General features: G+C 42.2%; 7 non-coding genes across 7 annotated transcripts; 3 read left to right on the forward strand and 4 right to left on the reverse strand.

Annotated features, from left to right (window-relative positions):
- The first annotated feature begins 13,106 nt into the window (after positions 1 to 13,106).
- Positions 13,107 to 13,221, forward strand: LOC136752042 (U5 spliceosomal RNA). The gene has a single exon (XR_010817220.1). It is a non-coding gene; the product is annotated as a U5 spliceosomal RNA (small nuclear RNA).
- Positions 13,222 to 18,678: 5,457 nt separating this feature from the next.
- LOC136751916 (U5 spliceosomal RNA) lies at positions 18,679 to 18,793 on the reverse strand. The gene has a single exon (XR_010817103.1). It is a non-coding gene; the product is annotated as a U5 spliceosomal RNA (small nuclear RNA).
- Positions 18,794 to 32,447: 13,654 nt separating this feature from the next.
- Positions 32,448 to 32,562, forward strand: LOC136752079 (U5 spliceosomal RNA). The gene has a single exon (XR_010817248.1). It is a non-coding gene; the product is annotated as a U5 spliceosomal RNA (small nuclear RNA).
- Positions 32,563 to 34,249: 1,687 nt separating this feature from the next.
- On the reverse strand, positions 34,250 to 34,364 carry LOC136752031 (U5 spliceosomal RNA). The gene has a single exon (XR_010817211.1). It is a non-coding gene; the product is annotated as a U5 spliceosomal RNA (small nuclear RNA).
- An 8,251-nt stretch (positions 34,365 to 42,615) lies between these two features.
- LOC136752005 (U5 spliceosomal RNA) lies at positions 42,616 to 42,730 on the reverse strand. Its single transcript, XR_010817187.1, has one exon. It is a non-coding gene; the product is annotated as a U5 spliceosomal RNA (small nuclear RNA).
- A 7,279-nt stretch (positions 42,731 to 50,009) lies between these two features.
- On the reverse strand, positions 50,010 to 50,124 carry LOC136751927 (U5 spliceosomal RNA). Its single transcript, XR_010817114.1, has one exon. It is a non-coding gene; the product is annotated as a U5 spliceosomal RNA (small nuclear RNA).
- An 11,335-nt stretch (positions 50,125 to 61,459) lies between these two features.
- On the forward strand, positions 61,460 to 61,574 carry LOC136751983 (U5 spliceosomal RNA). The gene has a single exon (XR_010817165.1). It is a non-coding gene; the product is annotated as a U5 spliceosomal RNA (small nuclear RNA).
- Positions 61,575 to 72,089: the final 10,515 nt, after the last annotated feature.

The raw sequence follows: 72,089 nt of genomic DNA on the forward strand, positions 1-72,089 counted from the left end.
GACGAGGCCTGCTGAGCCCCAGGTTAAGCAAGGAAACCCTTGTACACCAGGGCCAGAGTCAGTGGCAGTCAATAACCAGACGGAACCAGAGGTACATAAAGTCCAGCAATATAGCCCCATCGTTGGCAAAGATAGGATTGGCATAATGGTGTTAAATAAGTGTCTGTATGTGAATTCCTACAAGTTTTAATTGTTAAACTTAAAATGGTAAAGGCAAGATAAAAAAACGACAAAGTTTCTATAATTCTTTGGTTGAATAATAAGAATTTAGAGAAGAAATTGATCATAATAGATCAAGAAAACACCAAAGCAGTGTATTTCAAAGATTATTTTACATCTGATTTTTAATAATAACAATATAATGAATTAATAAATGCTATGGGCTGTTTGAGACACTGCAGGGTCAACAAAACACGCCACTAATCTAATATCTGAATTATCTTTGGATGTCAATCTGTATGTGCTTTGTGTGTTTATGTATATATATAGTCTGAAGGTTATGTAAGGTAAATGTCTGTTTTGTATGCTTTGTATTTTTAATATTGTGCATAGTACAGAATAAGACTGAGAAGGGAAGTAACCAATAATTTCAGAATTATATTTACAATAACGCAGTCATTGATGTTTTAACAACAGATTAATGAGGATTTAGACATTTAACTGTATACAGAGTGCATAAATAATCAGAAATTAGAAATGAATAATGCATTTATTATAAGAATTATGTTTAAGTAATACAAAACATACACTAAATACATAGATTAATAATACTAATAAAGTAAATAAATAGTAATGGTGTCCTCTAAGACTCAGAAGAACAATAATTTGTTTGTTAAAACTCATATTATGGACAAATTCTGTAAAGTCAAATTAAAGGAAAACTAAAGGCTGGAATCCAAAGGAGCAGCACTCTGGTGCAGCCCTGATTGACAGCCTGATGTAAAACCCATAGCAGGAGAATGAAAACAGTATAGTGACATATTATAGTCTTATTTTAGAAAATATTTGGTTATTGGTGCATAGCAAAAAATACCTGAAATAAAAGTTAACATTAGACCTTGGATTTAAGATGAGTGAATTAGTCAAAGGGTAAGAATTTTAAGGATACTATAGAAATATAAATTATGAGCATTGAATAAGTGAGCTAAAATTAGTATTGCATAATTTTGAAGGAGAAAATAAAACATAAAAATACTATTAGAATAAGTTTTACCAACCAGAAATAAAAAAATAAATGTTGAAAATTGAATTAGAGCTATTTTTTGTAATGGGAATCTGAGGAAACAGTGAAATTTGGTGAAGATATAAATACATAGATAACCAGATACTCCAGGAAATTAAAGGTGTGGTCATTTGGTAGTTATGAGTTCCACAATGAAGAGTTTTTGAAATCCCCAGATATAAGATCCCTAAATACAAGGTGTAGGTAAGAAATGAACTATTGATCAGTTCAATCTGGCTTTGGGAACAGTTCTTCTGAACATGTACCGGTGTAGATTGGACTTCAATAGGAGGAAGAGACACAATAAAGACATATATGAGCCGTGCAGGCGGACAGTCTTAGTGCCCACGCAGGCTCTTCATTGGGGAAATCATTGACTGAACACATTTTTTTGAAAATTTGTTTTCCTGAGGTATCTGGGAATCATTATTGAAATCAATTAAAATGCTTATTTTCTAAAAATATATTTTATTAGGAAAATATCTTAATCTGTTAACTCAAATAATGGAGCGACATATGTGTATAAATAGGAATAATACATGTCAATAAATATAACTTGAATTGTCTAGTGTAGCGTCATGTTGGGTGTATTTTGATAAGAGCATTTGGGCTCTGAGCTGAAGCACTGATCTAAAGAAGACCTCTCCCCTCCCAAAGTTATCAGATTTCCTTAGCTCATCAGCTTGGAACTGGTTTGCATCAAGTGACAGTTTTGGGGAGGATGGCACCGAGAAGAGGCCAAATAGGTTGGAATCCTGCTATGAAATGTCTGGAGAAAGGGGCCTGTAAGTGATAAAAACTCTTTGAAGTGGACGAGAGCCGAAATCCCGAGATAGAGCTACGAACCCGGGCCAACCGGCATTTCAATAATGATGGCATGAATTGACATCAATCATAAATCAAGCCCCCCTCCAATAGGACACTGGGGGCTGAAACCGAAATCCAATCTCAAGAACTCAAGAACCAATCATCTATTGATCTGACAGACTATAAGGAACAGAGCACAGGCTCTCTCTTTCTCTCTCACCTGAACCAGAAACTCGCTGCCACAGCTCAACCTGTATCTCTGTTGCCAGAACTGGAACCAGAAACCAACCAAGTCTTTGCCGGCAACAGAAGAGTTAAACTGGGAGAAGGAGATTGAGCCGTATGAAGAATTCTTTTAAAGGACTTTATTAAATAAAGAATTTTACAGACTGCGCTGACCGCCTGTGCCCACCTGATCAGTGGAGTTTTACAGCTGGACAATTGACTAAGTCGACTGTATACGAAAGTGTCAGTCATTTAAATAGCTACTGAGTCTTAAGAAACTTGACCCTTGGAACAAACAGGGCCCTGCTTTCCTCAAAGACTTTGTCTTCAAGTAATTATGGTGGAAACCCTGCTTACAAAGAAGATTTTGTGCACAACCTTGGAGCCTTCAAACCACTGGAAAATCGGTTTGGAAAAGACTCTACATTCGCGAAACCCCAACTTCCAGGTGCATCGACTGAGTGGAAGTTCTTGGACAAAGCCAAACCGGACTGCCTTTGTTCCAAACCACACGGACCTCGTGCCGTGTGCTGTTATCTGAGCCCGAAGCCAGAGAGGCCTCTCTGCGACGAAGTTCAGATAAGTTTAACAGTTTGGAGTTCATGATTCATGAAATTTGAGAAATCAATTAGAAATGTTAATCTGTGATTCATAACTCTAGAATGTGTAATATCATTTAGTTTTCTTCAATATAAATGTGTGTTGCATTAAACTGTTTTGTTGATAATTTTAGAAATAAAATCTGTCAACGCCGTGAAATATCTTCTCATTCCTGTTTAACTGTTTAGTCTGAAATTGACACAAGTTAATAGACATTAGATTATTGGTGGCCCTGCCTATCCTAAATCATTGAATAATAATCAGTTAAGGGAAATTGTGGTAACAAGTAATGATAGGATCTTTCTCTGCACTTAAACGTAAATGAGACTGATATATATATATATAACGAGAAGTTACCTGATATTAAATACTAACCTGCATAGTTATTTAATGTCTGACTAACAATACTAATGAGAGACTCACCTTCGTCTTACTAACCGGTATTGTAGTCAATGTGTTTATAACCTTTTTTGTTTAACGATTTGTGTTATCATATGCGATCACATGGTCTTTGATTTGGTCACGGAAGTGATTTGTCTTTGATTTGTTGATCTAGAGTTGAATTTTAATTAGTTTTTCCCTTTTGTATAATTAGTGTAGTGCTACATTTAGTCTTTGTTTTTGAATAAATTTGACAATTTATATCTTTGGAATTGGTGTCTGTGTCCAATTATTACAGAAATTGAGTTCTACAAGATTCCAGGATTCGTGATAAGGTGATACTATAAATTCACTTCTTAAATTGAAATTTATAAGTGTACCTTACGCTACACTAGTAAGAAATTAGGAAAGGAGAAAGAACAGCTGTTAGGATACAGAGTGATGTTTTCAGAGGGGGCGTTGGGGCAGTGAAAGTGTCTGTGAGGTCAGCTCCCCACTGAGAGAGATAAGAGAGCTGCCTTGTAACTAAATACAGATGTACTACTACAAACCAAGCAACATTGTCAACCGACAGTAATGTCCTGGGAAATCGAGAATAGTTACATTACTAATGCTAATAATACTGATGTTGATACAGATGAATAGAAAAATAACTACTATTATCTGTCTTCACAGGAACCAGCAACAATGAATTTCACTCACATTTAGTCCAAAGGTTCCCTACTCACATGCCATGACACATCAGTGCATATTCTCCCCTCTCACATTGGCCTCCGCTCTAAGTGCTGCAGCCCATAATCCGTCCTCATGGCCACTGATGCCAGCGTGTGTGGACGGACAGGAGGGAGGGGGATGGTGGAAACATACGATGCTTACCGTACTCTTGTAAAAGTAATAAACCAACAAACTCTGCTGATTCCAATTGACAACAGGAGGGTGGCGATGTCCAGGAATAGACGGACAGATTATTAACAATGCATTTCTGATTGATTTCAGGTGCTGAAAAATAACAATTTAATCTTTCAGGAAAAGGCCTGAAGAAACAATATGGAAATAGATTGGGAAGAAACATGAATAGTCATACAACTCCAACCTCTTTTAAATCTAAGCACAAGGATACAGAGTCTGGTGGGACTATGGGCATTTCATGAACTATCCTTTCCATAGTTTATTAGAGTGACTACTGGATTGAAAGAATTGTGCTGTTTGGATGTGTGACCGAAGTGTGAAATGATATGTGATGTTTCAATGTGATGTAAGTGGATACACACTGAATAATGCTACTATGGTGTATTGTATAACTGTATATGGGAATTGAGTGAAAAACTAGTTCTAAAAAAATGTATGTGATAACAAAGCCAATGCTTTGTAATGAACGAATAATACATATTTGCTCTAGTTAAAAAAAAAAGGTTTTATTGCATAATAAGTCTATTGGGCGATAGAATTGGCTTTAGAGCAGTGCCAATTTGGTTCTAACTTTTGGGAAATATAACTATTTACTTCTCCCGGTTTTGTATTCCTATTTTGCAAAACCGTTTTTAGGTGCTCAAGTCTATCTGAATCAAAAGTCCCATCATCTGGAAACCTTAACTTTCTGTCACCTATTGTCCAGTCAAACCACTTGTGCACATCGCGCACATCTTCACTCCATAGTTATCATACATATATCTGACACGTGTACCTTTGGGTGGCGGGTCACCCATTTTACTGGAGCCGTTACCACGCATTTTCTATGTAACGTTTTGTACACAACTACCAAGACATACAAGCACACAAAATAATAACAAAATGACAGGGGAAAAAAGAAAAAAAGTAAAAAGAAATAAAAATATAACAAAACAAAACACAAATTAAAATAAATCCTATATACGAATAATAACAAACATGTTTTTCAATATGTTTGCATTTATATAACTTGTATATAACTTAATGACGTTTCTTCATTTACCATTTATGGTTCTACAAAACACGTGCATTTATATTATCACCGGCATATCAGATATTAAACAATTAATTAGCGTCTTTTTTTTTTTTTCTAAAAGTAGGTCAAACCTACCCTGCAGTTTTACAGACACACTTTTGTCTACGGGAACCCAAACAGGAAGACACAGTCCTGTATCTTCACAATCAGGAAAACACAGTCAAGTTCATGGCAACCCAGGTTAAATAGGAAGACACAGTCCTATTACTTCATAAACAAGAAGACACAGTCAAGTCTATGGTAACACTAAGAAACTTTGTTTCTTAACAAGCAAGAAAACATTTCCTGCCTCAAGTAATTGATATAAGGCAAGTAACAACGTTTAATAAAATATAGATTGCGTTACCTGATCGTCAGAGGGCCAGGCGAGCAGACAAGTGAAAGCAAAGCACCGCAGTAGGGAATTTTTCAAAAAGGTTCCTTTACCTTTTTCTATTTTGCTGGCGCAGGTTTGCTGGTCACTGGTCTGTCCATTCCAGTCCTCTCTGTCAGGGTTAGCAATCCCATCCTCGTCGCCATGTAATGTGGAAGAAAAACCATCTTCAATCAGGTTGGAACGTTCGTTGCAATGCCTTTAATACACGCAGCGTGGAGAGGAACAGTGAATCAAGAAGATCCCAAAGTCGCTCTGCCTTCATTTAAAAGTCAGAGGCTTTTATACACAAAAAACAAAGTTCTGGTTACAATCACAGAGTCATTACTATATAATTATTAGAGAGTTAGCTAAGCAGAATATATATCAGAGTTCATAGGTCAACACATGGATTAAGGGGCAGGCACTTCAATCGTACTGTTTGACATTGTCTCCAAGGTTCTCATCTTAAATAACGAACACAAAACAAGCTACCTTCTGGCATGTCCTCCTGGCTTGACCTTATCTTTCTTAAGTATACAAGAGAGTAGAATTGATTTGAGGGAAAGAATTCTAACTTTCCTTCCACAGTGCCCAACACCTACCAGTATGTCCTTTTAGTATGTCACAAAGGTTCCCTAATTAGTTTTACAAATGTTCCCTGTATGTTATGAATGTTCCCTAGTTTATGTTACAGATGTGCCCTAGAACTTCTATCTCTCAATTCAGAGCATTTGTATTGGAGGGGAACGTGGATGAGTTTGTACCATTCTTGGGAGGCTCTGCCTTGTTGGGGCAGAGCTGTGATCCAGGTGAACAGCAGATCGGGCAGAGCTGGGCATGAGGGCGGAGGAGGAGGAAGGCCGGTCAAGCAAATAAGCTTGCTAAGGTACGCAGCAGCAGCAAACAGCCCCCCTATCCAGCCAGCCAGGCAGTCTGGCTGGCAGTGACTGAGTGGTTGACAGACGGCAAGCAATGGAATGCACGTGCTCTGTGATGTCATAGCAGTCAGCTCAGAGAGAGGTTCGTGATGTCATCGCTGAGATGGTTGGCTCTGTGTGTCTTGCTGGCTGTGTGTATATGTGTGTGTGTGTGTGAGAGAGAGAGAGAGAGAGAGAGAGAGAGAGAGAGAGAGAGAGAGAGAGTGTGTGTGTGTATGTGAGTGGGTGGGTGGGTGGCTGTGTTAGTGTCTGTCTGTCTCTCTCTGTCTCTCTCTGGCTCTGTAGATGCATCATAGGGAACATATGCAACAATCTCTCTTTTTGTTTACCAAAAATGTGAATGAACGTATTTCAAGTGGGTTTTGCCTTGGTTGGAAACGTTTTAACATTATTTATGAAGTGTCAATTGGATTTGTCTCAATTCTCCATAGTTTTCAATATTATGTGCCATTCAGTAGCGTTCATGTTACAGATGTGTCCTATGCAGTGGTAGTGTCAATAAAATGTCAGTAAAACTTTATTTTAGCAATTATAGAGGGGAACAAATGCAAATAGAGGGTCCTCACTAATTATCTAATTTACCAACAACATTTGAAATTAGGTTTTGCGAAGCTGCAAAAAATGCTGTATAATCGTATGTGTGTTTATACACCAGCTCATTTTATTTTTCTCGTGAACAACAAATGCTGTTGGCTTGATTTTTACAGAGTGTGTCATAAATTCCATTTTTATGAAGCCTGACAAATTGTATGCTGTAATATTGATTATTTTGAAAGTTGCATAATTTGTTTGTTTTCCCTATCATGTTACAAATGTTCCCTATGTGAAAGATGCATTATATCTTAATAATGTCAAAACAATTAATGATTTACGGATTATTAATTTCGGTAAAGTTATAACACATTGCTATTAACTATGTGTGTCAGTAAAAGTTAAAAAAATCCTGACAGTTTTTTATTGATCCTGCAAAATTAGTGTTTAGGGAACATTTTTAACTTAACGTTAGGGTTAGGGTTATGAATATAATTGATATATAGAATTGTTAAGAAGTGTAAATGTTTACATTCCATTTTTCATGGATTGTCTAAAAGTTTCAGTTCTATATTCGGTTTGGAAACCGTTTTTTCTATTTGTGTATATGAAAGATATACATCTATACAATATCTTCACTATTAAAGATAAACGCATTATTATTTTCGGCATTGTTGAAGCTCATTGGTATTACTGTGACATTAGTTTATTATTGAAAAATATAAATATATATGAAAAGGTATCGTAAAAGAAATTAGAAACACCGTATACATTATTTTACTTTATAGCAGGGAGGAATCGCTATGTGTTATGTTGTTCCCCCAAGAACATATTATTTGAGTTGCATGTTGTTAAGCCGGACAGGTTAGAGTGACGCACGTCTTTGTGTTCTGGATAGAGAGGAGTAGTGGCGCTGCACTGCTGTGCTCGGCATTGTATTTGTAACTGCAACTCGGTTCATAAGAGACATAAACAAAAGTGCCAGGAACAATAAATTGTGTCAAGGAGTCCTGATGTAAACTGAACCCCAAACAACATGTCTACCTCCGAAGAGACTCGTTTCACGGTTTACAGACTGGCGGCAGCGAGGGATATTGTTTGCTTTTGTTTTTTCTCTACCGAGGCCGGATGCAGTGAGCTGTGCTTGCGGGTGACTGAGACAAAACCATGTCGGTGGTGAGTGAACTGTACTGTTAAAATCGGAAAATAATAATAAGAAACACCATGCAGTGATTGATGTACAAGGACAATTACAGTTGTGGAACTGGAAAGTCCCACTGTTGTTTTCTAAGCAAATCACACCTCTTTGTTGCAATGCTGTGACATTTGTGCCAATCTACATTCCTGCAATGACTGAGATGAATATCATGGCAAAGTTGCAGCCATTTACAGAAAATCAAATCTCAACTCCAAATTACTTAGAAATACTGGAACCTGAAGCATGCAACTACCCAGGTCTGATTGTTGCCAGAACAATGTCTCCAGTGAAGAAAGGATTAACAACCATTGGTGTCATGAATCCTACCAATGACGACTGCCATGTCCCAAGTAACACACCACTGGGAAATTTGTACTCTCTGATAAATCAGGGAGGTGAAGAGTTCCAGGTTATTGAGGCTACTGTGCACAATATCAGGCAGACAGAAGGCACAAAGTTACCCACAGTGGACTTCAGTCAGTCTAAATTGAGTGATCCACAAATGGACCAGCTGGAGAACTTACTTTTGAAGTATTGTGATGTGTTTAGTTCACATGAACATGACTATGGCTGCACAGATGCTGTAAAGCAACACATTCGAACTGGAGATGCCCTACCGATCCGCCAACATGCTTACAGGACTTCTCCAGCTTTGAAGCAGGAAATAGAAAAACAAGTTCAGCAGTTGCTGGCCCATGACCTCATTGAGGAGAGCTGCAGCCCTTGGGCTTCACCTGTTGTTTTAGTCAAGAAAAAGGACGGCAGCTACAGATTTTGCATTGCATCAAGAAATTAAACCCTGTCACCATACGGGACTCGCATCCCTTACCACGGATTTCTGAAGCTTTGGACAGCCTGGCAGGGGCATGCTGGTTTAGTACCATGGACCTGTCAAGTGGTTATTGGCAGGTTCAGCTGGCATCAGAAGACCGGGAGAAGACCGCATTTACCACCGGCAGCGGCTTATACCATTTTAAGGTCAACCCATGGGACTGACCAATGCACCACCTACCTTCCAACGTTTAATGGAGCTTGTGCTTCGTGGTCTACACTGGAAGATCTGCCTCATCTGTTTGGATGATGTTTTGGTTTTTAGCAAAACCTTTCCTGAACATCTGCAGAGTGTGGAAGATGTCTTTCTTCGCTTTTGAAAGGCAGGACTAAAGCTGAAGGCCAGTAAATGTCAGCTTGCACGGGATGAAGTCTCTTTCCTGGGACATGTAATCACCAAGGGTGGTCTCAGACCAGATTCCAGGAAGCTGGACAAAGTGAACGATTGGCCAACACCAAGAACACCTACTGAGATGAGAGCTTTTGTGGGTCTCTGTTCCAATTACAGACGATTCGTTAAAATCTTTGCCCAAAAAGATGCAAAACAGTTGGTCTTCTGAACTACAGCCTGAACAAGCTGTTCCTGTAAGACAAACCTGTGAAGATTTAGCAATAGACATTGATGAACTGAAGCAGAAACAACAAGCGGTTGTCATTCTGAGAACTGCGATGGAATGGAAAGAAATGGATAACCGAAGACCTACTGCACGACGAATCAAAAACTCCCCGTCAGCTCTGAAAAAGCTCTGGTATGAGTTTCCTCACCTGACTTTGGAAAATGGGATCCTCTGTCAAAAAATTAAAACCTTTCTGCAGAAAGCCTATACTTACCAATTGGTTCTTCCTGAATCCCTCATTCAGACAGCCCTCACTTACCTGCATGGAAATGTCTTCAGTGGACATTTAGGGACTGAACGAACTTTGCAGAGAGCCAGAAAAATCTGCTATTGGCCTTACATGTCACGTGACATTTACAAGTTCTGTACAGAGTGTTTAACATGTCAGACTCGCAGTGCTCCAACACCAAAAGCTAGAGCTCCTTTACAACCTATTGTGGTGGATCGTCCATTCCAGAAAATTGCTGCTGACCTCACTGAGCTACCAGTCACTTCTCAAGGCAACAGGTATGTTCTTGTTGTAATGGATTATTTTACATGCTATGTGAATCTCTTTCCTTTAAAAGATCAGCGTGCAAAAAGTGTAGCTCAATGCTTGTTTGAAGACTTCATCCGTCAACATGGTATACCTGAGTCCATCCACACTGACCAGGGCAGACAGTTTGAGTCTGATCTGGTGAAGCAGCTGTGTAGCAAGTTGGGAATTGAGAAGACACGAACATCTCCGTACCATGCCCAATCAGAGGCATGGTGGAAAGACTGAACCGGACATTAAAAGACCAATTAGCTAAATACATCTACCAAAATGGAGGAGAATGGGACAAATACCTCTCACAGGTGGAACTTGCGTACAATTCAAGTGTACATTCCAGTACTGGATATACTCAATTTTTCGTTTTGTTGAACTGCAGTTCATTCACTACTCAAGCAAATCCGGGCACACCAGCTGCTTATGCCCAGGATGTCTTTAACCGCCTGTCACATGCTTTTGACATGGCCACTGAGTAGTCGAAAGAATCTAAACTACTGCTAAAGACTCACTATGATCAAAAGCTTGCTTTTAACCCCTATGCTGAAGGTGATCTTGTTTTCCTTCATGATCCTGCCAATCAAAGGAATAAACTTGCTCCTAGATGGAAGGGGCCACATAGCGTTCTGAAGAGGTTGGATAAAGACGGTTGTCCTGGCGTGACCTATGAAATCACTGACCCAAGAGATCCACGATCCAAATCATGGATTGTACATTACAATCATCGGCTGAAGGCATACAAAGGTCCTTGGTCTGACTTACCTGCTCATCCAGAAGCGCCTCCACAGCTGTTTAGAGATCCTGATGATGCACCTGTCAGTCCGCCATCAACACTGACAGCTTTGTCTGGAGACGTCCCTTACCCACTTCCAGTTCCAGCGAGCTCCAGTCATCACTCGATGCCGTCTCTCTCTCTTCTTTTTTCCACAGCTCCTGTCCAGAGGGATATGCTACCTGTTCCAGGTGTTGTTCCACAGCCTGCTCTAGCACTTGAGCCATGCCCAGGTGTCACCCATTCTTCCAGCCTTCGGGAGTCCCAAGTCACAGTGCACCCAGAGACTATGTCTGTTCTCTTACCTCAGCGACCCCAGACTCCTGTGGCATTACCTGCTGGATGTACCTAGTGGTCGTAAAGTTTTGAAACCTGACAAGTTTAAAGATTTAGTTCTTTCTTGGTTTATACCTGTTTTCTTGTTAAATTACAGTTCAATACAGTAATGGCTCCTAATCTGCCATTCTTAAAAATAAATAAAAAGTTCCTATTGTACTGACATACATCTATTGTGATTTAATTACTGCAACATCAGTTTATCATTTGGAAAATCTAAGTATATATATATATATATATATATATATAAAAATGTAACATTAGAAATATTGTATGATTTATTTAATTAAGAAACGAGGACGTTTCAAATAAAGTGGGGGAAGACTGTGACATTAGTTTATTATTGAAAAATTAAAATATCTATGAAAAGGTATCGTAAAAGAAATTAGAAACACTGTATACATTATTTTACTTTATAGCTGGGAGAAATCGCTATGTGTTATGTTGTTCCCCTAAGAACATATTATTTCAGTTGCATGTTGTAGAGTCACGCACGTCTTTGTGTGGTGGATAGAGAGGAGTAGTGGCGCTGCACTGCTGTGCTCGGCATTGTATTTGTAACTGCAACTCGGCCTCCAGCACCGGCACCATGTCGGTGGAAAAGCGCTAAGTGAGCTCACACTGAGCTCAGTGTAATGTCTGCTCTGGAGAGCTCACAGTGTGACCTAGTCGTGAGTTCACGTCTTTACTGGGTAGTCCTTGACAACTTAATTGACTCAATTCTTGGGCTTAATTGGTCAAAATGACCATTGGTTGAAGGTACTCAGGGACTGATGTAAGTAGAGAGACTTATTAAACCTGCAGGATTGTGGTTTTCCCAGATCAGAATTAACCAGCTCACCACAAAGGAACATGGATGTTGCTATTGCAACATGGATTACACAAAAACATTGAAATCCAAGTTTGCAGTGGTCCTTGGGCCATTGTGTGGTTATCCAGATCACTTCAGCACGAATTTTGCAGTGCTCTGGACTACAACTCCAGGGACTACTGTGCAGTGGTCCAGACCTCAGAAACTGTGTGCATATGAACACTGAAGTAGGCATCATAACTGTAGCCAATACTTTGTGGTTAAAATACTTAATTTAATCCCTGTATTGTACGGAATAATAATAACAACTGTAAAACATAAGAGAAGGGCCTGAGAATAAATACAATACACAATAGACTAGAACCCTTAGAATATAATAATATGAACATCCTCATGATTAGTATGATTGTGGTTTGGATGATATATTAATGCAATTTGATAACATATTTTACAGAAAATGGGTTTTAGGAATTGTGTCAAAAAACTAAAAGAATTGTCTTAGGGACCACTGCTCCCTTTTTCCAGACCAATGTATAGCCCACTTTTCTTTTAAATTATGTTTAAAACAAAATTTAGGAAGCAGTGGTTAGTTCTGAATCAGACATATTGACCCCCTCACTCAATCTGTAAGTCCTGCAACAAACATTGGAATATGCACAGATATTTGCTCAGACTGGTATAAATGTCCCTAATAAATAACCAAATGCTATTTTTGTTGTTTCAAATGTGTTTCAAATTCTCTCTCTCTCTCTCTCTCTCTCTCTCTCTCTCTTTCTCTCTCTCTCTCTGTCTCTCAATTTAGTGCATTTGTATTGTCAAAGCAATTGGACATGCAAACATACATACATATGGAAAATAAACAATAAAATTATAAATCACAATTAGATGTAATAAAGTACAGAAAAACAAAATGTAATGAAATGTGATCTTTAATACACACAAATATGTATGGCTGGTCGGAAGCGTCTTGGACTCGGGTTCCTCTTCATTACTTATAACGCTTTTGCCTTTTGTTTAAGCTTTCCATGGAGGGTAACGTGGATGAGTTTGTACCATTCTTGGGAGGCTCTACCTTTTTGGGGCGGAGCTGTGATCCAGGTGAACAGCAGATCGGGCATAGGTGGGCATGTGGGCGGAGGAAGAGGAATGCCGGTCAAGCAGATAAGCTTGCTAAGGTACGTAGCAGCAGCAAACAGCCCCCCCATCCAGCCAGCCAGGCAGTCTGGCTGGCAGTGACTGAGTGGTTGACAGACGGCAAGCAACGGAATGCACGTGCTCTGTGATGTCATAGCAGTCAGCTCAGAGAGAGGTTCGTGATGTCATCACTGAGCTGGCTGGCTCTGTGTGTCTTGCTGGCTGTTTGTGTGTGTGAGAGAGAGAGAGATAGAGTATGTGTGTGTGTGAGTGGGTGAGTGGGTGGCTGTGTTATTGTCTGTCTGTCTGTCTGTCTGTCTTTCTGTCTCTCTCTGTCTCTCTCTGTCTCTCGCTCTGTAGATGCATCATAGGGAACATATGTAATAATCTCTCTTTTTGTTATCCAAAAATGTGAATGAACGTATTTCACGTGGGTTTTGCATTGGTTGGAAACGTTTTAAGATTATTTATGAGGTGTAAATTGGATTTGTCTCAGTTCTCCGTAGTTTTCAATGTATGTGCCATGCAGTAGCGTCCATGTTACAGATGTGTCCTATGCAGTGGTAGGGTCAATAAAATGTCAGTAAAATTTTATTTTAGCAATTATGGAAGAAGAAATGGAAATAGAGGGTCCTCACTAATTATCTAATTTACCAACAACGTTTAAAATTAGGTCTTGCGAAGCTGCAGAAAATGCTGTATAATTGTATGTGTGTTCAAACACCAGCTGCTATAGACTGATAGCTTTTGAAGACTCTGTATAGGAAGTTGAAGAAAGTGTTTTGTGATAATTATATAATGTTTTATATTAATACTAGCATTAGAAGTAGTTTTGTTTACAGACTGAGCAGATTAGATTTAGCAGGACAAGTAAAGGGTCAACAAGGTTGGTTTGTTAGAAACTCCTGTCAGTAATGAAAGATTACACAGTGCCGAAATAGCCTACAGATGTCTGCTGTGAATTTGTTTATGACTTAATCGTTTCTCCAGATAGGGAGGAATTGTTTTTGTTAAAGAGCGATTGACAATAGGTAAATGAAGACCGTGGGATCTTCCTAGTGCACATCAAAGACAGACATCTGCTTTGGATCCATCACCTCTTCACGGGAGGACAGATCGTAAAACGGACCCGGACCTGTATCTTCTGATTGGATGAACGGCCATAAGATGTTACGTCATTTTTCCAATAAAGTTGTACTCATGTCTGTAAACATTAAGCCTCACTGAAGGAATTATTTCTGACAGTGGAGCTTCCGAGCGGCTCGATTAAAGTTCTGTTTGCTTTGTCTCCATGACTTCTCCACTTATTCCAGACACGGTTCTACAGGGTGAATGTGGAGTCCATTGTTCCGGAATTAAAACAGTTTGTTAACTCGGCACAAGCTCTGTTGCGGGGCTCTGCGGAGCTTGAGAATCCGGAAAGGTTTAGATTGAGAAAACTAGAAAAAAAACTAGAAAACAGCGTTGCCCTGCAGGGCCTGAACAACGGAAAGGCTCCCGGACTGGACGGCCTGCCGGTGCGGTTCTTATAAGACTCTGTGGCCAGTACTGGGGATGGACTTACTCAGTGTGTGTGAAGAGGGTGTGCTGGACGGTGAGCTGCCATTGAGCTGCAGGAGGGCAGTACTTACACTGCTCCCTAAAAAGGGTGATTTATGTTAAATCTCCAACTGGAGACCTGTGTCATTGATATGCTGTGACTTTAAGATCTTGTCAAAGGCCCTTGCCAACCGTCTCAATCCAGTTATGGGATCCCTAGTGCACCCAGATCAGACTTATTGTGTCCCACAGCCCTCTATATTTGATCATGTTTTTTTTGGCGAGGTACCTGATGTCGGCATCCAGGTTGTTTGGCTTTCAAGCAGGTTTGATCTCCTTGGATCAAGAAAAAGCATTTGATCGTGTGGATCATAAGTATTTGTTCCATAACTTGGAAGCTTTTGGTTAGGGCCCTAATTTCTTGGCACTGATTAAATGTTTGTATAATAATGTTTTTAGTGTGTTAAAAATCAATGGCGGGTTGAGTACCCCATTTCCAGTGCAGAGAGGGATTAGACAAGGCTGCTTGCTATCGGGAATGCTGAATTCCTTGTCCATAGAGCCTCTCTTGCACACGCTGAGGACTGTGTTGACTGGTCTGAGCATCCCGTCCTGCAGTGTGGTGTGTGTTCGTTTGTGTGCATATGCAGACGATGTGTGTGTGTGTGTGTGTGGTGGGGGACTTGGACGTTGTGCTATTGGAAGAGAGCCTAGAGAGATATGGGCAGGTGTCGTCAGCAAGAGTTAATTGGATGAAGAGCAGTGCGGTGCTGCTCTGGGAGTTGGGGGGAGGCAGCCCCTGGGTTTGCAAGCTGGGCTGCAGTGGAGTAGTGGGGAGTTAAAATGTCTGGGGGTGTTCCTGGGGGGAGAGAAGGCAAAGCAGAGGAACTGGGAGAGGATAGAGGAGCAGGTACAGGAGAGGTTGGGGCGCTGGCGATGGCTGCTCCCCCAGCTCTCGTACAGAGGGAGGGTGCTGGTCATTAATAATCTGGTGGCTTCAATGCTGTGGCACAGGCTAGTGTGTGTGGAGCCGCCAGCAGGTGTGCTCACCAGACTCCAGAGGATCCTGCTCCATTTCTTTTGGGACGGGCTGCACTGGATCAGGCAGAGTGTGGTTTTTCTGCCAGTAGCAGAAGGTGGGCAGGGACTTTTAGACCTGACCAGCAGGGTGGCAGTGTTCAGGTTACAGACAGTTCAGAAGCTGCTGTTCTCAGAGGCTGTAGCTGGACAGGCAGTTGTTTGTGACAGACATGTCTCAGTTGGATCTCAGAGGGGTTCCACTTTTTTACCGTAGTGTTTTGAAAGCGTGGTGGCTAGTGCGGGTGCGAAGAGACATGGAGAGGTTGGGGGCTTATTGGCTTTTGAGAGAGCCGTTGCTGTGTAACCCTGCACTGCGGCTCCCTGTGTTGGAGTCTCAGGGCTTGCACAGCAGGCTGGTTAAGGCAGGTGTGACCAGGCTGGGGCAGGTTGTGATGGGGAGGGGGGGTGGCTGGATGAGTGTGGAGGCCTTGGCAGGAAGGCTGCAGGTGGACTCAGTGCGATTGGTAGGGGTGTTGCTGTCTCAGTAGAGTGTGGCCCTGCAGTAGTAGGGGCTGGGTGTACAGGGGGAGGTTTGGATGGGCAGCAATGAATCCGATAGACAGAGGCTTTTCATTGAGCTGAAGCTTTCCCCTTCCATGTGGCTCAGGCAGGATAGGCCAGATCTGATTTTACAGATGAAGGAAGTCTCTGATGTTGTTTTTTCTAGTGCCAATAATAAGACGCTGTATCAATTTGTATTGAAAACGACTCATTTTGCACAGTTAAAAGATGTCCCTGATTCACCCTGGAGAGATAAGCTGCTAGTTGAGAGTGCAGTTCGCCCAGCTTGGGGAACCCTGTATACAGCCCCCCTGAATAAGAGAGCTGGGGATTTACACTGGCACTTAGCAGTGAATTCCTTTCTGTACATTATTGATCATGATGTGACTGATGCCTGTGTGTTTTGTGGTCAAACGAAAACTGTTGCTCACCATTATTTAGACTGTAATAGATAACAACCTTTATTTCTATGGTTGAAAGTTCCTTTTTCAACTCTCATTGTGTTTTTCTCCAAGGGTGTTTGTGTTCGGTATAAGTGCTATTGTTCAACTGAAAGTCAAGGTCAAGTTAACCAATTTTTTGATAGGGCAAAAAGAGTAGGTAACGGAAATTGAGTGGCCATGTCTTTTGTGAGGTTTTGACTGTTTTTAATATTAGTGTAGCTGTTCAAATCACTGTCGATTATGAATACCACAAAACAATGTGTAGTGTGGATCAGTCTGAGAAGGTATGGTGCCTTGATAGGTTTCTCTGCCTGGTTGGGAATGAGGGTTTGGTTTTAAATATATAAAGAGTGATGTCTGTTCTGTTTTTATGGTAATTGGATAGTTGTTTAACAGCTGCATTTTTTGGAGGTTGCATTGTTTTTTTTTAATGCTTTTTGTAGATTTTGTGTGTTGAATGATGCACTTCTGTATTAAAGTACATTTTAAAGTAAAAAAAAATATCTTTCTCTCTCTCTTTCTCTCTCTCTCTCTCTCTCTCTCTCTCTCTCTCTCTCTCTCTCTCTCTCTCTCTCTCTCTGTGTCTCTTGCTCTGTAGATGCATCATAGGGAACATATGTAATAATCTCTCTTCTTGTTTACCAAAAATGTGAATGAACGTATTTCAAGTGGTTTTTGCCTTGGTTGGAAATGTTTTAAGATTATTAATGAAGTGTAAAGTGGATTTGTCTCAATTCTTCGTAGTTTTCAATGTATGTGCCATTCAGTAGCATTCATGTTACAGATGTGTCCTATGCAGTGGTAGGGTCAATAAAATGTCAGTAAAACTTTATTTTAGCATTTATGGAGGAAGAAATGCAAATAGAGGTTCCTCACTAATTATCAAATTTATCAACAACGTTTAAAATTAGGTCTAGCGAAGCTGCAGAAAATGCTGTATACTCGTATGTGTGTTCAAACACCCGCTGCTAAAATCTGATAGCTTTTGAAGACACTGTATAGGACATTGAAGAAAGTGTTTTGTGTTAATTATATAATGTTTTATATTAATACTAGCAATAGAAGTAGTTTTGTTTACAGACTGAGCAGATTAGATTCAGCAGGACAAGTAAAGGGTCAACAAGGTCGATGTGTTAGAAACTACTGTCAGTAATGAAAGATTACACAGTGCCGAAATAGCCTACAGATGTCTGCTGTGAATTTGTTTATGACTTAATCATTTCTCCAGATAGGGAGGAATTGTTTTTGTTAAAGAGCGATTGACAATAGGTAAATGATGACCGTGGGATCGCATCTTCCTAGTGCACATCAAAGACGGACATCTGCTTTTGATCCATCACCTCTTCACGGGAGGACAGATCATAAACGGAGCCGGACCTGTATCTTCTGATTGGATGAACAGCCATAAGATGTTATGTCATTTTTCCTATAAAGTTGTACTCATGTCTGTAAATATTAAGTCTCACTGAAGGAATTATTCCTGACGTGGGGCTTCCGAGCGGCTTGATTAAAGTTCTGTTTGCTTTATCTCCGCGACTTCTCCACTTTTTTCTAAGACAGTTCTACACACAGCCAGCAAGACACACAGAGCCAGCCAGCTCAGCGATGTCATCACGAACCTCTCTCTGAGCTGACTGCTATGACATCACAGAGCACGTGCATTCCGTTGCTTGCCGTCTGTCAACCACTCAGTCACTGCCAGCCAGACTGCCTGGCTGGTTGGATGGGGGGGCTGTTTGCTGCTGCTGCGTACCTTAGCAAGCTTATTTGCTTGACCGGCCTTCCTCCTCCTCCGCCCACATGCCCACCTATGTACGATCTGCTGTTCACCTGGATCACAGCTCCGCCCCAACAAGGCAGAGCCTCCCAAGAATGGTACAAACTCATCCACGTTCCCCTCCATGGAAAGCTTTAGCAAAAGGCTAAAGCGTTATAAGTTATGAAGAGGAACCCGAGTCCAAGACGCTTCCGACCAGCCAAACATATTTGTGTGTATTGAAGATCACATTTTATTACATTTTGTTTTTCTGTACTTTATTACATCTTATTGTGATTTTTAATTATATTGTTTATTTTCCATATATATGTATGTATGTATGTATGTATAAATGTATAAATGTATGTTTGCATATCCAATTGCTTTGACAATACAAATGCACTGAATTGAGAGAGAGACAGAGAGAGAGAGACAGAGAGAGAGAGAGAGAGAGAGAGAGATGTGCTAGGGCACACCTGTAATTTAAACTAGGGAACATTCGTCACATGCTTATGGAACATTCATAACATACAGGGAACATTTGTAAAACGAATTTGGGAACCTTTGTGACATACTAAAACGACATACTGGTAAGATGTTGGGCACATCTGAAACAACAAAAATGGCATTTGGTTATTTATTAGGGACATTTATACCAGTCTGAGCAAATATCTATGCATATTCCAATGTTTGTTGCAGGACTTACAGATTGAGTGAGGGGGTCAATATGTTTGATTCAGAACTAACCACTGCTTCCTCAATTTTGTTTTAAACATAATTTAAAAGAAAAGTGGGCTATACATTGGTCTGGAAAAAAGGAGCAGTGGTCCCTAAGACAATTCTTTAATTTTTTTGACACAATTCCTAAAACCCATTTTCTGCAAAATATGTTGTCAACTTGCATTAATATATCAAAACAAACTACAATCATACTAATCATGAAAATGTTCATGTTATTATATTCTAAGGGTTCTAGTCTATTATGTCTTGTATTTATTATCAGGCCCTTCTCTTATGTTTTACAGTTGTTATTATTATTCCATACAATACAGGGATTAAATTAAGTATTTTAACCACAAAGTATTGGCTACAGTTATGATGCCTACTTGACTGTTCATATGCATTCAGTTTCTGAGGTCTGGACCACTGCACAGTAGTCCCTGGAGTTGTAATCCAGACCACTGCAAAATTCGTCCTGAAGTGATCTGGATCACCACGCAATGGCCCAAGGACCACTGCAAACTTGGATTTCAATGTTTTTGTGTAATCCATGTTGCAATAGCACCTACCATGTTCCTTTGTGGTGAGCTGGTTAATTCTGATCTGGGAAAACCACAATCCTGCAGGTTTAATAAGTCTCTCTACACATCAGTCCCTGAGTACCTTCAACCAATGGTCATTTTGACCAATTTAGCCCAAGAATTTAGTTAATTAAGTTGTCAAGGACTACCCAGTAAAGATGTGAACTCACGACTAGGTCACACTGTGAGCTCTCCAGAGCAGACATTACACTGAGCTCAGTGTGAGCTCACTTAGCGCTTTTCCACCGACATGGTGCCGGTGCTGGAGCCAGTGCAGCTGCTCTGCCTGGGATCCAGCTGATCTGTTTGTGAACCGGCCCGCTTTTCCACCGGTTTTGGAATCGAATGCTGACGTCACTGGATGTGGGCGTTCCCAAGCGTGGAGTAGAAGTGGAGAAACACAGCAATAATAATCAGCACCGAGGCAACTGCGTCTTTAACTTCACAATCAAACTCATTCCGCGTCTATGGCAAATCGTAACCCTAATGTTACAAATGTTCCCTAAATATGTTTTTTGCAGAATACACAAGCAAACGTTATGGAATATCAGCATTTTATCGACACACATAATAGAACGTATTGTTCTTTAACATTGATGAGAATAATTCACATGAATTAACATACTGTTGAAGATGTAACCCTTACCCAGTGGCTAATCCTAACTCTATGTTACAAATTTCCCTAAACACTTATTTTGCAAGACCAATGAAAAACCTTTAGGAATTTGACACTTTTAAAGATACACATAGGTAATACCAATGTGCTTTAACAATGCCGAAAAAAATAATGCATTTATCTTTAATAGTGAAGATATTGTATAGATGTATATCTTTCATATACACAAATAGAAAAAACGGTTTCCAAACTGAATATAGAACTGAAACTTTCAGACAATCCATGAAAAATGGAATGTAATTATTTTCACTTCTTAACAATTCAATATATCAATTATATTCATAACCCTAACCCTAACACTAACCCTAACTTTAAGTTAAAAATGTTCCCTAAACACTTATTTTGCTGGATCAATCAAAAACTGTCAGGTTTGTTTAAACTTTTACTGACACACATAGTTAATGGCAATGTGTTTTAACTTTACGGAAAATAATAATCCGTATATCTTTAATTGTTTTGACGTTATTAAGATATAATGCATCTATCACATAGGGAACATTTGTAACATGATAGGAAAAGAAACAAATGATGTAACTTTGAAAATATTCAATATTACAGCATACAACTTGTCAGGCTTCAAAAAATGGAATTTATGACATACTCTGTAAAAATCAAGCAAATAGCATTTGTTATTCATGAGAAAAAAAAAAATCAAAGCTATCAGAATAAAGTTTTACTGACATTTTATTGACTCTACCACTGCATAGGACACATCGGTAACATGAACGCTACTGAATGGCACATACATTGAAAACTCCGGAGAATTGAGACAAATCCAATTTACACTTCTTAATTAATCTTAAAACGTTTCCAACCAAGGCAAAACCAACTTGAAATACGTTCATTCACATTTTTGGTAAACAAAAATAGAGATTGTTACATATGTTCCCTATGATGCATCTACAGAACGAGAGAGAGAGAGAGAGAGAGAGAGAGAGAGAGAGAGAGAAGTCACTGAATGTATGAGCTCCTATCCACACAGCAATACCAACAGAGGCCAGCCAAACATACAACCCCCCCGCACTGGAGCACACGTACCACGATGCCGCAGCACCGGCCAGCCCCCCATCACCCAGCCTCCCACCCGCCCCACGAGCACCAGGCACAGCGCCCATCAGAAGCCGCTCAGCTATGCCGCAGCCCTGACCCAGGCCGCCACTCCGGCCCCCACCGAGCGGGGGGAGATCAAGCACCTGCTCAGCCTCCTCTGCTCCAGACTGCTGAGCTGAGCCAGAGAACTCGGGTAGGGACGGACAACCCCACTTGTAAATTAAAAATAAATACCTGTGTACATACAATGTAACCATACTTTACATAAAACTAATAATTATTAAATTTGAAATTCTAGTTTAAACAAAACCTTCGATAGTTGTATTGTTGATAGGCATTTTATTCCACCAAGTACAATGTTAGCTAAAATGAGCTCATTTACAGTCAGCTGCTGGAACATTCAGGGCCTGAACTCCTCGCCTTTCGGGCTAAAGAGCACAGACCCTGAATTCATTAAAAGCATTAAAGAATTAGATATCATAGTTCTGCTGGAGACATGGTGTCGTGCAGAGGTGCCCACACACTGCCCCCTGGGCTACAGGGAGGTTATTGTGCCCTCAATTAAACTGAGCACAGTGCGGCGTGGCAGGGACTCTGGGGGGATCATAGTGTGGTACAAAGAGGAGCTGGCGAACCACATCAGCCCAGTCAATCAGGGCCCAACGCACACATGGCTTCAAATTAAGAAGGGAATAGCCCAGTGTGAGAATCATATATACCTTTGTACAGCGTATACCCCCACCTCTGAATCCCCCTATTACAATGGGGAATTTTTTAACACCCTCCACACAGAGATCGGCCATTTCCAGGCCCAGGGGAATGTGCTGCTCTGTGGGGACTTCAATGCCCGGACAGGCACCGAGCCCAACTGCATCGGCACACAGGGAAACAGCCATGTGTTCGGCCAGGCCCCTCTGTACCTCACCCCCACCACAACCCAGAGGTGTTTAATGGCAGGATCAGAGGGGACTCTTTAGGGAGGTTCACGTATTGCTCAGCTCTTGGGACTAATGTAGTCGACTACGCCCTCACTGACATGGACCCCTCCTTCATCAGTGCATTCACTGTCAGGCAGCAAACCCCCCTGTCAGACCACAACCAAATCACAGTGTTCCTGAAAAGAAGAAGTCAGGCCAGCAACACACAGACACAGCCCAGTAAGCTGTACAACCTTAATCAAACATAAAGATGGGCTCCAAACAGCACAGAGGAATTTAACCAAGCAATCAGTTCTACAGAAATAACAGACATCATCAACACTTTCCTCAGCTCACAGTACCAGCCTGACGTGACAGGACTAAATCTGGCCATAAATGATATCAATCAAATATTTCAAATTGCAGCCACAATGGCAAATCTTAAAAAGACAAAGAAAAAATCAACCAGAATCATACACACACACACAGACATGGTTTGATGATGAGTGTAAATCAATAAAAAACAAATTCAAGGCACCTATCCAATCAAAAACATCATCAACCACAAGACACAGAACTATGCCAACAGTACTGTGAGACCCTAAAACACTACAAACACACCCTTAAAAATAAAAAACAGAAACACACAAACAAAACACTCACAGACATAGAGAAATCTGTTGACCAAAACCAGTTCTGGGAAATGTGGAACAATTTAATTCAACAAAACAACAAGAATTGGCAATACAAAACGGAACCATTTGGAAAAAATACTTTGAAAACCTTTATAAAGATATCCAACAAAATGATCTGACACACAAACAAATTGAAACCAGGGAAAAACTGAAAATACTCAAACAATCAATTAAAAATAATCAAAACCCAAATGACGCTCCAATCACCCTACAGGAACTATCTAAAAAGCTCCAGGCACTTCCACCCAGAAAAGCCTGCAGCCCGGACAGCATCAGCACTGAAATGCTCAAACACAGCAGCGCACAACTGCAGTAGGCTGTGCTTAAATTGTTCAACATGGTCCTCAGTACTGGTTATTTCCCTGACATCTGGAAGCAGGGGCTGATCACCCCAATCTATAAGAGTGGAGACAAATTCGACCCTAACAACTACCGGGGCATCTGTGTTAGCAGTAACCTGGGGAAGGTGTTCTGCAGTATCATCAACGCCCGGATACTGGCCTTCCTTACCGAGCACAGTGTCCTGAGTAAGAGTCAGATTGGCTTCCTCCCAAATCACCGCACTACAGATCATATTTACACCCTACACACCCTCATAGACAAACACGTCCACTAAGAAAGTAAAGGCAAAATCTTTGCCTATTTCATTGATTTCAAAATGGCATTCGATTCCATTTGGCACGAGGGACTTTATTACAGAATTCTTCAAAGCGGTGTAGGGAGTAAAGTCTATGATATTATAAATACAATGTACACCGAAAACAAATGTGCAGTAAAAATTGGCAACAAAAGAACAGAATTCTTCACTCAGGGGCGGGGAGTGAGGCAGGGCTGCAGTCTGAGCCCAACACTGTTCAACATCTACATCAATGAGTTGGCAACGGTGTTGGAGCAGTCTGATGCCCCTGGCCTCACCCTAAATGACACAGAAGTCAAATTCCTGCTCTATGCGGATGACCTAGTCTTGCTGTCGTCCACAGAACAGGGGCTTCAGCAAAACCTGGCACTGCTAGAGCAGTACTGTTAGTCCTGGGCCCTGGCAGTAAACATGAAAAAGACAAATACCATGATATTCCAGAAAAAGGCCAGGCCTCAGGGAACTAGGTACCACGTCACTTTAGCAAACAGCACCATCGAACACTGCACCCACTACACATACCTAGGCCTCACACTCAGCTCAACAGGAAGCTTCAACGCAGCAGTGAAGACACTGAGAGAGAAAGCACGCAGGGCCTTCTATGCCATAAAGAGACACATTTGCATAAAAATACCTGTACAAATCTGGCTAAAAATATTTGAATCCATAATCAAGCCCATTGCTCTCTATGGCAGTGAGGTGTGGGGTCCCCTCACAGGGCAGCAGTTTGCTCAATGGGACAAACACCCAAAAGAAACCTTGCATGCAGAGTTCTGCAAAAGTATCCTACAGGTGCAAAGGAAAACACCGAACAACGCATGCAGGGCAGAATTAGGCCAATACCCATTATAAATCAACATACACAAAAGAGCAATTAAATTCTGGCTCCATCTAATAAACAGCGACACACACTCCTACCACCACAAGGCCCTGCAATGCCAAGAGCTGAACCCAGAGAGGAGCCCCCTCAGCCAGCTGGTCCGCAGGCTCACTGCGCAGACACACACCAACACCGGCCAGCCTCAGGACAGCAACACACACATGCACACAATCAGAGTCAACCAAATTATCACACAGCACAAAGAAAACTACATCACCCATTGGGAAACACACACACAAGCACAAAGTAATCTGCAGTGCTATCGGGCCCTAAAAAGACACTACACATTATCAGAAAACCTTAAATTAATAATGAACGAAAAACACAAAAGGATCCTGACCAAATACAGGCTCAGTGAGCACAGCCTGGCCATCGAGACGGGCCGACACAGGCAGACCTGGCTGCCCAGAGAGGACAGGCTGTGTCCCCACTGCCAACGCCGAGAGGTCGAGACAGAGCTGCACTTCTGCACTTCTGGGAAAGGAGACCAGCTGCATATTACTGGCAGCCCAGTATACAGCTGCCTGCCACAGCCTGAGGGACACAGTGGATACTCAGTCCACTCACACAGGGGACACCCCTGGACACAGGCAATGACACCTATGCTACACCCAATTATTACTATCAATATCAGTTTTATGTCTCTCTGAACTATGATTGAATTTTATTAATTGAAATTAATCAGTTACCTGTTTTTAACATATATATTGTGTATTTATGTATGCAAATGTACATATAAATGTTCAAAACTGTTGTTTGTCACCATTGCTTTGGCAATACTTCTTTTTGGTCATGCCAATAAAGCACGTTGAATTTGAATTTGAATTTTGAGAGAGAGAAAGAGAGAGAGAGAGAGAGAGAGAGAGAGAGAGAGAGATAGTGTGTGTGTGTGTGTGTGTGTGTGTGTGTGTGTGTGTGTATGTGTGTGTGTGTGTGAGAGAGAAAGAGAGATAGTGTGTGTGTGTGTGTGTGAGTGGGAGAGTGGGTGGCTGTGTTAGTGTCTGTCTGCCTGTCTGTCTGTCTCTCTCTCTCTCTCTCTCTCTCTCTCTGTCTCTCGCTCTGTAGATGCATCATAGGGAACATATGTAACAATCTCTCTTCTTGTTTACCAAAAATGTGAATGAACGTATTTCAAGTGGGTTTTGCCTTATTTGGAAAGATTTTAAGATGATTTATGAAGTGTAAATTTGATAAGTCTCAATTCTCCGTAGTTTTCAATGTATGTGCCATTCAGTAGCGTTCATGTTACAGATGTGTCCTATGCAGTGGTAGTGTCAGTAAAATGTCAGTAAATCTTTATTTTAGCAATAATAAAGGGGAACAAATGCAAATAGAGGGTCCTCACTTTGAATCTAATTTACCAACAACGTTTAAAATTAGGTTTTGCGAAGCTGCAACAAATGCTGTATAATCGTATGTGTGTTCATTCACCACGTGCTAAAGTCTGATAGCTTTGATTATATATATTTTTTCTCATGAACAACAAATGCTATTTGCTTGATTTTTACAGAGTATGTCATAAATTCCATTATTATGAAGCCTGACAAATTGTATGCTGTAATATTAAATATATTCAAAGTTACATAATTTGTATGTTTTTCCTATCATGTAACAAATGTTCTCTATGTGATAGATGCATTATATCTTAATAATGTCAAAACAATTAAAGATATACGAATTATTATTTTCGGAAAAGTTATAACACATTGCTATTAACTATGTGTGTCAGTAAAAGTTAAAAAAATCCTGACAGTTTTTTATTGATCCTGCAAAATAAGTGTTTAGGAAACATTCGTAACTTAAAGTTAGGGTTAGTGTTAGGGTTAGGGTTAGGAATATAATTGATATATAGAATTGTAAAGAAGTGTAAACGTTTACATTCCATTTTTCATGGACTGTCTGAAAGTTTCAGTTCTATATTCGGTTTGGAAACCGTTTTTTTTCTATTTGTGTATATGAAAGATATACATCTATTCAATATCTTCACAATTAAAGATAAACGCATTATTATTTTCGGCATTGTTAAACCACATTGGTATTACCTATGTGTATCTTTAAAAGTTTAAAATTCCTAAAGGAATTTTTTTTTTTGCAAAATAAGCTTTTAGGGAACATTTGTAACATAGAGTTAGGGTTAGCCACTGGGTAAGGGTTACATCTTACACAAGGGTTACACAAGTGCCGGAATGAGGTCAAGGACTCTGCTGTTTTGACTTCGGTGGTGGAATGAGCTGCCCACCAAAGTCAAAACAGCAGAGTCCTTGACCTCATTCTGGCGCTTACTCAAGACGCATCTCTTCCGACCGCACTTGTAATATTAGTCCTCTATCTCTGCTAGATAGCACTTCAGCTTATTATGCTCCTCTCGTTCTTGAATGTTTTCCTCCTTGCTCCCTTTCCCGTAGCCCTAGTCTGTAACCCTACATCTTGACAGCACTTAGCTTTCACCGTCCAGGATGTAGGAAGTCTTTTAATGTACTTGTGTAAATTGTAATTGGAATTTTTAAAATGTATTTTGAATTGCGATATATTTTAGCTAAGTTGAATTTGTAATGATTGATGCCTAAAAATAAAAATAAAAATAATCAAATAATAATCTTCAACAGTAAGTTTATTCATCTTAATCTCTTCAATGTTAAAGAACAGAATTAACCAGCTCACCACAAAGGAACATGGATGTTGCTATTGCAACATGGATTACACAAAAACATTGAAATCCAAGTTTGCAGTGGTCCTTGGGCCATTGCGTGGTGATCCATATCACTTCAGCACGAATTTTGCAGTGGTCTGGACTACAACTCCAGGGACTACTGTGCAGTGGTCCAGACCTCAGAAACTGTATGCATATGAACACTGAAGTAGGCATCATAACTGTAGCCAATACTTTGTGGTTAAAATACTTAATTTAATCCCTGTATTGTACAGAATAATAATAACAACTGTAAAACATAAGAGAAGGGCCTGAGAATAAATACAATACACAATAGACTAGAACCCATAGATTATAATAATATGAACATTGTAGCGTTATGTTGGGTGTATTTGGATAAGAGCATTTGGGCTCTGAGCTGATGCACTGATCTAAAGAAGACCTCTCCCCCCCCAAAGTTATCAGATTTCCTTTGCTCATCAGCTTGGAACTGGTTTGCATCAAAGTGACAGTTTTGGGGAGGATGGCACCAAGAAGAGGCCAAATAGTTTGGAATTCTGCTATGAAATGTCTGGATAAAGGGGCCTGTAGGTGATAAAAACTCTTTGTAGTGGACGAGAGCCGAAATCCCGACATAGAGCTACGAACCCGGGCCAACCGGCATTTCCAATAGATGGCATGGATTGACATCAGTCATAAATCAAGCCCTCCTCCAATAGGACACTGGGGGCTGAAACCGAAATCCAATCTCAAGAACTCAGGAACCAATCACCTATCGATCTGACAGACTATAAGGAACAGCGGACGGTCGTTCTCTCTCTCTCTCTCACCTGAACCAGTAACTCGCTGCCACAGCTCAACCTGTAGCTCTGTTGCCAGAACCGGAACCAGAAACCAACCAAGTCTTTGCCGGCAACAGAAGAGTTAAACTGGGAGAAGGAGATTGAGCCGTATGAAGAATTCTTTTAAAGGACTTTATTAAATAAAGAACTTTACAGACTGCGCTGACCGCCTGTGCCCACCTGATCAGTGGAGTTTTACAGCTGGACAAGTCGACTGAATACGAAAGTGTCAGTCATTTAAATAGCTATTTGAGTCTTAAGAAACTTGACCCTTGGAACAAACAGGGCCCTGCTTTCCTCAAAGACTTTGTCTTCAAATAAGTACGGTGAGAGACCCTGCTTGCCAAAAAGATTTTGTGCACAACCTTGGAGCCTTCAAACCAGTGGAAAATCTGTTTGGAAACGACTCTACTTTTGCGAAACCCCAACTTCCAGGTGCATCGACTGAGTGGAAGTTCTTGGACAAAGCCGAACCGGACTGCCTTTGTTCCAAACCACACGGACCTCGTGCCGTGTGCTGTTATCTGAGCCCGAAGCCAGAGAGGCCTCTCTGCGACGAAGTTCAGATAAGTTTAACAGTTTGGAGTTCATCATTCATGACATTTGAGAAATCAATTAGAAATGTTAATCTGTGAGTCATAACTCTAGAATGTGTAATATCATTTAGTTGTCTTCAATATAAATTTGTGTTGCATTAAACTGTTTTGTTGATCATTTTAGAAATAAAATCTGTCAACGCCGAGAAATATCTTCTCATTCCTGTTTAACTGTTTAGTCTGAAATTGACACAAGTTAATAGACATTAGATTATTGGTGGCCATGCCTATCCTTAATCATTGAATAATAATCAGTTAAGGGAAATTGTGGTAACAAGTAATGATAGGATCTTTCTCGGCACCTAAACGTAAATGAGACTGATATATATATAACGAGAAGTTACCTGACATTAAACACTAACCTGCGTAGTTATTTAATTTCTGACTAACAATACTAATGAGAGACTCACCTTCGTCTTACTAACCGGTATTGTAGTCAATGTGTTTATAACCTTTCTTGTTTAACGATTTGTGTTATCATATGCGATCCCATGGTCTTTGATTTGGTCACGGAAGTGATTTGTCTTTGATTTGTTGATCTAGAGTTGAATTTTAATTAGTTTTCCCTTTTGTATAATTAGTGTAGTGCTACATTTAGTCTTTGTTTTTGAATAAATTTGACAATTTATATCTTTGGAATTGGTGTCTGTGTCCAATTATTACAGAAATTGAGTGCTACAAGATTCCAGGATTCGTGATAAGGTGATACTATAAATTCACTTCTTAAATTGAAATTCATAAGTGTACCTTACGCTACACTAGTAAGAAATTAGGAAAGGAGAAAGAACAGCTGTTAGGATACAGAGTGATGTTTTCAGAGGGGGCGTTGGGGCAGTGAAAGTGTCTGTGAGGTCAGCTCCCCACTGAGAGAGATAAGAGAGCTGCCTTGTAACTAAATACAGATGTACTACTACAAACCAAGCAACATTGTCAACCGACAGTAATGTCCTGGGAAATCGAGAATAGTTACATTACTAATGCTAATAATACTGATGTTGATACAGATGAATAGAAAATAACTACTATTATCTATCTTCACAGGTACCAAAGGTTTAGTCCAAAGGTTCCCTACTCACATGCCATGACACATCAGTGCATAGTCTCCCCTCTCACATTGGCCTCCGCTCTAAGTGCTGCAGCCCATAATCCGTCCTCATGGCCACTGATGCCAGTGTGTGTGGACGGACAGGAGGGAGGGTGATGGTGGAAACATACGATGCATACCATACTCTGGTAAAAGTAATAAACCAACTAACTCTGCTGATTCCAATTGACAACAGGAGGGTGGCGATGTCCAGGAATAGACGGACAAATTATTAAAAATGCATTTCTGATTGATTTCAGGTGCTGAAAAATAACAATTTTATCTTTGAGGAAAAGGCCTGAAGAAACAATATAGAAATAGATTGGGAAGAAACATGAATAGTCATACAACTCCAACCTCTTTTAAATCTAAGCACAAGGAAACAGAGTCTGGTGGGACTATGGGCATTTCATGAACTATACTTTCCATAGTTTATTAGAGTGACTACTGTATTGAAAGAATTGTGCTGTTTGGATGTGTGACTGAAGTGTGAAATGATATGTGATGTTTCAATGTGATGTAAGTGGATACACACTGAATAATGCTACTATGGTGTATTGTATTATTGTATATGGGAATTGAGTGAAAAACTAGTTCTAAAAAAATATATGTGATAACAAAGCCAATGGTTTTTAATGAACGAATAATACATATTTGCTCTAGTTAAAAAAAAAAAGGTTTTATTGCATAATAAGTCTATTGGGCGATAGAATTGGCTTTTGAGCAGTGCCAATTTGGTTCTAACTTTTGGGAAATATAACTATTTACTTCTCCCGGTTTTGTATTCCTATTTTGCAAAACCGTTTTTAGGTGCTCAAGTCTATCTGAATCAAAAGTCCCATCTTCTGGAAACCTTAACTTTCTGTCACCTATAGTCCAGTCAAACCACTTGTGCACATCGCGCACATCTTCACTCCATAGTTATCATACATATATCTGACATGTGTACCTTTGGGTGGCAGTTCACCCGTTTTACTGGAGCCGTTACCACGCATTTTCTATGTAACGTTTTGTACACAACTACCAAGACATACAAGCACACAAAATAATAACAAAATGACAGGGAAAAAAAGAAAAAAAAGTAAAAAGAAATAAAAATATAACAAAAAAAAACACATTAAAATAAATCCTATATACGAATAATAACAAACATGTTGTTCAATATGTTTGCATTTATATAACTTGTATATAACTTCATGATGTTTCTTCATTTACCATTTATGGTTCTACAAAACACGTGCATTTATATTATCACCGGCATATCAGATATTGAACAATTTTTTTTTTTTCTAACTGTAGGTCAAACCTACCCTGCAGTTTTACAGACACACTTTTGTCTACGGGAACCCAAACAGGAAGACACAGTCCTGTTTCTTCACAAACAAGGAAACACAGTCAAGTTCATGGCAACCCAGGTTAAATAGGAAGACACAGTCCTATTACTTCATAAACAAGAAGACACAGTCAAGTCTATGGTAACACTAAGAAACTTTGTTTCTTAACAAGCAAGAAAACATTTCCTGCCTCAAGTAATTGATATAAGGCAAGCAACAACGTTTAATAAAATATAGATTGCGTTACCTTATCGTCAGAGGGCCAGGCGAGCAGACAAGTGAAAGCAAAGCACCGCAGTAGGGAATTTTTCAAAAAGGTTCCTTTACCTTTTTCTATTTTGCTGGCGCAGTTTTGCTGGTCACTGGTCTGGCCATTCCAGTCCTCTGTGTCAGGGTTCGCAATCCCATCCTCGTCGCCATGTAATGTGGAAGAAAAACCATCTTCAATCAGGTTGGAACGTTCGTTGCAATGCCTTTAATACACGCATCGTGGAGAGGAACAGTGAATCAAGAAGATCCCAAAGTCGCTCTGCCTTCATTTAAAAGTCAGAGGCTTTTATACACAAAAAACAAAGATCTGGTTACAATCACAGAGTCATTACTATATTATCATTAGAGAGTTAGCTAAGCAGAATATATATCAGAGTTCATAGGTCAACACATGGATTAGGGGGCAGGCACTTCAATCGTACTGTTTGACATTGTCTCCAAGGTTCTCATTTTAAATAACGAACAGAAAACAAGCTACCTTCTGGCATGTCCTCCTGGCTTGACCTTATCTTTCTTAAGTATACAAGAGAGTAGAATTGATATGAGGGAAATAATTCTAACTTTCCTTCCACAGTGCCAAACACCTACCAGTATGTCCTTTTAGTATGTCACAAAGGTTCCCTAATTAGTTTTACAAATGTTCCCTGTATGTTATAAATGTTCCCTAGTTTATGTTACAGATGTGCCCTAGCACTTCTATCTCTCTCTTTCTCTGTCTCTCACTCTCAATTCAGTGCATTTGTAATTTAAAAGCAATTGGACATGCATACATGCATACATACATACATACATATATACATATATATGGAAAATTAACAATACAATTAAAAATCACAATAAGATGTAATAAAGTACAGAAAAACAAAATGTAATGAAATGTGATCTTTAATACACACAAATATGTATGGCTGGTCGGAAGCGTCTTGGACTCGGGTTCCTCTTCATTACTTATATCGCTATTGCCTTTTGCTAAAGCTTTCCATGGAGGAGAACGTGGATGAGTTTGTACCATTCTTGGGAGGCTCTGCCTTGTTGGGGCGGAGCTGTGATTCAGGTGAACAGCAGATCGGGCATAGGTGGGCATGTGGGCGGAGGAGGAGGAAGGCCGGTCAAGCAAATAAGCTTGCTAAGGTACGCAGCAGCAGCAAACAGCCCCCCCATCCAGCCAGCCAGGCAGTCTGGCTGGCAGTGACTGAGTGGTTGACAGATGGCAAGCAACGGAATGCACGTGCTCTGTGATGTCATAGCAGTCAGCTCAGAGAGAGGTTCGTGATGTCATCGCTGAGCTGGCTGGCTCTGTGTGTCTTGCTGGTTGTGTGTATGTGTGTGTGTGTGTGTGTGTGTGTGAGAGAGAGAGATAGAGTGTGTGTATGTGTGTGTGTGAGTGGGTGAGTGGGTGGCTGTGTTAGTGTCTGTCTGTCTGTCTTTCTGTCTCTCTCTGTCTCTCTCTGTCTCTCTCTCTCTGTCTCTCGCTCTGTAGATGCATCATAGGGAACATATGTAATAATCTCTCTTTTTGTTATCCAAAAATGTGAATGAACGTATTTCACGTGGGTTTTGCATTGGTTGGAAACGTTTTAAGATTATTTATGAAGTGTAAATTGGATTTGTCTCAATTCTCCGTAGTTTTCAATGTATGTGCCATTCAGTAGCGTCCATGTTACAGATGTGTCCTATGCAGTGGTAGGGTCAATAAAATGTCAGTAAAATTTTATTTTAGCAATTATGGAAGAAGAAATGGAAATAGAGGGTCCTCACTAATTATCTAATTTACCAACAACGTTTAAAATTAGGTCTTGCGAAGCTGCAGAAAATGCTGTATAATTGTATGTGTGTTCAAACACCAGCTGCTATAGACTGATAGCTTTTGAAGACTCTGTATAGGAAGTTGAAGAAAGTGTTTTGTGATAATTATATAATGTTTTATATTAATACTTGCATTAGAAGTAGTTTTGTATACAGGCTGAGCAGATTAGATTTAGCAGGACAAGTAAAGGGTCAACAAGGTTGGTTTGTTAGAAACTCCTGTCAGTAATGATAGATTACACAGTGCCGAAATAGCCTTCAGCTGTCTGCTGAGAATTTGTTTATGACTGAATTGTTTCTCCAGACAGGGAGGAATTGTTTTTGTTAAAGAGCGATTGACACTAGGTAAATGAAGACCGTGGGATCGCATCTTCCTAGTGCACATCAAAGACAGACATCTGCTTTGGATCCATCACCTCTTCACGGGAGGACAGATCGTAAACGGACCCGGACCTGTATCTTCTGATTGGATGAACGGCCATAAGATGTTATGTCATTTTCCTATAAAGTTGTACTCATGTTTGTAAACATTAACTCTCACTGAAGGAATTATTCCTGACGTGGGGCTTCCGAGCGGCTCGATTAAAGTTCTGTTTGCTTTATCTCCGCGACTTCTCCACTTATTTCTAAGACGGTTCAACACACACAGCCAGAAAGACACACAGAGCTAGCCAGCTCAGTGATGACATCACGAACCTCTTTCTGAGCTGACTGCTATGACATCACAGAGCACGTGCATTCCGTTGCTTGCCGTCTGTCAACCTCTCAGTCACTGCCAGCCAGACTGCCTGGCTGGCTGGATGGGGGGGCTGTTTGCTGCTGCTGCGTACCTTAGCAAGCTTATTTGCTTGACCGGCCTTCCTCCTCCTCCGCCCACATGCCCACCTATGCCCGATCTGCTGTTCACCTGGATCACAGCTCCGCCCCAACAAGGCAGAGCCTCCCAAGAATGGTACAAACTCATCCACGTTCCCCTCCATGGAAAGCTTTAGCAAAAGGCAAAAGCATTATAAGTAATGAAGAGGAACCCGAGTCCAAGACGCTTCCGACCAGCCATACATATGTGTGTATTAAAGATCACATTTTATTACATTTTGTTTTTCTGTACTTTATTACATCTTATTGTGATTTATAATTGTATTGTTTATTTTCCATATATATGTATGTATGTATGTATGTATGTTTGCATGTCCAATTGCTTTCACAATACAAATGCACTGAATTGAGAGAGAGAGAGAGAATGAGAGAAAGAGAGAAATGTGTGCAAATATCTATGCATATTCCAATGTTTGCTGCAGGACTTACAGATTGAGTGAGGGGGTCAATATGTTTGATTCAGAACTAACCACTGCTTCCTCAATTTTGTATTTGCGTAGAAGTGAAGAAACACAGCAATAATAATCAGCCCCGAGGCGACTGTGTTTCTAAACCCTATTTAACATCACAATCAAACTCATTCCACGTCTACACACAGCACAGATACATTGTAAAAACCAAACAAAAAACACGAAATCACATGTAGAAAACCAGAAACGAACATACAAGTATACGAATATGCTAAGATCAGCCTTTTATTTGTATTTATTTGTATTGATGCATTAATGGATTTACACCGATTTGCTATTTCAGACACTTTCACTGTATTGACTAAAATACAGGATTAGTTCACATGCATTCGTCACCATGCACACAGTTCACATTTTCATTCATTTTGTGGCGTATCTTTACTTTTATTCTTGTTTAAAAAACAATTGGCTAGCCTATTGATTATGGATGCAACTGTTTTGTTGGTTTTTGCGGCACAATTGTGGGCAGATCAATAAACTGTTGGACCATCTCAGGTGATGTTAATGCTTTGATGGGATATTGTGCTTATTGATGAAGTCTGTGATGAAGGTCTAAAATCACTTTTGCATTGTCCCTGTTGCCAGACACACAGCAATGCTCCTATGTTTTGAAAGTCATCCTGGATAAGAGCGTCTGCTAACAAATACATAATAATAATAATAATAATAATAATAATAATAATAATAATAATAATAATACATTGTCGGAACTGCTGGCGTGTGATAGCTCGCAAAGCACATCAGTGTAACAGATCTTACTGTGTATTTGATCTTCTCTTACTGTAGAATATGTATGTTTTGTGTAACTCGGCCTTTGCTTAGAAAATGAATTTATTCATGCACAAACCAACCCGGGACACATGACTCGTAGGGGCACTGGATTCAGCGTGACACCGGACCAGATAATGACCATTTCATTAACAAACAACATATCTGTCCAATCTACACTCACCTAAAGGATTATTAGGAACACCATACTAATACTGTGTTTGACCCCCTTTCGCCTTCAGAACTGCCTTAATTCTACGTGGCATTGATTCAACAAGGTGCTGAAAGCATTCTTTAGAAATGTTGGCCCATATTGATAGGATAGCATCTTGCAGTTGATGGAGATTTGTGGGATGCACATCCAGGGCACATCCAGGGGGTGCTAAATGTCCTCTATGTAAATTAGATAGTCAACTCAGTCTAATTTACATGGGAACATTTGTGTTGCCCAAAATGGTGTATTATGGAAGTTGCATGCAGTTTCTGTGTTTTTTTTTCCCTCTCTACATAATGGAAAACCTGCATAATTTCTTACTCTTCTCTTTTAAAAATAATTGCTTATTTACAATAATTAGAACAGAAATAACTATTTAGAAGAATTATAGCTTTTTAAATAATTATGTAATAACATACTGTATATATATAATTATCAATTATAAAATTTGGTAAATGTTAAATAGAAGATTTAATGTAAAGGTTTTTAAATGTCCTCTTTACTTAAAGAGGAAACCGATATGAATGTGTGCAGCGCATACTCTTGATAGTATAGTATAGGAGCGTACAATACACCAGACTGACGGATAACAGTAATGGCTGTTATGTTTTTTGATTGGATAACAGAATTTATTTAAATATAAGCAATGGACAGTTCCTTTGTAGCCACTGGTAGCCTCTGGTAGCCCCTGGTAACCTTGTCTGTATGTCCAGAAGACCAAAAGGGACCTGTCCTCTTATCGGTTCCTAGCCAAATTCGAAAGGGACCCCCACTTCATAATTAAGTCATGGTGGTGGCAAAATGCTATTGGTTGGAAGGAAACCTTATAAAAGGGAAAACAAAGAGAATTTGAGTTCTCTTAACTTCTTCATCCTGCAACGAGACACAAGAGAGAGCTGGAGGGAGACAGAGAGAGACACACTGCATTCTGCCTGACCAGACTGGCCTATAAGCTGTACTGTGAGGAGAAAGAAGAAAATGGGTATTATCTGTTTCTTACTGTAATCCAGCAGAAGCTTAATATTACTTATTTTCAGTAATATAATTGAATGATATTAGTTTCCTATTTTTGTCAAAATAAATGATTATTGCACATCTGTGACTTGAACGCATCTTCCCTCTAAAAAGAATCTTAAAAGAGAAACCAATTGACCTATGAGTTTTCAGTTCAACTATTTATTTAGATTGACTGAAAAAACGAGCATTCAAAATTCTCTTACAATTGTTTATTAAAAATTATTATTGCTCGGTTATTTGGCTTCACGGCTGTGCTGTCACCACCGTTGTTATTATTGTCTGTGTCTATTTGTGTTATTAGTTATTATCTTTGATAGCTAATCCGACTCTGTTCCGTCCGCGCTCCGGGGCTCCGGTGTGCTTCGGTTTCGGCTACGAATTGCACACTTTCAAAATAATAGTTCTGTTTATTGTAGCGTAAGGTACACTTATAAATTTCAATTCAAGTAGTGAATTTATAGTATCACCTTATCACGAATCCTGGAATCTTGTAGAACTCAATTTCTGTAATAATTGGACGCAGACTCCAATTCCAATGATATAAATTGTCAAATTTATTCAAAAACAAAGACTAAATGTAGCACTACACTAATTATACAAAAGGGCAAAACTAATTAACATTCATCTCTAGATCAACAACTCAAAGACAAATCACTTCCTTGACCAAATCAAAGACCATGTGATCGCATATGATATCACACAAATGGTTAAACAAAAAAGGTTATAAACACATTGACCACAATACCGGTTAGTAAGACGAAGGTGAGTCTCTCATTAGTATTGTTAGTCAGACATTAAATAACTACGCAGGATAGTATTTATGTCAGGTAACTTCTCGTTATATATATATCAGTCTCATTTACGTAGGTGCCGAGAAAGATCCTATCATTACTTGTTACCACAATTTCCCTTAACTGATTATTATTCAATGATTAAGGATAGGCAGGGCCACCTATAATCTGGTGTCTATTAACTTGTGTCAATTTCAGACTAAACAGTTAAACAGGAATGAGAAGATATTTCTCGGCGTTGACAGATTTTATTTCTAAAATTATCAACAAAACAGTTTAATGCAACACACATTTATATTGAAGAAAACTAAATGATATTACACATTCTAGAGTTATGAATCACAGATTAACATTTCTAATTTATTTCTCAAATGTCATGAATCATGAACTCCAAACTGTTAAACTTATCTGAACTTCGTCGCAGAGAGGCCTCTCTGGCTTCGAGCTCAGATAACAGCACACGGCACGAGGTTCGTGTGGTTTGGAACAAAGGCAGTCCGGTTCGGCTTTGTCCAAGAACTTCCACTCAGTCGATGCACCTGGAAGTTGGGGTTTCGCGAATGTAGAGTCTTTTGCAAACCGATTTTCCAGTGGTTTGAAGGCTCCAAGGTTGTGCACAAAATCTTCTTTGTAAGCAGGGTTTCCACCATAGTTACTTGAAGACAAAGTCTTTGAGGAAAGCAGGGCCCTGTTCGTTCCAAGGATCGAGTTTCTTAAGACTCAGTAGCTATTTAAATGACTGACACTTTCGTATACAGTCAATTGTCCAGCTTTAAAAACTCCACTGATCAGGTGGGCACAGGCGGGTGCAGGCAGGCAGTGCAGTCTGTAAAATTCTTTATTTGATAAAGTCCTTTAAAAGAATTCTTCGTACGGCTCAATCTCCTTCTCCCAGTTTAACTCTTCTGTTGCCGGAAAAGACTTAGTTGGTTTCTGGTTCTGGTTCTGGCAACAGAGCTACAGGTTGAGCTGTGGCAGCAAGTTTCTGGTTCAGGTGCGAGAGAGAGAGAGAGAGAGAGAGAGAGAGAGAGAGAGAGAGAGAGAGAGACCGTGTGCTGTTCTGTATACGCCTGTCAGATCAATAGGTGATTGGTTCTTGAGTTTGTGAGATTGGATTTCCAGTTCAAAGAGTTATATTACCTACAGGCCCACTTCTCCAGAAATCCCACAGCAGGATTCCAAACTATTTGGCCTATTTGTGGTGCCATCCTCCCCAAAACTGTCACTTAGATGTAAACCAGTTCCAAGCTGATGAGTTAAGAAAATCTGATAACTTTGGGGGGAGAAGTCAGTGCTTCAGCTCAGAGCTAAAATGCTCTTATAAAAATACACCCAACATAATGCTACAGTGTTTATTAATATCTATGCCCCCAATGCTGTGAGAGACAGACTGTCAGTGTTTTTGGTGCTCAGCAAAGCGCTAGCAGACTGTGGGGCTGAGGAGATCCTGGTTTTGGGGGGGTGATTGGAACTGTACTGTGGACTATAAATTAGATAGGAATCATTTGGAGCCCAGTCCACAGTCGGCAAAACAGCTGGAAGGTAATACACAGTTGCACAATCTGGTCGATGTCTGGAGGAATGCCAACCCAAAGGTGAAACAGTACACCTGGGTGAGGCCGGGTACTAGCATTATGTCGCTAGCCAGGCTGGATAGATTTTATACCTTTAGACATCATGTCAATCTGATCGGTGGCTTCCATATCACCCCCACCTGACCACTGACCACTGTCTCATCACTGTGAGTGTCACCCTGCCTCCTGTCCGGCTGCGCAGTGCCTACTGGCTTTTCAATAATAGCTTGCTGCAGGACAGGATTTTTTGTAATTCTTTTCTTTTCTTTTGGCAGAGATCAGAGCGCCCTAGGTTTGCCTCTCTGAGACAGTGGTGGGACATTGGCAAGGTTCAGACCAGGCTCTTCTGCCAGAAGTACACTGAGCATAGGACTGACAGCTTGAATGAATCTAAGAAGGAGTTAGAAGGAGAGATTCAGGTGCTCCACCGAGCCTTGGACTCTGGAGAATCAGGGGCATTAGAGGACCTCAAAGCTATGCAGCAGGCATTGTCAGAGCTGCTAAGGACGCGGGCTCGAGGAGCAATGGTGCGCTCGCAGTTCCAGAGCCTGACACAGATGGATGCGCCCATCAAGTTCATCTTTGGGTTGGAATGCAGGCGGCAGCAGAGCAGGGTGATGCTCTGCCTGAGGACGGCTGAGGGCCGCGTGCTGCAGGATGGGCAAGAGATGTGTAGTCATGCCGCCCAGTTCTATAGGGAGCTGTACTCCGCAGAGCCAGACAGCCTGGAGCAGCAGCGGCAGTTTATGCAGAGTCTGCCTAAGTTCCCACAGGATGGGGTCAAGGGGCTGGAGGCCCTTCTAAATCTGGCAGAGCTGACCTGCGCAATGCAAGAGCTCAATAAGGGCTGGGCACCGGGGCTGGATGGGCTCACTGTGGAGTTTTTCTCAGAGTTTTGGACTGAGCTGGGCCTGGACCTGCTCTCAGTGCTGCAGGAGGGACTGTGAGCTGGGCTGCTGCCCATTAGCTGTCGTAGAGCTATTCTGACCCTGCTGCCCAAGAAGGGGAATCTGTCCTCCATTGTGAACATGAGGCCAGTGGCGCTACTGTGTCAGGACTATAAGATCCTGTCTAAGGCTCTGGCTAAGCGGCTCAGAGACATCATGCCGGCCGCAGTGCCTGTTTCAGGTGCTGAGATCAGTTGGTGTCGGCCCGCGGTTCGTAGAATTTATTCAGCTGCTGTACTGTCATGTGTTTATTGTGCTGAAGATCAATGGTGGCCTGAGTGAGCCTATCCCCATCCATCGAGACATCAGACAGGGCTGCAGTCTGTCAGGGATGCTATACTCCCTTTCTATCGAGCCCCTGCTGCACAGGCTGCTAGCCGGGCTGTCCATCCATTGTCACCCAAGGGTGTCGGCCTATGCTGCTGAGACACGCAGTCTGGGCAGCGAGACGTCCAGGTCATTGTGGGAGTGTCTGGAGGAGTTCAGCAGGGCCTCCTCAGCCAGGGTCAACTGGGGCAAGAGCAGCGCTCATCTGGTTGGGGTGTGGGAGGTTTCTGCACCCCCTGCCCTCCCTGCGGGGCTGCAGTGGTCTCTCTCAGGCCCTCGGGTGCTGGGTGTGACTTTGGGGAAGACGCAGGAGAACTGGGCTGGCCTGCTGGAGAGGGTACAGGGCCGGTTGAGGGCATGGCACTGGCTGCTGCCCCAGCTCTCCTTTAGGGCGAGAGCAATTGTAATTAATATCTTGGTGGCCTCCATGCTCTGGCACACTTATGCATGTCTGGACCCCCCACCGGCCCTGGTGTCCCAGATACAGACCCTGCTCCTGGATTTCTTCTGGGACGGGCTGCACTGGGTGCGCAAAGCAGTGCTATACCTGCCGCTCCAGGATGGGGGACAGGGGTTGGTAGATCTGTTAAGCAGGCTGAGTGCCTTTCGGCTGCAGACAGCTCAGAGGCTCCTGTACCCTCCAGATCCCCAGTGTCTCCCGCCCTGGACACTTGTTATGATAGACACATGTTTTTACTTAAGACACGTCCCAATATACTTCCGTCCCTGCCTGTTTTTTATAGTTCTGTTTTAGAGGTGTGGCAGCGCTTCTCCCTGGGTAGGGAGCTGGGGGGCAGCAGTCTGTATTGGCTGTTAGAGGAGCCACTGCTGTATAACCCCGGTTTTAGCTGTCCACTCCTGCTCTCCAGCAGCCTCAGGTCAGTCCTGCTTAAGGTCGACGTGATCCGGCTGAGGGATTTGTTGGATTTTAACAGGGGACAGTGGGTTGGTGCCGACAGCCTGGCTGCCAGGCTGGGTATGAGGTCACTGAGAGTCGTAACCAGATTTCTCTGGGCAGTACAGAACGCCCTTCCCATAGGCGCTGTGGAGCGGCTTTTCCAGGCTCTCACGCAGCACTGCTGGCCCAAGGACCCTGACACCGTCTTTCCCCTTGTTTGTCTGTGTCTCTCAGTCCCCCCTAGCTCATCAGGCCGCCTTCTGTTGCCTCACAGTCTCTGTAGTGTGTCTGTTTTCACAGCTCAGCGTCAGGAGCTCTATCAGCTCAGTGTGAGGGAGCTGCACCATCAGCAGCTGCAGCCCCTCCCTGACACCCCCTGGAGGGAGCACCTGGCTCTGGGGGAAGATGCCTGCCCGGCCTGGAGGAGCCTGAACAAGCCCCCGCTTCTGCATGGCTTCTGCATGGCGTCATCGCAACAAACTGTTTTGCACATACACTGGACCCCAGAGTGAGCGACACCTGCCCCTACTGCGGGGAGAGAGAGACACTTTTTCACTGTTTCTGCCACTGCCCTAGATTAGAGCTGCTGTTCACTGCACTGGAGAGCCTGTTCAAGCAGCTGGGCCTCCTTTTCTCACGCACTGTGTTTATTTTGGGAGTCCAGTACAAGCAGCGCCAATGACATGTTTGTCAGTTAGCAATCCTTCTAGTGGGGCAGGCAAAGCTGGCTAATCCTGAGCAGTAGGAGAAGTCAGACTTAGCGGGTGCAGCAACAGTGTGCACTCTCCCTCTTCAGGTCTCTTGTAAGCTCCAGAGTGCGACTGGATTACAATTTCTACAGCCTGACGGGAGACCTGGACACTTTTCTGCAGATGTGGGGGGTCGGGGCTGCCCTCTGTGCCATTGACTTTGGACATTTTAACCAACTGGTTTAATTCACTTGAATATTTTATAGGTAGCACGTGTATAGTGGTTTTTATTGAGCGTTTTTAGAATAGGTTGTGTTTTTATGTCGGGAGTTTTTTTCATGTCTTTTATGTGTTTCTAGTTTGTTTTAATTGTTTTTTTTAGTAAAATAAAGGTGTTAAAAATCAAAAAATCTCTCTCTCTCTCACACACACACATACACACAGCCAGCAAGACACACAGAGCCAGCCAGCTCAGCGATGACATCACGAACCTCTCTCTGAGCTGACTGCTATGACATCACAGAGCACGTGCATTCCATTGCTTGCCGTCTGTCAACCTCTCAGTCACTGCCAGCCAGACTGCCTGGCTGGCTGGATAGGGGGGCTGTTTGCTGCTGCTGCGTACCTTAGCAAGCTTATTTGCTTGACCGGCCTTCCTCCTCCTCCGCCCACATGCCCACCTATGCCCGATCTGCTGTTCACCTGGATCACAGCTCCGCCCCAACAAGGAAGAGCCTCCCAAGAATGGTACAAACTCATCCACGTTCCCCTCCAAGGAAAGCTTTAGCAAAAGGCAAATGCATTATAAGTAATGAAGAGGAACCCGAGTCCAAGACGCTTCCGACCAGCCATACATATTTGTGTGTATTAAAGATCACATTTTATTACATTTTGTTTTTCTGTACTTTATTACATCTTACTGTGATTTATAATGATATTGTTTATTTTCCATATGTATGTATGTATGTTTGCATGTCCAATTGCTTTGACAATACAAATGCACTGAATTGAGAGAGAGAGAAAGAGAGAGAGAGAGAGAGAGAGAGAGAGAGAGAGAGAGAGAGAGAGAGAGAGAGGAGAGAGAGAGAGAGAGAGAGAAGTGCTAGGGCACATCTGTAATATAAACTAGGGAACATTCGTCACATGCTTAGGGAACATTCATAACATACAGGGAACATTTGTAAAACGAATTAGGGAACATTTGTGACATACAAAAAATACATACTGGTAAGATGTTGGGCACATTTGAAACAACAAAAATGGCACTTGGTTATTTATTAGGGACATTTATACCAGTCTGTGCAAATATCTATGCATATTCCAATGTTTGCTGCAGGATTTACAGATTGAGTGAGGGGGTCAATATGTTTGATTCAGAAGTAACCACTGCTTCCTCAATTTTGTTTTAAACATAATTTAAAAGAAAAGTGGGCTATACATTGGTCTGGAAAAAAGGAGCAGTGGTCCCTAAAACAATTCTTTTAGTTCTTTGACACAATTCCTAAATCCCATTTTCTGTAAAATATGTTATCAACATGCATTAATATATCATCCAAACTACAATCATACTAATCATGAAAATGTTCATATTATTATATTCTAAGGGTTCTAGTCTATTGTGTATTGTATTTATTATCAGGCCCTTCTCTTATGTTTTAGAGTCATTATTATTATTCCGTACAATACAGGGATTAAATTAAGTATTTTAACCACAAAGTATTGGCTACAGTTATGATGCCTACTTCAGTGTTCATATACATACAGTTTCTGAGGTCTGGACCACTGCACAGTAGTCCCTGGAGTTGTAGTCCAGACCATTGCAAAATTCGTGCTGAAGTGATCTGGATCACCACGCAATGGCCCAAGGACCACTGCAAACTTGGATTTCAATGTTTTTGTGTAATCCATGTTGCTATAGCACCTTCCATGTTCCTTTGTGGTGAGCTGGTTAATTCTGTTCTGGGAAAACCACAATCCTGCAGGTTTAATAAGTCCCTCTACACATCAGTCCCTGAATACCTTCAACCAATGGTCATTTTGACCAATTAAGCCCAAGAATTGAGTCGATTAAGCTGTCAAGGACTACCCAGTAAAGACGTGAACTCACGAATAGGTCACACTGTGAGCTCTCCAGAGCAGACATTACACTGAGCTCAGTGTGAGCTCACGTAGTGCTTTTCCTCCGACATGGTGCCGGTGCTGGAGCCAGAGCCGCTGCTCGGCCTGGGATCCAGCTGATCTTTTTGTGAACTGGCCCGCTTTTCCACCGGTCTTGGAATCGAACGCTGACGTCACTGGATGTGGGCGTTCCCAAGCGTGGAGTAGAAGTGGAGAAACACAGCAATAATAATCAGCACTGAGGCGACTGCGTTTCTAAACCCTATTTAACATCACAATCAAACTCATTCTGCGTTTACACACAGCACAGATACATTGTAAAAACCAAATAGACAACCACAAACGAACATACAAGTATACAATTATGCTAAGATCAGCCTTTTATTTGTATTTATTTTTATTGATGCATTAAGGGATTAACACCGATTTGCTATTTCAGATACTTTTACTGTATTGAATAAAATTGATGAGAATAATTAACATGAATTAACTTACTGTTGAAGATGTAATCCTTACCCAGTGGCTCTAACTCTATGTTACAAATTTTCCCTAAACACTTATTTTGCAAGATTAATAAAAAACCTTTAGGAATTTAAAACTTTAAAAGATACACATAGGTAATACCAATGTGCTTTAACACTGCCGAAAATAATAATGCGTTTATCTTTAATAGTGAAGATATTGAATAGAATAAAGTATATATATAAAAAAGGTTTCCAAACCGAATATAGAACTGAAACTTTCAGACAAACCATGAAAATTGGAATGTAAACATTTACACTTTTTAACAATTCTATATATCAAATATATTAATTACCCTAACCCTAACACTAACCCTAACTTTAAGTAACAAATCTTCCCTAAACACTTATTTTGCAGGATCAATAAAAAACTGTCAGGATTTTTTAAACTTTTACTGACACACATAGTTAATGGCAATGTGTTATAACTTTACCGAAAATAATCATCCGTATATCTTTATTTGTTTTGACGTTATTAATATATAATGCATCTTTCACATAGGGAACATTTGTAACATGATAGGAAAAGCAAACAAATGATGTAACTGAAAATATTCAATATTACAGCATACAATTTGTCAGGCTTCATAAAAATGGAATTTATGACATACTCTGTAAAAATCAAGCAAACAGCATTTGTTGTTCATGAGAAAAAAAATAATAATCAAAGTTATCAGAATAAAGTTTTACTGACATATTATTGACCCTACCACTGCATAGGACACATCTGTAACATGAACGCTACTGAATGGCACATACATTGAAAACTACGGAGAATTGAGACAAATCCATTTTACACTTCATAATTTATCTTAAAACGTTTCCAACCAAGGTAAAACCCACTTGAAATACTTTCATTCACATTTTTGGTAAACAAAAAGAGAGATTGTTACATATGTTCCCTATGATGCATCTACAGAACGAGAGAGAGAGAGAGAGAGAGAGAGAGAAGTCACTGAATGTATGAGCTCCTATCCACACAGCAATACCAACAGAGGCCAGCCAAACATACAACAGCCAAACATACAACCCCCCCGCACTGGAGCACACGTACCACGATGCCGCAGCACCGGCCAGCCCCCCATCACCCAGCCTCCCCCCACGAGCACCAGGCACAGCGCCCATCAGAAGCCGCTCAGCTATGCCGCAGCCCTGACCCAGGCCGCCACTCCGGCCCCCACCGAGCTGGGGGAGATCAAGCACCTGCTCAGCCTCCTCTGCTCCAGACTGCTGAGCTGAGCCAGAGAACTCGGGTAGGGACGGACAACCCCACTTGTAAATTAAAAATAAATACCTGTGTACATACAATGTAACCATACTTTACATAAAACTAATAATTATTATATTTGAAATTCTAGTTTAAACAAAACCTTAGATTAAAAAGTTGTATTGTTGATAGGCATTTTATTCCACCAAGTACAATGTTAGCTAAAATGAGCTCATTTACAGTCTGCTGCTGGAACATTCAGGGCCTGAACTCCTCGCCTTTCGGGCTAAAGAGCACAGACCCTGAATTCATTAAAAGCATTAAAGAATTAGATATCATAGTTCTGTTGGAGACATGGTGCCGTGCAGAGGTGCCCACACACTGCCCCCTGGGCTACAGGGAGGTTATTGTGCCCTCAATTAAACTGAGCACAGTGCGGTGTGGCAGGGACTCTGGGGGGATCATAGTGTGGTACAAAGAGGAGCTGGCGAACCACATCAGCCCAGTCAAACAGGGCCCAACGCACACATGGCTTCAAATTAAGAAGGGAATAGCCCAGTGTGAGAACCATATATACCTTTGTACAGCGTATACCCCCACCTCTGAATCCCCCTATTACAATGGGGAATTTTTTAACACCCTCCACACAGAGATCGGCCATTTCCAGGCCCAGGGGAATGTGCTGCTCTGTGGGGACTTCAATGCCCGGACAGGCACCGAGCCCAACTGCATCGGTACACAGGGAAACAGCCATGTGTTCGGCCAGGCCCCTCTGTACCTCACCCCCACCACAACCCAGAGGAACATCCCCGACGGGGTTTAATGGCAGGATCAGAGGGGACTCTTTAGGGAGGTTCACGTATTGCTCAGCTCTTGGGACTAATGTAGTCGACTACGCCCTCACTGACATGGACCCCTCCTTCATCAGTGCATTCACTGTCAGGCAGCAAACCCCCCTGTCAGACCACAACCAAATCACAGTGTTCCTGAAAAGAAGAAGTCAGGCCAGCAACACACAGACACAGCCCAGTAAGCGGTACAACCTTAATCAAACATACAGATGGGCTCCAAACAGCACAGAGGAATTTAACCAAGCAATCAGTTCTACAGAAATAACAGACATCATCAACACTTTCCTCAGCTCACAGTACCAGCCTGACGTGACAGGACTAAATCTGGCCATAAATGATATCAATCAAATATTTCAAATTGCAGCCACAATGGCAAATCTTAAAAAAAAAAGAAAAAATCAACCAGAATCATACACACACACAGACATGGTTTGATGATGATTGTAAATCAATAAAAAAACAAATTCAAGGCACCTATCCAATCAAAAACATCATCAACCACAAGACACAGAACTATGCCAACAGTACTGTGAGACCCTAAAACACTACAAACACACCCTTAAAAATAAAAAACAGAAACACACAAACAAAACACTCAAAGACATAGAGAAATCTGTTGACCAAAACCAGTTCTGGGAAATGTGGAACAATTTAAATTCAACAAAACTTCAAGAATTGGCAATACGAAACGGAACCATTTGGAAAAAATACTTTGAAAACCTTTATAAAGATATCCAACAAAATGATCTGACACACAAACAAATTGAAACCAGGGAAAAACTGAAATTGCTCGAACAATCAATTAAAAATAATCAAAACCCAAATGACGCTCCAATCACCCTACAGGAACTATCTAAAAAGCTCCAGGCACTTCCACCCAGAAAAGCCTGCAGCCCGGACAGCATCAGCACTGAAATGCTCAAACACAGCAGCGCACAACTGCAGGAGGCTGTGCTTAAATTGTTCAACATGGTCCTCAGTACTGGTTACTTCCCTGACATCTGGAAGCAGGGGCTGATCACCCCAATCTATAAGAGTGGAGACAAATTCGACCCTAACAACTACCGGGGCATCTGTGTTAGCAGTAACCTTGGGAAGGTGTTCTGCAGTATCATCAACGCCCGGATACTGGCCTTCCTTACCGAGCACAGTGTCCTGAGTAAGAGTCAGATTGGCTTCCTCCCAAATCACCGCACTACAGATCATATTTACACCCTACACACCCTCATAGACAAACACGTCCACCAAAAAAGTAAAGGCAAAATCTTTGCCTGTTTCATTGATTTCAAAATGGCATTCGATTCCATTTGGCACGAGGGACTTTATTACAGAATTCTTCAAAGCGGTGTAGGGAGTAAAGTCTATGATATTATAAATACAATGTACACCGAAAACAAATGTGCAGTAAAAAATTGGCAACAAAAGAACAGAATTCTTCACTCAGGGGCGGGGAGTGAGGCAGGGCTGCAGTCTTAGCCCAACACTGTTCAACATCTACATCAATGAGTTGGCAACGGTGTTGGAGCAGTCTGATGCCCCTGGCCTCACCCTAAATGACACAGAAGTCAAATTCCTGCTCTATGCGGATGACCTAGTCTTGCTGTCGTCCACAGAACAGGGGCTTCAGCAAAACCTGGCACTGCTTGAGCAGTACTGTTAGTCCTGGGCCCTGGCAGTGAACATGAAGAAGACAAAGATCATGATTTTCCAAAAAAAAATTCCTCAGGGAAACAAATACCACTTCACGCTAGGCAACATTACCCTAGAACACACCTCACACTACACTTACCTGGGCCTGACTATTAGTGCGTCAGGGGGCTTTAACCTGGCTGTGAAGGCACTCAAAGACAAAGCAAGAAGAGCTTTCTACGCAATCAGATTGTGAATGGGATATTAATGTTATAGAATCTTCTTCTGTCTCAAACTAATTGACAGTGTGATCCAGCCCATTGCGCTGTACGGTAATGAAGTACAGGGTCCACTCAGTCAACAGGACTACACTAGGTGGGACAAACATCCAATAGAGACCCTGCATGCTGAACTCTATAAAAACATACTGCAGGTGCACAGGAGCACACCAAACCACGCATGCAGGGCAGAATTAGGCCGCTTCCCAAACCTCATTAATATAAAGAAAAGAACACTGAAATTCTGGATGCACCTGAAGAAAAGTGAGTCAGACTCACTCCAGTACAAGGCCTTCCAAACCCAAGAGCTCAGCCCTGAAAAGAGTCCACTGAGTCAGCTGGCCCTGAAGCTCACGGCACTGACCCCCGCTAATACTGCGAACAGAGACCAGCTTCAGGTCAGCACTGCTTACCTGCCCCCAATCAGAGTCAACCAAATCATAAAGATAACCAAAACCTCCTATCTGGAACATTGGAACAATGAAACCAAATCCCAAAGTAAACTGGATTGCTATCGGGCCCTAAACAGAGAATACACCCTGGCAGAATATCTCTTCACTGTCAGAGATATGAAGCAGAGATGGATCCTGACCAAGTACAGGCTCAGTGACCACAGCCTGGCCATAGAGACGGGCCGACACAGGCAGAGCTGGCTGCCCAGAGAGGAGCGGCGCTGTGGTCACTGCGAGACAGGAGAGGTCGAGACAGAGATGCACTTCCTCCTCCGATGCAATAAATATGCCAAATTAAGGGACACATTCTATAATAAATTCATAAATATTATAAAATCATTCTCTGAATTGATGAATGAAAAAAAAAAAGCTATCCTCCTGGGGGAGGGACACACAGCCCCCCTGGCCGCCCAATACGTAGCCGCCTGCCACAGCCTGAGGGGCTCACTGTGAAAACATGACATACATGAGCACCAGCTGTAACCTGATAACTATAAAGTAAATGTACATGTCTATTAAGATTTAATTTATAAATTATAATGTTACTGTTTCATTTTTTTTGTTTCTTTTTTCTTACCTTTTATTATTTTTCAATGTATGTATATATCAACTGCTTTGGCAACACTACAAATCTGTTTGTCATGCCAATAAAGCAACCTTGAATTGAATTGAATTGAATTGAGAGACAGAGAGAGACAGACAGACACTAACACAGCCACCCACCCACTCACACACACTCTATCTCTCTCTCTCTCACACACACACACACACATACACACAACCAGCAAGACACACAGAGCCAGCCAGCTCAGCGATGACATCACAAACCTCTCTCTGAGCTGACTGCTATGACATCACAGAGCATGTGCATTCCGTTGCTTGCCATCTGTCAACTACTCAGTCAGTGCCAGCCAGACTGCCTGGCTGGCTGGATGGGGGGGCTGTTTTGCTGCTGCTGCGTACCTTAGCAAGCTTATCTGCTTGACCGGCCTTCCTCCTCCTCCGCCCACATGCCCACCTATGCCCGATCTGCTGTTCACCTGGATCACAGCTCCGCCCCAACAAGGCAGAGCCTCCCAAGAATGGTACAAACTTATCCACGTTCCCCTCCATGGAAAGCTTTAGCAAAAGGCAAAAGCATTATAAGTAATGAAGAGGAACCCGAGTCCAAGACGCTTCCGACCAGCCATACATATTTGTGTGTATTAAAGATCACATTTTATTACATTTTGTTTTTCTGTACTAAATTACATCTTATTGTGATTTTTAATTGTATTGTTCATTTTCCATATATATGTATGTATGTATGTATGTATGTATGTATGTATGTATGTATGTATGTATGTATGTATGTATGAATGTATGTATGTATGTATGTATGCATGTCCAATTGCTTTTAAAATTCAAATGCACTGAATTGAGAGTGAGAGACAGAGAAAGAGAGAGAGAGAAGTGCTAGGGCACATCTGTAATATAAACTAGCGAACATTCGTCACATGCTTAGGGAACATTCATAACATACAGGGAACATTTGTAAAACGAATTAGGGAACCTTTGTGACATACTAAAAGGACATACTGGTAAGATGTTGGACACATTTGAAACAACAAAAATGGCATTTGGTTATTTATTAGGGACATTTATACCAGTCTGAGCAAATATCTATGCATATTCCAATGTTTGCTGCAGGACTTACAGATTGAGTGAGGGGGTCAATATGTTTGATTCAGAACTAACCACTGCTTCCTCAATTTTGTTTTAAACATAATTTAAAAGAAAAGTGGGCTATACATTGGTCTGGAAAAAAGGAGCAGTGGTCCCTAAGACAATTCTTTTAGTTTTTGGACACAATTCCTAAAACCCATTTTCTGTAAAATATGTTATCAACTTGCATTAATATATCATCCAAAGTACAATCATACTAATCATGAAAATGTTCATATTATTACATTCTAAGGGTTCTAGTCTATTGTGTATTGTATTTATTATCAGGCCCTTCTCTTATGTTTTACAGTTGTTATTATTATTCCGTACAATACAGGGATTAAATTATGCATTTTAACCACAAAGTATTGGCTACAGTTATGATGCCTACTTCACTGTTCATATGCATACAGTTTCTGAGGTCTGGACCACTGCACAGTAGTCCCTGGAGTTGTAGTCCAGACCACTGCAAAATTCGTGCTGAAGTGATCTGGATCACCACGCAATGGCCCAAGGACCACTGCAAACTTGGATTTCAATGTTTTTGTGTAATCCATGTTGCAATAGCACCTACCATGTTCCTTTGTGGTGAGCTGGTTAATTCTGTTCTGGGAAAACCACAATCCTGCAGGTTTAATAAGTCTCTCTACACATCAGTCCCTGTGTACCTTCAACCAATGGTCATTTTGACCAATTAAGCCCAAGAATTGAGTCAATTAAGTTGTCAAGGACTACCCAGTAAAGACGTGAACTCACGACTATGTCACACTGTGAGCTCTCCAGAGCAGACATTACACTGAGCTCAGTGTGAGCTCACTTAGCGCTTTTCCACCGACATGGTGCCGGTGCTGGAGCCCAAGTTGCAGTTACAAATACAATGCCGAGCACAGCAGTGCAGCGCCACCTCCTCTCTATCCAGAACACAAAGACGTGCGTGACTCTAACCTGTCCGGCTTTACAACATGCAACTGAAATATGTTCTTAGGGGAACAACATAACACATAGCGATTTCTCCCTGATATAAACTAAAATAATGTATAAAGTGTTTCTAATTTCATTTACGATACCTTTTCATAGATATTTATTTTTTTCAATAATAGACTAATGTCTCAGTCTTCCCCCACTTTATTTAAAACGTCCTCGTTTCTTAATTAAATAAATCATACAGTATTTCTAATGTTACATTTTTATATATATATATATATATATATATATATATATATATATATATATATACACTTAGATTTTCCAAATGATAAACTGATGTTGCAGTAATTTAATCACAATAGATGTATATCAGTACAATAGGAACTTTTTTTTTTTTTTTTAAGAATGACAAATTAGAAGCCATTACTGAATTGAACTGTAATGTAACATGAAAACAGGTATGTACTACGAAATAACTAAATCTTTAAGCTTGTCAGGTTTCATAACTTTACGACCACTAGGTACATCCAGCAGGTAATGCCACAGGAGTCTGCAGTCGCTGAGGTAAAACACAGTCTCTGGGTGCACTGTGACTTGGGCATCCCGAAGGCTGGAAGAATGGGTGACACCTGGGCATGGCTCAAGTGCTAGAGCAGGCTGTGGAACAACACCTGGAACAGGTAGCATATCCCTCTGGACAGGAGCTGTGGAAGAAAGAAGAGAGAAAGACGGCATCGAGTGATGACTGGAGCTCGCTGGAACTGGAAGTGGGTAAGGGACGTCTCCAGACAAAGCCGTCAGTGTTGATGGCGGACTGACAGGTGCATCATCAGGATCTCTAAACAGCTGTGGAGGCGCTTCTGGATGAGCAGGTAAGTCAGACCAAGGACCTTTGTATGCCTTCAGCAGATTGTAATATACAATCCATGATTTGGATCGTGGATCTTTTGGGTAAGTGATTTCATAGGTCACGCCAGGACAACCGTCTTTATCCAACCTCTTCAGAACTCTATATGGCCCTTTCCATCTAGGAGCAAGTTTATTCCTTTGATTGGCAGGATCATCAAGGAAAACAAGATCACCTTCAGCATAGGGGTTAAAAGTCATAGTGAGTCTTTTGCAGTAGTTTAGATTCTTTCGACTACTCAGCGGCCATGTCAAAAGCATGTGACAGGCGGTTAAAGACATCCTGGGCATAAGCAGCTGGTGTGCCCGGAGTTGCTTGAGTAGTGAAAGAACTGCAGTTCAACAAAACGTCCACAGGCAGACAAGGTTCCCGATCATGAGCAAGGAAAAATTGAGTATATCCAGTACTGGAATGTACACTTGAATTGTACGCAAGTTCCACCTGTGAGAGGTATTTGTCCCATTCTCCTCCATTTTGGTAGATGTATTTAGCTAATTTGTCTTTTAATGTCCGTTTCAGTCTTTCCACCATGCCTCTGATTGGGCATGGTACGGAGATGTTCGTGTCTTCTCAATTCCCAACTTGCTACACAGCTGCTTCACCAGATCAGACTCAAACTGTCTGCCCTGGTCAGTGTGGATGGACTCAGGTATACCATGTTGACGGATGAAGTCTTCAAACAAGCATTGAGCTACACATGTTGCACGCTGATCTTTTAAAGGAAAGAGATTCACATAGCATATAAAATAATCCATTACAACAAGAACATACCTGTGTTGCATCTTTTAGGGCAAAGTTTTTAACGAATCGTCTGTAATAGGAACAGAGACCCACAAAAGCTCTCACCTCAGTAGGTGTTCTTGGTGTTGGCCAATCTTTCACTTTGTCCAGCTTCCTGGAATCTGGTCTGAGACCACCCTTGGTGATTACATGTCCCAGGAAAGAGACTTCATCCCATGCAAGCTGACATTTACTGGCCTTCAGCTTTAGTCCTGCCTTTCAAAAGCGAAGAAAGACATCTTCCAAACTCTGCAGATGTTCAGGAAAGGTTAAAAAACAAAACATCATCCAAACAGATGAGGCAGATCTTCCAGTGTAGACCACGAAGCAAAAGCTCCATTAAACGTTGGAAGGTAGGTGGTGCATTGGTCAGTCCCATTGGCATGACCTTAAAATGGTATAAGCCGCTGCCGGTGGTAAATGCGGTCTTCTCCCGGTCTTCTGATGCCAGCTGAAATTGCCAATAACCACTTGGCAGGTCCATGGTACTAAACCAGCATGCCCCTGCCAGGCTGTCCAAAGCTTCAGAAATCCGTGGTAAGGGATGCGAGTCCCGTATGGTGACAGGGTTTAATTTCTTGAAGTCATTGCAAAATCTGTAGCTGCCGTCCTTTTTCTTGACTTAAACAACAGGTGAAGCCCAAGGGCTGCAGCTCTCCTCAATGAGGTCATGGGCCAGCAACTGCTGAACTTGTTTTTCTATTTCCTGTTTCAAAGCTGGAGAAGTCCTGTAAGCATGTTGGCGGATCGGTAGGGCATCTCCAGTTCGAATGTGGTGCTTTACAGCATCTGTGCAGCCATAGTCATGTTCATGTGAACTAAACGCATCACAATACTTCAAAAGTAAGTTCTCCAGCTGGTCCATTTGTGGATCACTCAATTTAGACTGACTGAAGTCCACTGTGGGTAACTTTGTGCCTTCTGTCTGCCTGATATTGTGCACAGTAGCCTCAATAACCTGGAACTCTTCACCTCCCTGATTTATCAGAGAGTAAAAATTTCCCAGTGGTGTGTTACTTGGGACATGGCAGTCGTCATTGGTAGGATTCATGACACCAACGGTTGTTAGTCCTTTCTTCGCTGGAGACATTGTTCTGGCAACAAACAGACCTGGGTAGTTGCATTCCTAAGTAATTTGGAGTTGAGATTTGATTTTCTGTAAATGGCTGCAACTTTGCCATGATATTCATCTCAGTTATATACGCCCGACCACAGGACAGCAGACCCAGAGTGGAGCCCATCCAGAACATGGACAGAACAGCCCAGCAGCACAGCCAGCGCAACTACGCAGCAGCGGTCAGGAGAGTGGCCGACACCGGGGAGCTGCAGGAGATCCGACACCTGCTCAACCTCATCTGCACTGATAAGATAAGTAACTGTGCATAACAAAGAAACCACTGCAGGAGGTGACTAGCTATTACCACATCTGAAAATCACCCCTGTATAAATGTAGTTATATACTGATATATATGGACATTTTCTAAAAATTATGTAGATATATGGATGCTTACATATATGTGTATATATGTAGATATATGTGTGTATGCGTATGTATATAGGAGTGTAAGTCAGGAGTTTTTTATTTTTTTAATTTATTCGTTTCCTATTTTTACATATCACCAGTATTACTATTTATTTATATGTTTACTTTCCACCTCACACATTTCCAGATATATCTCATTCCAAAGGAGTATATAAATTGCTTAATGAGAGTAGAAAGAAATGCGATCCCTATCAATCACCATGTGGAACATCCAGAGCCTGGGCTCCTCAGTATTCGGGCTGAAGAACACAGACCTGGAGTTCAGAGATAGAGTGAGAGACAAGGATGTCATCATCCTGCAAGAGACATGGTGTCGGGCAGACGTGTCCAGTCACTGTCCCTCAGGCTACAGAGAGGTCATAGTGCCCTCCCTGAAGAAGCCCTCCGTCAGACACGGCAGGGACTCCGGGGGCATAATAATCTGGTAAAAAGCAGAGCTCAGTGACTCCATACAGCCCATCAAAACAGCAGAGTCACACATATGGCTTAAAATAAGCAAAGAAATCATTTTTACACAAACCGATGTGTTCCTGTGTGTATGTTCCCCCCTCAGAATCCCCATATCACAATGAGGAGATCTTCCCCAACCTCCAGACTGAGGTCTGCCACTTCCAGGTCCAGGGAAGTGTGCTGATCTGTGGGGACCTGACCGCCCGGACAGGCAGCCTGCCTGACTTCACCAGCACACAGGGAGACAGCCACATATTCGGCCACACCCCCTTAAACACCCCCATCAGCTCCCTCAGACACAGCCACGACAGGGGAGTGAATAAAAACGGGCAAAAATTACTGCAGCTCTGTCAGAGACTGGGCCTGTATATCGTGAATGGCAGGATCCGGGGAGATTCTCTGGGAAGATATACCTACAGCTCAGCTCTTGGCAGCAGCACGGTAGACTATGCCATCACAGACCTAGACCCCTTCTCTCTCAGTGCATTCACCTCTATCAGACCACAGCCAAATCACTGTGTTCCTGAAGAGGACAGAGCACAGCAGCAGCGCTCACACACAGCCCAGCAAGCTGTACAGCCTCGGACACTCCTACAGATGGGCTCCAGACAGCACACAAGAGTACCAGAAAGCAATTGGCAATCAAGACATCCAATCACTAATACACACCTTTCTGGTCACCCCAAATCAACATAGTAAAGAAGGAATACATCTGGCTATAAAATACTTAAATCATATATTTGAAAAAGCAGCTTTACAGTCAAAATTGAAAATTAAAAAGAACATCCCAACAATTTACAAAGAGGAGAATTGGTTTGATAAGGAGTGCAATAGAATAAGGAAGGAACTGAGGAACGAAGGAACACTTAGATCAAAAAGTACAACATACCCGAAAGCAACTGACAATAATCGAAGAGTCCATTAACACAAATAGATTCTGGGAAAACTGGAAAAAATGTAATAAATTAAAACCTGAAGAATTGGCCATTCAAAATTGAGGTTTTTGGAAAAACCACTTTGAAAGACTTTATGAAAACATTCACCACACTGAGAAATCAGCTCAGCATGACATCAGTGTGAAACTAAAAAGAATGGAATTGGCATTTAAAGACACCCAGAATCCCCTGGACTCAACTATTACTGAGTAGGAGTTGCAGGAGAAGCTGCGCACCCTGCTGCCCTGGAAAGTCTGCGGGCCTGATGGCATCTCCAACGAGATGCGGAAACACAGCAGCCCTGAGCTACAGCAGGCCCTGCTACGGCTGTTCAACCTGGTGCTCAGTGTGGGCCACTTCCCTGACAGCTGGCATAAAGGACTGATCACCGCGATTCATAAGAGTGGAGACAAATTGGACCCTAATAACTACCGGGGCATCTGTGTGAGCAGCAACCTGGGGAAGGTGTTTTGCAGTATCATTTACGCCCGGATACTGGCCTTCCTTACCGAGCACAGTGTCCTGAGTAAGAGTCAGATTGGCTTCCTCCCAAAACACCGCACAACCGATTAAATTTACACCCTACACACCCTCATTGACAAACACGTCAACCAAAATAAAAATAAAATATTTGCTTGTTTCATAGATTTAAAAAAAGCATTTGATTCATTCTGGCACAAAGGTTTATTTTACAAACTTCTCCAAAGTGGTGTAGGGGGTGAAACATATGACATCATCAAATCAATGTATACAGGAAATGAGTGCGGAGTTAAAATTGGCAATAAAAGAACAGAGTTCTTCACTCAGAGGTGTGGGGTGAGGCAGGGCTGCAGTCTGAGCCCAACGCTATTCAATATTTACATCAATGAATTGGCCACAATGCTGGAGCAATCTGCAGCCCCCGGCCTCACCATACATGACACAGAAGTCAAGTTCCTGCTCAACGCAGATGACCTGGTGCTGCTGTGGCCCACAGAGCAGGGGCTGCAGCAGAACCTGGCACTGCTGGAACAGTACTGTCAGACCTGGGCCCTGGCAGTAAACATGAAAAAGACAAATACCATGATATTCCAGAAAAAGGCCAGGCCTCAGGGAACTAGGTACCACGTCACTTTAGCAAACAGCACCATCGAACACTGCACCCACTACACATACCTAGGCCTCACACTCAGCTCAACAGGAAGCTTCAACGCAGCAGTGAAGACACTGAGAGAGAAAGCGCGCAGGGCCTTCTATGCCATAAAGAGACACATTTGCATAAAAATACCTGTACAAATCTGGCTAAAAATATTTGAATCCATAATCCAGCCCATTGCTCTCTATGGCAGTGAGGTGTGGGGTCCCCTCACAGGGCAGCAGTCTGCTCAATGGGACAAACACCCAAAAGAAACCTTGCATGCAGAGTTCTGCAAAAATATCCTACAGGTGCAAAGGAAAACATCGAACAACGCATGCAGGGCAGAATTAGGCCAATACCCATTATTAATCAACATACACAAAAGAGCAATTAAATTCTGGCTCCATCTAATAAACAGCGACACACACTCCTACCACCACAAGGCCCTGCAATGCCAAGAGCAGAACCCAGAGAGGAGCCCCCTCAGCCAGCTGGTCCGCAGGCTCACTGCGCAGACACACACCGACACCGGCCAGCCTCAGGACAGCAACACACACATGCACACAATCAGAGTCAACCAAATTATCACACAGCACAAAGAAAACTACATCACCCATTGGGAAACACACACACAAGCACAAAGTAAACTGCAGTGCTATCGGGCCCTAAAAAGACACTACACATTGTCAGAAAACCTTAAATTAATAACGAACGAAAAACACTAAAGGATCCTGACCAAATACAGGCTCAGTGAGCACAGCCTGGCCATCGAGACGGGCCGACACAGGCAGACCTGGCTGCCCAGAGAGGACAGGCTGTGTCCCCACTGCCAACGCCGAGAGGTCGAGACAGAGCTGCACTTTATTCTAAAATGTGAAAAATATAAACATTTATGAGCAAAATTTGTCCCCAAAATAGCAGATCTCTATAAGAGATTTCAAGACCTGCCAGTCTCGGAGAAAGTGCCAGTCCCTCTGGGAGAGGAGACCAGCTGAATATTACTGGCAGCCCAGTATACAGCTGCCTGCCACAGCCTGAGGGACACAGTGGACACTCAGTCCACTCACACAGGGGACACCCCTGGACACAGGCAATGACACCTATGCTACACCCAATTATTACAATCATTATCAGTTTTATGTCTCTCTGAACTATGATTGAATTTTATTAATTGAAATTAATCAGTTACCTGATTTTAACATATATATTGTGTATTTATGTATGCAAATGTACATATATATGTTCAAAACTGTTGTTTGTCACCATTGCTTTGGCAATACTTCTTTTTGGTCATGCCAATAAAGCAGGTTGAATTTGAATTTGAATTTTGAGAGAGAGAGAGAGAGAGAGATAGAGTGTGTGTGTGTGTGTGTGTGTGTGTGTGAGTGGGAGAGTGGGTGGCTGTGTTAGTGTCTGTCTGCCTGTCTGTCTGTCTCTCTCTCTCTCTCTCTCTCTCTCTCTCTCTCTCTCTCTCTGTCTCTGTAGATGCATCATAGGGAACATATGTAACAATCTTTTTTTTTTGTTTACCAAAAATGTGAATGAACGTATTTCAAGTGGGTTTTGCCTTGGTTGGAAACGTTTTAAGATGATTTATGAAGTGTAAATTGGATAAGTCTCAATTCTCCGTAGTTTTCAATGTATGTGCCATTCAGTAGCGTTCATGTTACAGATGTGTCCTATGCAGTGGTAGTGTCAGTAAAATGTCAGTAAAACTTTATTTTAGCAATAATACAGGGGAACAAATGCAAATAGAGAGTCCTCACTTTGTATCTAATTTACCAATTACGTTTAAAATTAAGCTGCAACAAATGCTGTATAATCGTATGTGTGTTCATTCACCACGTGCTAAAGTCTGATAGCTTTGATTATATATATTTTTTCTCATGAACAACAAATGCTATTTGCTTGATTTTTACAGAGTATGTCATAAATTCCATTATTATGAAGCCTGCCAAATTGTATGCTGTAATATTAAATATATTCAAAGTTACATCATTTGTATGTTTTTCCTATTATGTAACAAATGTTCCCTATGTGATATATGGATTATTATTTTAGGAAAAGTTATAACACATTGCTATTAACTATGTGTGTCAGTAAAAGTTTAAAAAATCCTGACAGTTTTTTATTGATCATGCAAAATAAGTGTTTAGGGATCATTTGTAACTTAAAGTTGGGGTTAGTGTTAGGGTTAGGGTTATGAATATAATTGATATATAGAATTGTTAAGAAGTGTAAATGTTTACATTCCATTTTTCATGGACTGTCTGAAAGTTTCAGTTCTATATTCGGTTTGGAAACCGTTTTTTTTTTCTATTTGTGTATATGATAGATATACATCTATACAATATCTTCACTATTAAAGATAAACGCATTATTATTTTCGGCATTGTGAAAGCACATTGGTATTACCTATGTGTATCTTTAAAAGTTTAAAATTCTTAAAGGTTCTTTACTGATCTTGCAAAATAAGCTTTTAGGGAACATTTGTAACATAGAGTAAGGGTTAGCCACTGGGTAAGGGTTACATCTTACACAAGGGTTACACAAGTGCCGGAATGAGGTCAAGGACTCTGCTGTTTTGACTTCGGTGGTGGAATGACCTGCCCACCAAAGTCAAAACAGCAGAGTCCTTGACCTCATTCCGGCGCTTACTCAAGACGCATCTCTTCCGACCGCACTTGTAATATTAGTCCTCTATCCCTGCTAGATAGCACTTCAGCTTATTATGCTCCTCTCGTTCTTGAATGTTTTCCTCCTTGCTCCCTTTCCTGTAGCCCTAGTCTGTAACCCTACATCTTGAGAGCACTTAGCTTTCACCATCCAGGATGTAGGAAGTCTTTTACTGTACTTGTGTAAATTGTAATTGGAATTTTTAAAATGTATTTTGAATTGCGATATTTTTTAACTAAGTTGAATTTGTAATGATTGATGCCTTGTACATCTCTGTATTTTTGCACTTATGTTGTAAGTCGCCCTGGATAAGGGCGTCTGCCAAGAAATAAAAATAATAAAATAATAATCTACAACAGTAAGTTTATTCATGTAAATTTTTCTCTTCAATGTTAAAGAACAGAATTAACCAGCTCACCACAAAGGAACATGGTAGGTGCTATTGCAACATGGATTACACAAAAACATTGAAATCCAAGTATGTAGTGGTCCTTGGGCCATTGCGTGGTGATCCAGATCACTTCAGCATGAATTTTGCAGTGGTCTGGACTACAACTCCAGGGACTACTGTGCAGTGGTCCAGACCTCAGAAACTGTATGCATATGAACACTGAAGAAGGAATCATAACTGTAGCCAATACTTTGTGGTTAAAATACTTAATTTAATCCCTGTATTGTACGGAATAATAATAACAACTGTAAAACATTAGAGAAGGGCCTGATAATAAATACAATACACAATAGACTAGAACCCTTAGAATGTAATAATATGAACATTTTCATTATTAGTATGATTGTAGTTTGGATGATATATTAATGCAAGTTGATAACATATTTTACAGAAAATGGGTTTAAGGAATTGTGTCAAAAAACTAAAAGAATAGCTTTAGGGACCATTGCTGCATTTTTCCAGACCAATGTATAGCCCACTTTTCTTTTAAATTATGTTTAAAACAAAATTGAGGAAGCAGTGGTTAGTTCTGAATCAAACATATTGACCCCCTCACTCAATCTGTAAGTCCTGCAGCAAACATTGGAATATGCATAGATAGTTGCACAGACTGGTATTAATGTCCCAATTAAATAACCAAATGCCATTTTTGTTGTTTCAAATGTGCCCAACATCTTACCAGTATGTCCTTTTAGTATGTCACAAAGGTTCCCTAATTCGTTTTACAAATGTTCCCTGTATGATATGAATGTTCCCTAAGCATGTGACGAATGTTCCGTAGTCTATATTACAGATGTGCCCTAGCACTTCTCTCTCTCTCTCTCTCTCTCTCTCTCTCTCTCTCTCTCTCTCTCTCTCTCTCTCTCTCTCTCAATTCAGTGCATTTGTATTGTCAAAGCAATAAACAATATCATTATAAATCACAATAAGATGTAATATAGTACAGAAAAACAAAATGTAATAAAATGTGATCTTTAATACACACAAATATGTATGGCTGGTCGGAAGCGTCTTGGACTCGGGTTCCTCTTCATTACTTATAACGCTTTTGCCTTTTGTTAAAGCTTTCCATGGAGGGGAATGTGGATGAGTTTGTACCATTCTTGGGAGGCTCTGCCTTGTTGGGGCGGAGCTGTGATCCAGGTGAACAGCAGATCGGGCAGAGCTGGGCATGTGGGCGGAAGAGGAGGAAGGCCGGTCAAGCAAATAAGCTTGCTAAGGTACGCAGCAGCAGCAAACAGCCCCCCCATCCAGCCAGCCAGGCAGTCTGGCTGGCAGTGACTGAGTGGTTAACAGATGGCAAGCAACGGAATGCACGTGCTCTGTGATGTCATAGCAGTCAGCTTAGAGAGAGGTTCATGATGTCATCGCTGAGCTGGCTGGCTTGGTGAGTCTTGCTGGCTGTGTATGTGTGTGTGTGTGTGTGTGTGTGAGAGAGAGAGAGATAGAGAGAGATTTTTTGAATATTAACACCTTTATTTTACTAAAGAAATAGTAACAAAACATTTAAAACAAACTAGAAACACCTAAAAAACATTAAAAAAACACAGCCTATTCTAAAAACCCTCAATAAAAAGCACTACACATGTGCTACCAATAAAATATTCAAGTGAATTAAACCAGTTGGTTTAAATGTCCAAAGTCAATGGCACAGAGGGCCGCCCCGACCCCCCACATCTGCAGAAAAGTGTCCAGGTCTCCCGTCAGGCTGTAGAAATTGTAATCCAGTCGCACTCTGGAGCTTACGAGAGACCTGAAGAGGGAGAGTGCATACAGTTGCTGCTGCGCTCAGTCTGACTTCTCCTACTGCTCAGGATTAGCCAGCTTAGCCTGCCCCACTAGAAGGTTTGCTAACTGACAAACATGTCATTGGCGCTGCTTGTACTGGACTCCCAAAATAAACAAAGTGCGTGAGATAAGGAGGCCCAACTGCTTGAACAGGCTCTCCAGTGCAGTGAACAGCAGCTCTAATCTAGGGCAGTGTCAGAAACAGTGAAAAAGAGTCTCTCTCTCCCCGCAGTAGGGGCAGGTGTCGCTCACTCTGGGGTCCAGTGTATGTGCAATAGAGTTTGTTGCGATGACGCCATGCAGAGGCCATGCAGAAGCGGGGGCTTGTTCAGGCTCCTCCAGGCCGGGCAGGCATCTTCCCCCAGAGCCAGGTGCTCCCTCCAGGGGGTGTCAGGGAGGGGCTGCAGCTGCTGATGGTGCAGCTCCCTCACACTGAGCTGATTGAGCTCCTGACGATGAGCTGTGGAGACAGGCACACTACACAGACTATGAGGCGACAGTAGGCGGCCTGATGAGCTAGGGGGGACTGAGAGACACAGACAAACAAGGGGAAAGACGGTGTCAGGGTCCTTGGGCCAGCAGTGCTGCGTGAGAGCCTGGAAAAGCTGCTCCACAGCGCCTATGGGAAGGGCGTTCTGTACTGCCCAGAGAAATCTGGTTACGACTCTCAGTGACCTCATACCCAGCCTGGCAGCCAGGCTGTCGGCACCAACCCACTGTCCCCTGTTAAAATCCAACAAATCCCTCAGCCGGATCACGTCGACCTTAAGCAGGACTGACCTGAGGCTGCTGGAGAGCAGGAGTGGACAGCTAAAACCGGGGTTCCAGAGCAGTGGCTCCTCTAACAGCCAATACAGACTGCTGCCCCCCAGCTCCCTACCCAGGGAGAAGCGCTGCCACACCTCTAAAACAGTACTATAAAAAACAGACTGGGAAGGAAGTATATTGGGACGTGTCTTAAGTAAAAACATGTGTCTGTCATAACAAGTGTCCAGGGCAGGAGACACTGGGGATCTGGAGGGTACAGGAGCCTCTGAGCTGCCTGCAGCCGAAAGGCACTCAGCCTGCTTAACAGATCTACCAACCCCTGTCCCCCCTCCTGGAGCGGCAGGTACAGCACTGCTTTGCGCACCCAGTGCAGCCCGTCCCAGAAGAAATCCAGGAGCAGGGTCTGTATCTGGGACACCAGGGCCGGTGGGGGGTCCAGACAGGTACAAGTGTGCCAGAGCATGGAGGCCACCAAGTTATTAATAACAATAGCTCTCCCCCTGAGGGAGAGCTGGGGCAGCAGCAAGTGCCATGCCCTCAACCGGCCCTGTACCCTCTCCAGGCCAGCCCAGTTCTCCTCCGTCTCCCCCAAAGTCACACCCAGCACCCGAGGGCCTGAGAGAGACCACTGCAGCCCCGCAGGGAGGGCAGGGGGGGCAGAACCCTCCCACACCCCAACCAGATGAGCGCTGCTCTTGCCCCAGTTGACCCTGGCTGAGGAGGCCCTGCTGAACTCCTCCAGACACTCCCACAATGACCTGGATGTCTCGCAGGCCAGACTGTGTCTCAGCAGCATAGGCCGACACCCTGACCGCTTGCTCTGGGTGACAAGGGATGGACAGCCCGGCTAGCAACTGCCTCAGCCTGTGCAGCAGGGGCTCGTTAGAAAGGAAGTATAGCATCCCTGACAGACTGCAGCCCTGTCTGATGCCTCCATGGATGGGGATAGGCTCACTCAGGCCACCATTGATCTTCAGCACACTGAACACACGACAGTACAGCAGCTGAATAAATTCTACGAACCGTGGGTCGACACCAACTGCTCTCAGCACCTGAAACAGGCACTGCGGCCGGCATGATGTCTCTGAGCCGCTTAGCCAGAGCCTTATACAGGATCTTATAGTCCTGACACAGCAGCGCCACTGGCCTCCAGTTCACAATGGAGGACAGATTCCCCTTCTTGGGCAGCAGGGTCAGAACAACTGTACGACAGCTAATGGGCAGCAGCCCAGCTCACAGGCCCTCCTACAGCACTGAGAGCAGGTGAGCCCATCCAGCCCCGCTGCCCAGCCCTTATTGAGCTCTTGCATTGCGCAGGTCAGCTCTGCCAGGGTTAGTGGGGCCTCTAACCCCTTGACCCCATCCTGTGGGACCTTAGGCAGACCCTACAGAAACTGCTGCTGCTGCTCCAGGCTGCCCGGCTCTGCGGAGTACAGCTCCCTACAGAACTATGTGGCATGACTAACCATCTCTTGCCCATCCTGCAGCACGCGGCCCTCAGCCGTCCTCAGGCAGAGCATCACCCTGCTCTGCTGCCGCCTGCATTCCAGCCCAAAGAAGAACTTGATGGGCGCATCCATCTGTGTCAGGCTCTGGAACTGCGAGCGCGCCATTGCTCCTCGAGCCCACGTCCTTAGCAGCTCTGACAATGCCTGCTGCATAGCTTTGAGGTCCTCTAATGCCCCCGAATCTCCAGCATCCAAGGCTCGGTGGAGCACCTGAATCTCTCCTTCTAACTCCTTCATAGATTCATTGAAGCTGTCAGTCCTATGCTCAGTGTACTTCTGGCAGAAGAGCCTGGTCTTAACCTTGCCAATGTCCCACCACTGTCTCAGGGAGGCAAACCTAGGGCGCTCTGATCTCCATCTCTGCCAAAAGAAAAGAAAAGAATTGCAAAAAATCCTGTCCTGCAGCAAGCTATTATTGAAAAGCCAGTAGGCACTGCGCAGCTGGACAGGAGAAAGGGTGACACTCACAGTGATGAGACAGTGATCATTGGTCAGGTGGGGGTGAAATGGCAGCCACCGATCAAATTGACTTGATGTCTAAAGTTATAAAATCTATCCAGCCTGGCTAGGGACATAATGCTAGAACCCGGCCTCACCCAGGTGTACTGTATCACCTTAGGATTGGCATTTCTCCAGACATCGACCAGATTGTGCAACTGTGTATTACCTTCCAGCTGTTTTGCTGACTGTGGACTGGGCTCCAAATGATTCCTATCTAATCTATAGTCCACAGTACAGTTCCAATCACCCCCCCAAAACCAGGATCTCCTCAGCCCCACAGTCTGCTAGCGCTTTGCTGAGCACCGAATACACTGACAGTCTGTCTCTCACAGCATTTTGGGCATAGATATTAATAAACACAAAGGTCCTTCCCCCGCTCTCAGCCTTTACCATCAACAATCTTCCACCAACAAACTGTTTTCTTAAAATAATCCATTTTAAAAGTGTGTGAAAATAAAATCCCCACTCCCCCACTCACACTAGACCCTTGGCTAAACACACTCTCTCCTTTCCACTCCCGCTGCCACTCACACTCATTCACACTGTCTGCGTGCATCTCTTGTACAAATAAAAATTGAGACATAAAAAAACATACTATTAACCATCATCATTAGATTGCAAAGCAGTCCTGACAACACTCTTTCCACTTCTTTAACCTGTAGCACTCCGGCTCACTAAACTCCGCGAGTGCCACATCCTGCAGGATCACTTGTGCAGATGCCAGGAACTGCTTTGCATTAGGGAAGAAGTTTTCTAAAACTATGTTCCTCTTCCCCTTGGTCTCTCATAAAAAATCCTTAATGCTTTTAGCACTGTATCCCGCAGTGTCAGTGGAGACGGGCTCGCCCTGGGAGTCAGCGATGTCCCCTCAGCAGCGCTGTCCGAGTCTGCCCTCTCCACAGCCGCAGCACTGCACTCAGACTCCCGGCGCCGCAGCCGGTCGGCCACCTTGGGTTGAGACGTCAGGTTCCCCCAGACAGACTCCCCTGACTGCGAGTCCCGCCGCACCACAGCCCCCACACCGTCTCCGGGATCCTCCTCACCAGCCGTCCTCGCAATATTCGCCTTTTTAGACAACTGTATCAACGGCCTCAGAAGACGGGGCAGACTGCTTCTGCTGTCTTTTCCTGGGCACTTTAAACCCATCATCACTGGCTAAGTGTTCAGTCTTGGTGGCGGCTGCATCAGCAGTAACAGCAGCTCCCTCCTCGGCTAACTGAGCCCGTGGCTGCTCTGCATTCTCACTGCTAGCAGCTTCCCCACTAGCATCCCCTACTCTGTCCCCACCGAGGCCAGTAGCGTTTGCCACCGCCTCCCCCTCATCGCTCCCCCGGATGGCAGAGCCGACACCAGACGGCCCTGCCTGCTCCTCACCTTCCTCTCGCCCGGCCGCCGGAGCCTCTCCCTGAGGGCAAGAGTGACTGATGTGCCCCTGCGCCCCGCACCTCAAACACCTCATGGTATCAGTTGACACGAACACCACGTACACTAACCCCTCGATCTTAAACTTCAGAGACAGGCTTAACTCATCGGCGCCGTCCGCCAGCACCATGAAACCCTGTCTGCGGTAAGAGAGGACGTGTTTCAGCTCCGGGGCGCTGCAGCCCAGCAGCACCCTCCTAATGGCGCAGGTGAGCCGGCCATAGCGACTCAGATCCCCGCCAGCAGATCGTTGCTCAGGAAGGGGGGCACATTGGAAGTAACCACCTTTACAGCCGGGGTGGCCAGAGGGAGCGTGGGCAGGAAGGTCCCCTTCACTGTGACCCCCTCCTCCATCACATCCTTCACCAGCGCCTCAGAATTCAGGAAAACCACAATGCCCTTATTCATTCGCGCCGCAGAGACGATGTTCTGGAAGCCGACCTTCCTTCCGATCTCCATCGCACAGTCCTCTACCGACACCTACTCCTGGGACACGAGTATAAACCCGTGCTTTCGGGTCAGCGTTTCGTAATTAAATGAAGGGGGGGGTCTCCCCGCCCGCAACGCCATGCTGATCTAAATCGAAAAACAACCCCCTAAACCCGAATCGTTCAAAACCAACAAACGATTAAAAGTAACTACAATAAAACAAGAAAAGGAAAGAAAAAGAGTAGTAAAAACACACACACACACACTCTCTCCAAACAAACCTCCCACCACCACTGACTCCCCCCATAAACTCCCAGCATGCAGAGAGAGAGAGAGAGAGAGAGAGAGAGAGAGAGAGAGAGAGAGAGAGTGTGTGTGTGTGTGAGAGTGGGTGTGTGGGTGGCTGTGTTAGTGCCAGTCTGTCTGTCTTCTGTGTCTGTCTGTCTCTGTCTCTGTCTCTCTCTCTGTCTCTCTTTCTCTCAATTCAGTGCATTTGTATTGTCAAAGCAATTGGACATTCAAACATACATTTATACATACATACATACAGACATATATATGGAAAAGAAACAATACAATTATAAATCACAATAAGATGTAATAAAGTACAGGAAAACAAAATGTAATGAAATGTGATCTTTAATACACACAAATATGTATAGCTGGTCGGTAGCGTCTTGGACTCGGGTTCCTCTTCATGGAGGGGAACGTGGATGAGTTTGTACCATTCTTGGGAGGCTCTGCCTTGTTGGGGTTTTGCTGTGATCCAGGTGAACAGCAGATCGGGCATAGGTGGGCATGTGGGTAGAGGAGGAGGAAGGCCGGTCAAGCAAATAAGCTTGCTAAGGTACGCAGCAGCAGCAAACAGCCCCCCCATCCAGCCAGCCAGGCAGTCTGGCTGGCAGTGACTGAGTGGTTGACAGACGGCAAGCAATGGAATGCACGTGCTCTGTGATGTCATAGCAGTCAGCTCAGAGAGAGGTTTGTCATGTGATGTCAACGCTGAGCTGGATGGCTCTGTGTCTTGCTGTCTGTGTGTGTGTGTGTGTGAGAGAGAGAGAGATAGAGTGTGTGTGTGTGTGTGTGTGTGAGTGGGTGGCTGTGTTAGTCTCTGTCTCTCTCTTTGTCTCTGTCTCTCGCTCTGTAGATGCATCATAGGGAACATATGTAACAATCTCTCTTTTTGTTTACCAAAAATGAGAATGAACGTATTTCAAGTGGGTTTTGCCTTGTTTGGAAACGTTTTAAGATTATTTATGAAGTGTAAATTGGATTTGTCTCAATTTTCTGTAGTTTTCAATATATGTGCCATTCAGTAGCGTTCATGTTACAGATGTGTCCTATGCAGTGGTAAGGTCAATAAAATGTCAGTAAAACTTTATTTTAGCAATTATAGAGGGGATCAAATGCAAATAGAGGGTCCGCACTAATTATCTAATTTACCAACAACATTTAAACGTATGTGTGTTTATACACCAGCTGCTAAAGTCTGATAGCTTTGATCTCATTTTTTTTTTCTCGTGAACACCAAATGCTGTTTTCTTGATTTTTACAGATTATGTCATAAATTCTGTCATAAAGCCTGACAAATTGTATGCTGTAATATTGAATATTTTCAAAGTTACATCATTTGTTTGTTTTTCCTATCATGTTACAAATGTTCCCTATGTGAAAGATGCATTATATCTTAATAATGTCAAAACAATTAAAGATATACGGATTATGATTTGTGGTAAAGTTATAACACATTGCTTTTAACTATGTGTGTCAGTAAAAGTTTAAAAAATCCTGACAGTTTTTTATTGATCCTGCAAAATAAGTGTTTAGGGAACATTTTTAACTTAAAGTTAGGGTTAGTGATAGGGTTAGGGTTATGAATATAATTGATATATAGAATTGCTAAGAACTGTAAATGTTTAAATTCAATTTTTCATGGATTGTGTGAAAGTTTCAGTTCTATATTCGGTTATGAAACTGTTTTTTTTTTTCTATTTGTGTATATGAAAGATATACATCTATACAATATCTTCACTATTATAGATAAACACATTTTTATTTTCGGCATTGTTAAAGCACATTGGTATTACCTATGTGTATCTTTAAAAGTTTAAAATTCCTAAAGGTTTTTTATTGATCTTGCAAAATAAGTGTTTAGGGAAAATTTGTAACATAGAGTTAGGGTTAGCCACTGGGTAAGGGTTACATCTTCAACAGTAAATTAATTCTTGTTAATTATTCTCATCAATGTTAAAGAACAATAAGATCTATTATGTGTGTCGATAAAATGCTGATATTGCATAACGTTTGCTTGTGTATTCTGCAAAACACTTATTTATGGAACATATGTAACATTAGGGTTACGATTTGCCATAGACGCGGTATGAGTTTGATTGTGATGTTAAAGACGCAGTCGCCTCGGTGCCGATTATTATTGCTGTGTTTCTCCACTTCTACTCCACACTTGGGAATGCCCACATCCAGTGACGTCAGCATTCGATTCCAAAACCGGTGGAAAAGCGGAACAGTTCACAAAAAGATCAGCTGGATCCCAGGCCGAGCAGCGGCTCTGGCTCCAGCACCGGCACCATGTCGGTGGAAAAGCGCTAAGTGAGCTCACACTGAGCTCAGTGTAATGTCTGCTCTGGAGAGCTCACAGTGTGACGTAGTCGTGAGTTCATGTCTTTACTGGGTAGTCCTTGAAAAATTAATCGACTCAATTCTTGGGCTTAATTGGTCAAAATTACCATTGGTTGAAGGTACTCAGGGACTGATGTGTAGAGAGACTTATTAAACCTGCAGGATTGTGGATTTCCCAGAACAGAATTAACAAGCTCACCACAAAGGAACATGGTAGGTGCTATTGCAACATGGATTACACAAAAACATTGAAATCCAAGTTTGCAGTGGTCCTTGGGCCATTGCGTGGTGATCCAGATCACTTCAGCACGAATTTTGCAGTGGTCTGGACTACAACTCCAGGGACTACTGTGCAGTGGTCCAGACCTCAGAAACTGTGTGCATATGAACAGTGAAGTAGGCATCATAACTGTAGCCAATACTTTGTGGTTAAAATACTTAATTTAATCCCTGTTTTGTACTGTAAGATATTATTTGTTAGAATGTATTTTTCAATGGGAAATTCTATACCATCTGGTTTGGTAGAGGAAACAGACCTCCTCCCATTCATCTGGTAGCCCCTGGTATCCCCTGGTAGCCCTGGTAACCCTATCTTTATGAACAGAGACCAAAAGGGACCTGTCCTCTGATTGGCTCTTAGCCAAATTCAAAATGACCCCCCACTTCTAGATTACTTTAGCATAAGACACGTCATGGTGGTGGCAAAATGCTATTGGATGGAAGGAAACCTTATAAAAGGGAAAACAACGAGAATTTGAGTTCTCTTAACTTCTTCATCCTGCAACGATAAGACTGAGCTGGAGAGGAGAGACAGAGAGAGACACATTGCTTCCTGCCTGACCAGAATGGCCTATAAGCTGTACTGTGAGGAGAAAGAAGAAAATGGGTATTATCTGTTTCTTACTGTAATCCAGCAGAAGCTTAATATTACTTATTTTCAGTAATATAATTGAATTATATTAGTTTCCTATTTTTGTCAAAATAAATGATTACTGCACATCTGTGACTTGACGACATCTTCCCTCTAAAAAGAATCTTAAAAAAAAAAGGACCTATAAGTTTTCAGTTCAACTATTTATTTAGATTGACTGAAAAACCAAGCAATCCCAAATTCTCTTACAGTATGATTGTAGTTTGGATGATATATTAATGCAAGTTGATAACATATTTTACAGAAAATGGGTTTTAGGAATTGTGTTAAAAAAACTAAAAGAATTGTCTTAGGGACCACTGCTCCTTTTTTCCAGACCAATATATAGCACACTTTTAAAAAAAATTATGTTTAAAACAAAATTGAGGAAGCAGTGGTTAGTTCTGAATCAAACATACTGACCCCCTCACTCAATCTGTAAGTCCTGCAGCAAACATTGGAATATGCATAGATATTTGCACAGACTGGTATAAATGTCCCTAATAAATAACCAAATGCCATTTTTGTTGTTTCAAATGTGCCCAACATCTTACCAGTATGTATTTTTTGTATGTCACAAATGTTCCCTAATTCGTTTTACAAATGTTCCCTGTATGTTATGAATGTTCCCTAAGCATGTGACGAATGTTCCCTAGTTTATGTTACAGATGTGCCCTAGCACATGTGCTGTGATCCAGGTGAACAGCAGATCGGGCATAGGTGGGCATGTGGGCGGAGGAGGAGGAAGGCTGGTCAAGCAAATAAGCTTGCTAAGGTACGCAGCAGCAGCAAACAGCCCCCCCATCCAGCCAGCCAGGCAGTCTGGCTGGCAGTGACTGAGTGGTTGATAGATGGCAAGCAACGGAATGCACGTGCTCTGTGATGTCATAGCAGTCAGCTCAGAGAGAGGTTTGTGATGTCATCGCTGAGCTGGCTGGCTCTGTGTCTTGCTGGCTGTGTGTGTGTGTGAGAGAGAGAGAGATAGAGTGTGTGTGTGTGTGTGTGTGTGTGAGTGGATGGGTGGGTGGCTGTGTTAGTGTCTGTCTGTCTGCCTGTCTTTCTGTCTCTCTCTGTAGTTTTCAATGTATGTGCCATTCAGTAGCGTTCATGTAACAGATGTGTCCTATGCAGTGGTAGGGTCAATAAAATGTCAGTAAAACTTAATTTTAGCAATTATGGAGGAAGAAATGGAAATAGAGGGTCCTCACTAAATATCTAATTGACCAACAATGTTTAAAATTAGGTCTTGCGAATCTGCAGAAAAATGTGTGTTCATACACCAGCTGCTAAAGTCTGATTTTGAAGACTCTGTATAGGCCTTGGGATCAGTTCTTCTGAACATGTACCGGAAGTGGAAGTGACACAATAAAGACATATATGAGCCATGCAGGCGGACAGTCTTAGTGCCCACGCAGGCTCTTCATTGGGGAAATCATTGACTGAACACATTTTTTTTGAAAATTTGTTTTCCTGAGGTATCTGGGAATCATTATTGAAATCAATTAAAATGCTTATTTTCTAAAAATATATTTTATTAGGAAAATATCTTAACTTATTAACTCAAATAATGGAGCGAAATATGTGTATAAATAGTAATAATACATGTCAATAAATATAACTTGAATTGTGTAGTAATAAATTAGGAAAAGGAGAAAGAACAGTTGTTAGGATACAGAGTGAT

This window comes from Amia ocellicauda, chromosome 6 (genome assembly GCF_036373705.1).
Source record: "Amia ocellicauda isolate fAmiCal2 chromosome 6, fAmiCal2.hap1, whole genome shotgun sequence".
Lineage (NCBI taxonomy): Eukaryota > Metazoa > Chordata > Actinopteri > Amiiformes > Amiidae > Amia > Amia ocellicauda.